This window comes from Biomphalaria glabrata, chromosome 16, assembly GCF_947242115.1.
Source record: "Biomphalaria glabrata chromosome 16, xgBioGlab47.1, whole genome shotgun sequence".
Lineage (NCBI taxonomy): Eukaryota > Metazoa > Mollusca > Gastropoda > Planorbidae > Biomphalaria > Biomphalaria glabrata.
In genome coordinates, this window is record NC_074726.1 from 27545343 (window position 1) to 27601741 (window position 56399).

The 56399-nt window shown below is 37.1% G+C and overlaps 1 protein-coding gene and 1 long non-coding RNA gene across 2 annotated transcripts; both read left to right on the forward strand.

The window, feature by feature from the left end:
* The first annotated feature begins 506 nt into the window (after window positions 1-506).
* LOC106063197 (uncharacterized) lies at window positions 507-5871 on the forward strand. Its single transcript, XM_056013572.1, has 2 exons — window positions 507-626; window positions 3155-5871. Exons 1-2 carry the CDS (start codon window positions 507-509, stop codon window positions 4508-4510), a joined length of 1476 nt encoding a protein of 491 aa, XP_055869547.1. The 3' UTR covers window positions 4511-5871.
* Window positions 5872-9859: 3988 nt separating this feature from the next.
* On the forward strand, window positions 9860-21876 carry LOC129923402 (uncharacterized). Its single transcript, XR_008775360.1, has 2 exons — window positions 9860-10669; window positions 17134-21876. It is a non-coding gene; the product is annotated as an uncharacterized LOC129923402 (long non-coding RNA).
* The last annotated feature ends 34523 nt before the right edge of the window (window positions 21877-56399 follow it).

A 56399-nucleotide genomic window follows, 5' to 3' on the forward strand; every position in this document is an offset into this window, starting at 1 on the left:
CTTCTGTTCAATTACTTTTTTCCCATGCTTATTTGCAGACGACACTTACGTTTGTTAAACACACCATAAGTTTGGTATTAACTCAAAAGAATGGATCAGAAACAATTTGCCAGACTGTTGTCGAAATACCAAGAGCCCACTGCAGTAAGTATATCTGATGTTTTATAAGTAAAAACAAAAATGGTAGCACAAAATGATGTGTCATGTATTTCCGTTCTCATTTATACAATCCACTAAAAAAACAAGAATGCTTATTCTGCATCAACTAATACGTATTGCAAACCTGGTGGTGACAGATGGGGGTAGTGCTCTGTGTGTTTTTAGCCGTCGCAAATTGCCCCAGGCCAGCGCTAGACGAGCGGTCAAACGTAACGACGGTCGGTTCGGGAAGGATCTGTGTTGTGAATAGTACTCAGGTCAGTCACATCGGATGTAGTCATATGATCAACCAGAATGGTTCCGTCGATTTCTGGAAGGCCAACGGGAACCCTATATAAAGAGCGGAGATGTCACAGTCAAGACGTTTCACTACTGTCCAGGTTCACTACAGTCCGGTTCACTACAGACGACTTGGTTTAGTGTGGTTCGGCGGCGCGTTACGACGGTTCAATGTGGAGTACTGTCAAGTACAGTCAAGACACCTCGCTACTACGAGACGCGTCTTGACCTTGATCTCCGATCTCCAACGAGTCCATTGTGAGAAGTCAGGCCTGAACAGTTGAACCCAGCGCAAGTCCGGGACGAGGCGGAGAGGCCGGTGCAAAAGTTGATACGGTGGTACAGTTGTTAACGTTGAAACAGTTGTACAGTCAGTGTTACGTGTTGCCAATTGTACAGCATTTATTCGACATTAAACGTTATTCTGGAGCCCTGAGTTGTCAAGCTCTTTGAGATGTGCAGAAGTTTGCAGAGAGCCTGGAGAGTGACAAACGGTTTTATTATATTGTTGTAACTCCGCTCCGGCGCCGACACGGGTGGTGCGCATCAGAGCACCGTTCAACACGAATAGGTGAAGACATGCTAATACTAGGGAAAAGGACTTGTAGATCCAGCTGAAGGACTGTTGTAGATCCGGCTGAAGGACTGTTGTAGATCCGGCTGAAGGACTGTTGTAGATCCGGCTGAAGAGCTGTTGTAGATCCGGCTGAAGGACTGTTATAGATCCGGCTGAAGGACTGTTGTAGATCCGGCTGAAGGACTGTTGTAGATCCGGCTGAAGCGATCTGCAGGTTATGAGAGTCTGAATAGTCTGGGGCTAAGTGATATTAGTGAACTGTTTGGAAGACCTGGAGCGACACTGGGAAGTGTGTCGTTGGTCTGCTCTAGTGTTCAGTAGGACTAGAAGAACTTAGGACATTACTTCCTGTGACTTAATAACTGAAGTCCAGGTCTCACTGTTTGTTGATAGCTGTAAATAAATACATCGTCTGTTATTGCCTCCTACCTTTCGTCGAGTCCTTGCCTTAGACTTAAAACAATATTTAAACAAGAATTTTTTAATTATTTCGTTAAGATTATGGGAGTTTTCGTTCTTGTCGTCTGCTCTTGCAGACTGAGCGGATGATAAGGAATAGAAAGTGAAGAAGGTGGATGATAGGTTGGAGGGGGGTGAATGAGAGGATAATAATGATACAAACGAGAAGAAGAAGAAGGAAATAAGCAAAATAAAAAAAAAATACTTTAAAACAAAAGTTTATCATAGGAAAGAGCTCCACTTTTTAAATTATATCACTCAATACTGTAAGTCTTATTTCACTTTTCCCGATAGAATTGTTTGACTAATGGGTTAATGTTTTAATTGAAACGTGTTTGTAATGTACGATAAATAAATTGTGTAAAGTTTCAGTTTTATCTGAGAATAGGTGTGTGAGAAATAACATTTACAATTATCTCAAGGGGGGGGGGAAACCTACATATTTAGCTATATCTCTGAATACTGGCGGATTACCTTGTTGGTATCCAGCAAAATAATTAACTATCAGTAAATAGTCGTCTTATTGAATAGTTTTTTAATCGAATCATCTTTTGTCAGGTACAATGTATAATTGTGTAAAGTTTTCAATGTCATTGGAGAATGGGCGTGGGAGAAATAACGTGTTCAATTTTGTTTACCAGACAGAGTGGGGTAATATGAGCTTTGTAAATAAGAGGAGGAAAAGAAGAAAGAGGATTCTGGGAAGATGTGGCGCCGCGGGATGACTTTTTTTTTCTGCTGTAAAACAATCATTGAATTTCCGAGGTAGTCAACATTTTAACCGGAACAAAATATTAAATATTCAAACACTTTTTACATTAAATAGACATAAATTGATTAAATAAATTTGTGTTTTATATAAATATTAGATAATAGCAGATATTAAAAGATATGGAAAAAATAACAGAGGATATTAAAATATATCAGCAAATATTAGAAGAGATAAGAAAATATTAAAAGAATGTCTACAAATATCAAACTATATAATAAGTAATATTTGTATATTTCTATAGATATTAAAATATAGTAGAAACTAGTATCATATATCTGCAGGAGTTAAAAGATAGAATATATTAACAGAAAGATTATTTTAAGTTTTGAAAGGGCTGCTGTGGACTGTGCAATTCAGGCCAGTAGTTCAGGTTTTGTCCCCACATCTGAGACAATAGCTCCGAGGTATTTGAAACAATATATAGGCCTACTAGCACTAGTCAGCTTTTCACCTCCAATACTGATGTCCTTTTTAAAGCCCTGTTCGCTATTGGTCATACTTTATATGCATTTTTGAATGCATGATGCGTATGACGTAATCATCTTCTTTTTTTTTGAAGTAACGTCTGTATTATATAAGATAAGATACTTTTTTTTTTCCGCATTTATTTGCATAGAATATGCTGCGGAAGTCTTGTCTACGCGCATCACCAAGTCATATATATCTGCAGGTGTTTAAATATTAGAATATATCAACAGAAAGCAGCACATATTAAACTATTTAAGAGGATATTATCATATATCTACACGTATTAAAAGACATTAGAATATATACACATATATTTACATATATCAAACGATATATGATTATATTATCGCATATCTACAGATTTTTAAAGATATCAGAAGAAATTAGAAGGTATTTGATAAAATTAAAACTAATGTGAAATCATTTTTTTTTTTAAACAGAGACCAGTTCGACAGGTTGACCTCCTGGTAGTTGGTAAAACTGGACACGGCAAGAGCTCAACAGCCAATACAATCCTCGGACGTGAAGTGTTCGAGGCATCCTCCAGCACTACATCCATCACCAGTGTAATAGCATACGAAGTAGTGAAATACAACAACTACGTCATCAAGGTCATGGACACTCCTGGACTGGCAGACACTTCCGGAATCCATAAACCCGCGGAAGCAACATTGCTGATTATGGAACAGATGAAAAACGCGGTAATATTAAACCCAGTTGGATATCACGCCTTCGTTCTGGTCTTCAAATATGGCACGAGGTTTACGGAAGAAGAATTTGAATGCGTCAAGATGCTCAAACAAATTTTCGGAGAAAGCTTCGTTCGTGAGTTCTGCATTATAATAATGACCGCGGGAGATGTTTTTCGCAAAGAATGTAAGGAAAAGGGTAAGAGTTTCAAACAGTGGCGCAACGAACAGACTGGTTCCTTTCAAGAGCTTAGAAATGAATGTAAAGACCGAATTGTTTTGTTTGATAATTTTACTGAGGACTCAAAAATACAAAACAAGCAAATGGCCAAATTGTTGAAATGCGTTGAAACATTAAAATCGAAAGGACAGAGATACACAGATAAACATTTTCAACGCGCAAGAGAAAGTCGCGATCGTCTGCGTCTTGAGACAAAAATAGGACTAATTGATATTGAAATGGGTGACGTCAGTCTAATCCTTCAAGAGTGTGAGAATATTACTAAATATGAAATTGATGATCGTAAAGAGAAGTTCAATCACATACTAACAGATTGCGGTAATTTAATTCAGCGATTCTCGAAAGGCAAGAATGAATCCGCCGTTGAAAAAGATTTCCTTCAATTTCTCTCAGATTTAAAGAAGTCCGTTGTTTCATTTTCTCTGAATGTTGCAGACGTCCTAGACAAAATAAAAGACAATGACAGAAAACTAAGACTGGAATCCAAACGACTTGCCGACATCCTGAACGCCTTTGCAGAAGAAGAAAATGTCAACAGACATTTGCCATCTACTAAATTAAAGTCTACTTTCCAGGCGAACGCTGAAAAGGGAAACAACCTCATGTGGCAGGAACTGCCAGGGGCAACTCAGTTTCAAAATGTGAAGCCTAAAACAAAATCCCTAAAAGATCAAATAGTTCAAGAATTTCAAGCTGAAATAGAAATAAAAAAGCTGGTACTAACCGATGCACAGTTTAAAAAGCTTATTTCAACCGTCGATAGCGATTTCCACAGAGCCTTGTGTAAACATAAGCAAACCTATAAGTCGACAAAGACTAAGTTTGACAACATTATACAGACCAAGTGCATATGTAGAATCTTTTAACGTAAGAGAAATAAGATGAACAAAAAATTTGACCCGATGAATTGAGTTGATATAAGCTTTGTAAAGACATTTCACACATTCATATGTTTTCCAGCCAGACGCTAGCTTCTATCAATACAGTAAATTTGTGAGATCTCAAGTCACGGTCTGAGAAAAAAACCAAAGCAAACTATAGTGACCGAATTCCAGATTGAAGTTCACTGCAGAAACTCATGCTATGGGATTTACACGAAGGTCTACTACAACTTTCGCCCAACTTTACCCGAAACCATGCACATAAAGTTGACACCCTTTTCAATCACATTTTTCCCAGACTCCAAAACAAGTAAATTATCTCGTAGGATGACGATACCCTTTCTTCTTTTGTGTACCCTCTGGCCTGAGCAAGTCGGGGAATATTCTAAGTATATCTTCGTAGAACTAAGCAATGTATTGATGCAGCTTGAAATTTAATGCCTGGTCGTGCGGTTTGCACGCTGGACTGTCGTTCAGATTTATCGATGGTCCCAGGTTCAAACCCTGCCCGCTCCCATCCCCCGTTGTCCTGCGGGAGGTTTGGACTAGGAAGTAATTATCTTCAACTCTGAAGGAACATCCGAAACATGTCAAACATTTTACAAAACAATGATCAGAATGTTTTGATGTTCTTGGTCCGGAACAAAACTTTTCTTAGCTCTACCGTTACTAGATCTAGATCTAAATAAGTAGGATTAGCAGCTTTGTGTTAATACCACAGACCTATATATATATATATATTATACATAGACAGGAATATGGAAACAAATTCTTATCTGATAATGATCAGATCACAGACCTACATATGTAGATTTTTTATGTACGTAACTCTTTCTCAAGCTGAAAGGGAAGTCGCCCCGAATCTAGGGAAATCGTATCTTATAAAATACAGACGTTACTTCAAAAAAGAAGATGCTTACGTCCTACACGTCATGAATCTAGTCATGCATGTTAACCAATGACTTAAATTCTGCCAAGTCATTGTTTTTTTCTGGCTGGCTCAGGCAACCCATTCCATGCTCTAATAACACTAGGGAAGAAGGCGCAAATGTACAAATTGTCCTAGCATATGGAAATCGATCTTTTCTGTCTTAGAAAAGTAATGACCTTTAGTTTTAAAGCTTAGAAATAATGTACTACCATTTTCTTGGATTTTCTTTAGAATGGGCTAATAATTACAGAACTAGGCCTATATATTCACGCAAATCTATGAAACAAAGCCATTTCCTATTAGTTTCCATTGAGATAATGTTTCGAAAATCCTAGATCTTAATAGTTAAAGTCTGTTGATTTTAATCATCTTAAGTAGGCTTATATTTAAATATATTGGTTACCTAAATATTTCTAGATTATTTATCAAAAAGTTGCAAAATAATAATTATGAGACGAGAGTGTTCTTGTTTTCGATGTTCAATTACTAGATCTAGATCTAAGCATTAAATTATATGTTACATAGGTTAGGGTTGAAAAAATAACTTTACTTCTTATAACTACTTTACAAAACAACGCCTTGTTTCAGCTTTTTTGAATATGTTCACGACAATTTTGTTCTTGAGGTATATTCATTAGTGTTTTTAATTTTCTTTTGCGACTGTCAAACATAGACATAAATAAATATAGACTGGAAGTAGGAAGTTATTTTTATTTGGGGGAAGTCAAATATGTTTGATGTACTATATCTATGTGAAAAAAAAATGGCGGCAATTGAGCTATAAATTCTAGGACTAACATTTCAGCCAATATATAACTATGATCTTTAGTTTTGAAAAGTACAAAACTGACATATTCCAAATATTTTGTCTTTGTTTCATAATCATAGACATAGGCAAATATATATAGGTTTGTGATGTGGATCTACAAACTTATCTTTTCCCAAATATTTCCCATAATAATTTGTTCTTTATCGTCCAGTATATATATATATGTCTATGCTGTCAAACTTTTTAAAAAACTTCGTCAGCTGTGTATTCATGCCATGTTAGGCCTACTTGTTATATGTAACATGTCTATATAACTTTTCGTATTCGCCTTATTAACTTACTAACAGATTTGTTATGCAATGTTTGCTTAACACGTAGGCTATGTATTTGTTATATTCTGATCAAATGTTTGTATCACACTGAACCTCACAGGGAGATCTCATGCATATACATATTGATATATATGTATGTATGTATGTATGTATGTATGTATGTATGTATGTATGTATGTATGTATGTATGTATGTATGTATGTATGTATGTATGTATAGGTCTCACCAGCCACATGAGGAGGCATAAAACCCCAGTGCAAAGCCCTCAGCCTCCTGGATGACAAAGTGGTCATCATCGAACCACGATGGACGAACTATATATATATGTATGTATGTATGTATGTATGTGCGTGTGTGTGTGTTGCAATGTTTCTTTGTTGTTCTTGTTGAGTGCATATAAACGAAACTAAGCCTCTGAGCTGACTTAATCTACATTAGATCATGTACATGATTTTAAATATCCCCCTCTGTGACGATTTCACCACACATATAAAAGGTAATGCTATACAGATCTTTCAAAAAATAGTGGTAAGAGGTCCACCATGACCTACTATAATTGAGTAGAGCAGGGGTTCTCAACCTGTGGGTCGCGATCCCTTTGGGGGTTGATTGAGGATTTGCCAGGGGTCGCCAAAGACCATCGAAAAAATGAATTGTTATTGTCTATTCTTCTATTGCTGTATATGTGAGCGGAGGGGGGGGGTGTCACAGAAGAGTGGGGGATTGTAAAAGGGGTCGCCGAGCATAAAAGGTTGAGAACCGCTGGAGTAGAGGAAGTTGAAGTATTGCCTTCTCTCTCTCTCTCTCTCTCTTTCTCTGTCTTTCTTTCTCTCTCTCTCTCTCTCTCTAATCTCTGTCTCTCTCTCTCTCTCTAATGGTAACTTATTTAAAATATCGGAAAATCCAGAAGTGACCTCAGAGGATATCCCCGTTTAGGTTAAAGATAGCAACAATACGTCACACACGCATAGCACACAGTGATGGGAACACAGTACATTTTTTTTTTAATACAAATTTCTTTTCCAACCTATTTTAGCTAGCCTAAAGATTTTCCCACAAGTCTAAGGCTGATACACTTTATAAATATAAACATGTACATTTATTTTTGTGGAAATACTTCCTTTTCATGAATGGTTTATTAAATCTATATTTGTGGTTTGTAAAGATATTTAGTCACACGTGTAAATAGACTATGATTAAAGTATATTTAATATTTATTGTTGTTGTTGATACTAACTGGTGAGTGTGTTAGTAAAATCATTAAATTTAGAAAGCCTTCAGGATAGAAGACTGAAAAGTAAAGTAGCAATTATATATATATATATAAAACACTGAACCATAATCTTCAAATACAAAAACAAAATCTAATAAAATACTCCGAAAGTTACAAAATTTAAGACACATCACTTTATCCATTTGCTAGGACCAATTTGTACAAATGCTCCTTGTTTCCTAGTGCTATTAGAGCATGGACTGGGTTGCCTGAGTCAGCCTGGAAAACTAATGACTTGGCAGAATTTAAGTCATTGATTACCATGCATGACTAGATTGGCCTAAGAACACGCGTAAGACGTAATCATCATATTTTTTTTTGAAGTAACGTCTGTATTTCATAAGATAAGATAGACTTGATAAGAAGTTTGAGAAAGTATCCTTTTCAATGACGTAATGGTCATCTGTATCTATGGTCAACTTTAACGAGGGTATCATGTGACACGATTTAACCGAGTGCTTCAATGGGTCTCGCGCCTGGCAGGGGCCCCGCGCAATTTACATAAACCATATCACTATCAGTCATGGTTCTTGTCACAGGCTTTGAAGGATGTAGGACATAATGAGTTAACATATTTAGTAGGTTTATCGTACGATGGACTTCACTTAACTCATAAAACCTATAAGGTTTGAGTCGCTTCCTATTCATGCTGTATATCAAATGTTGGTATAATGATGTAATTCATAGTAATAGTGTTTATTGTAAAACAAATTATAAGAGGAGACCTCGCAAACATTCATTAAATTGGGCCCCGCAATTCGTAAGGTCGACCCTGCTTTCCTCTATGCCAGAGAGGGCGAAATGGCGCCTGAGTTGAACTTTATAACGCTAACCGGGGGCACCTCTGTTACACAGTCCTCCTTTAAGTTCGCCAAAGACGAGAGCTCTCACAAAGACTGCGGGACACGCATTTGAGAACAAAAGGAAAGTCCTTATTGAAGACAGTCGCAGGAGACGCAAAGAAATCTTAAATAGACCGAGGCGGACAACGGCTTTGCCTGCACTAGGTGCGGAAAAAATATGCAGGTCGCAACTGGGTTTACGTGGTCAAATGATACACTGCACTCGTCCTTAATCTTAGGAATCAAAGACATCGCCATTATGGACATTTGTTTAAAAATCATGTTGAGATAATTAAAAGAAAAATAAGTTAAATGTTAGGTATGTCCTACGTGAAGCCAAAACATTATTGGAAAAGTATTGGCTCATTAGGTTTTCAGAAAAATCATTCGGGAATATCATTACACTAAAATGGGAAAATTATATTGTATGCAAAAGAAATACTCAAGAATTATGCCATCTGTGTTTAAGGAAAAGCAACATAATACGGCATAGACACTCGGAAAACATGCATGCAGGAATGAATAAAATTCCTTGCGCTAGCGGCATCCCCTTTTTTTCTACGAAAAGGCAAAATTGATCTTGACCCCTATATCTTACCCCCTCCCCCCAGCCTTTTTTTTACACTCACCCTCCTCTATCAAAGCTAGTTACATAATAGATCTTATCTTTCACTCTCGCGCAAACCAATCGTGCTATTCATAGTAGCCTACCCACCACAAGCATTACGGAATAGGCTAAATAGAGGATAGGGAAAAAATATCCGCTAAAAATATCTTCCCCATTTCCTGATTACCGATAGCTTTAGTAAATACATCCAGGCTTTACTTAGATCTACGTCCGTCATCCGTATCGGAAATTTCCAAAAAGCGTTTGATTTCCAAGAAAATCATGTCAACAAAAGCTGTGAGTATTATTACAGCGAGAAAGTATCGTCTGCTAACTTTTTTTTATAGAATGAAAGCACATTAATTCTAAACCAATTGTTTCAGCTGCTTCTTATATAAGACTTATGTTTAATCTGTTAGAAACATTCAATTGGAATACTGAACAAAACAATAAAAAAAAATAGTAACAAAAAAAATGATTTTAGTTACTCCATGTGGCCAGGATACTTCAAGTGAAATATTTCAAACTTGTATTTTTTAATACTGCCAAGTAGGTAAATGAGTATTTGAATAATTCACTTTACGTTTTGATATGAAAAAGAAAATGCTGTCAATTAAATAATGTATCATATTGATAACATTTTGTTTTCACTAAGTCGACAGTGACTTCTTAAAGAATATCATTTTAATTGCACATTCAATTTCTTGCTTTAAAAAACAACTTATAAAATGATTGTTTTTATCATATGATAATTTCATTCAATATGGGCTTTAATATTTCAGATTCATGAGACAGTGGTCTGGTTTTCATTTAATGTGTTTCTATATTTTGTTGTTGTTGTTGTTGGTGGTTTTTTACTTCGACGTGTGGTATGCTCTGCGGATTGTCGAAATCTGCCACAGCTTGCCCTCCTGTGGGAGTTTTTGTGCTAGAGAGTAGCCTAATAATCTCCAATTAACATTAAAATATTAAGACCAAGTCAAAAATTTTAGAAACAGTCTAGCACTGGTACTTGGTACGAGTTAATTAATTACTAAAGAACAATGTTCTTACAGCCCCGTATGAAAATGTGGTATTTAAAAAAAAGTAGGTTCCTGTTTGTTGAACAGTTGAATAGACTAAATGTGTGCCTTTAGTTGTATAGTAGTATTTTCTGTATTGTGTATTTAAGTATTCTTATAATTGTGTCGGTTTTTTAGTTATTTAGTTGTGTAGTCTTTTAATTCTCTAGTTAGTTTATCAAACCCTGGTTTCCGAATCCCGCCAAAATGGTGACGGAAATAGATGGTAGGTCCACCGGAAATGGTTGTTTATATGGCGAGCTTCCGGATGCAATTTAGATATACGTGATATAGGTTTCACTGACCATGGTAGAAGAACTCTGTGTCTAGTAAGTATTTTAGATCATTTGGAAACACGTGAATAAACTTAAGAAGGTAATTATATTAAGGCCTGTCTTTGAGTTCGGATGTTAAGCAGGAGTGTAATATTTCACGTGACTACGAAGTCCTGGCTGTGATCTAAATATTTTGCTAAACCCAGCGCAGACATAACCAGTGTCCGTGGTCGATTTAGGATCTCTTTTTGCGGTCTACTCCTGTCTACCACAGTAGAGTTCCTATTAGTTTCAAGCGTGTATCCTACGGCCTTTGTAAGAGATCTCCAGGTGTCTGGTTCGGTAATACTAATTCAAATAAAAAAATTTTTAGTTCAATGATAAATTTATAATTGTTCAAGCGTTTCTTAATTTTATCATCAGCACTTTGTATTGCTCTAGACTAAATCTTTCAAGCCAAAACAAGAAATCCAATCAATTCAAATTAGTTCATGCAAGTTTTTTTTTTTAGCCATCTACCGACAGTTTGAATATAAAATGTAGCTTTTTTTTTAATGGGAAAAAAAATGGCGTCTTTCCGTCTATTAGGTAAACATAGTTAATGCGAACTGCGCATGTGTACAATGATTTTCTAAAAGGTAATGGGGGATTTGCAAAATACTGTCTTTAAAATAGTTTTCTTGAAAAACAAATGATTACATAATAATTTTGTTGATTTTTTAAAAGAAGAATAACATTTAAAAACAAAAGAATAATATTTGTAAAAAAAATTTTAATTGCCAATGAGAACTGGTTTCGTGCGTCTGTCTTATAGTTTGCAACAATAATATCGATCGCCTTATGATAATGATAGTTTAATTCAAAATGATTCTTACAACTAATGTTTTTACATGTAGTCACTTCGTGATAAAAGAGACAGGAGTTATGTATTTATGTATTCATATATTTATCTATTTATTTATTGTTGAAATTTTCTGATAGGCTTCGTAGAATAATTCAATAATGAACATTAATTCACAATTAATAAACATTTTATTTTTAACTCTCTCTCTCTCTCTCTTTTTTTATCACATTCTCTATCTCACTAAATCTCTCTTTCTCTCTGTCACTGTCCACTTCTCTCTCTATTTCACAGTATTTCTCTCCTTTTCTCTTCTTCCCACTCCTTTCCACTCTCTCTCTCTCGCTCTCTCCCTCTCCCTTTCTCCTCTCTCTCTATCCTACTATCCATTTTCTCTCCATATTACTCTCTCCTTCTCTTTTCCTCTTCCTTTCTTCTCTCGTTCAAATTTTACCTCATCTCTCACTCTCATCGCTGTCTGTCTGTCTCTCTATGTCTGTCTCTCTCTGTCTCTTATTGTCTGTCTCTGTCTTTCTTTCCCTATGTTTTGTCCACTGCACATCCTTTGACTTTAGGTCTAGATGTAATTCCCCAAATATTTTCGCAGGAAATTGCTTATTTCGTAATTTAGTCAGAATAAAAACTTTTTACGGTAAATGATTTTCAGCTAGTGACATCAGTTCTTTAAAAATCATTCTCGAATACAATTCTTAGCGCATTTTAAAACACAGCTCTATTAATGTACTGATGGTGACACAATGGGAATTGAACTCCCAACCCACCGGAGTGTTGACACAAATTATGTATCAACCAAATTAAATGTCTTTTCAAACAGGGGGAGGAGTAGGTGCGGCAAATATTCTTCTTTAGACTTGTTACGTTGGCTGAGTGGTAAAACGCTTAGCAACCGAAACAGGGGTCCAGGGTTCGAATCATAGTGAAGACTGGGATTTTTTAAATTTTGGGCTCTTTAAGGCGCCTCTGAGTCCACCAAGTTCCAAATGGGTACCTGACTTTAGTTGGTTTAGGCAGTTGGTCGTTGTGCTGGCCACATGACACCCTCGTTAACCGTGGGCCACAGAAACAGATGACCTTTGACTATAGGTCTGAAAGGTCTGAAAGGTGGTCCACTAGAATCATACGTAACCATCACAACGACAAAACATCCCTAAACATATCAGAATTCGTATATCGTTTCATTTCCATCGTCTCTTACCAGGGCTATTAAATATTTGCCAGTTCTTTTGATTTTGAACTAGCGGATTTGAGTCTGGCACCCGTCTTTACCAAGAGTGAAAAGAAAAAGATTTTCATGAACTTACCGATGTCTAAAATTAAAATTACTTGGCTCGGTACTCGAGGAAGACTTCAGAGAATAATTAACTCGAGGTCTGGAGGCGATCGTGATAAGGGTTAAGTGTTAAATGCTGCCTGGTCGTGTGGTTTGGGCTCTGGACTGTCGATGGCCTCGGGTTCAAATCCTGCTCACCTCCATTTCCACTCTCTCTCTCTCCCTCTACCTTTCTCCTCTCTCTCCCTCCTACTGTCCACTTTCTCTCTATATCACACTGTGGGAGATTTGGGCTAGGATGTAATTATCTTTCATTCTGGAAGAAGATCAGAAACGTAAAACAAACAAAACTAAAAAACTCCGAAGTCTGGATTTAAAAAAAACAACACATAAACTCAGGATCTGTGTTGCCGATTTAAACCACCCCGTCTTGTGTAATGTTCCCACCTTGGCTGCCAATTCGTCCCCCCCCCCGATATAGATCCTTGCCATATGACGTAATTCAAAGAAAGTTTCTTCGGGAAATGCCTGTTGGCTCTCGTGTGTATTTCAAACGTCTCACCAAATCAGACTTTGTGGTATTGGACTAAGTAACAAACGTAAGTCACTGGTGAGTAAACACAAGTGGACATCGTACTATCGAAACATTGAGCGTATTTAATTTTCGATATAGTTACTGCTGCCAAACTTTTGTTTGTTTTTTAATTGATTTCAATAACTAATGAATAATTTAACTAGTTAGGCACGAGTAGGGTGCGATGGCGTAGCTTGGAATTCGACATAATTTGGGGGCCGGGGGGGGAGCTTGGTTTCTTTGGGGGGGGGGCCTACAATTTGCATAATATTTAATGTAAAAAAATTCAAACACTCATTTGGGGCCCCCCTCAAGAAGAGGGGGGGGGCGGAGGATTTTCAAATTCCCCCCCCCCTCTTCCACCCTAGCTACGCCATTGATAGGGAAATGGGGGGGGGGAGTAAATATCCCAGTAGAACGAATGATATACAGTTATAACTTCTTCTTTGGCTTCGGCTATACCTTAGTCAGTTTGAACCGTTGGGGCAACACACAAGATGTCGGCTGTCTCTTTCTGTCTCTTTCCATTCCTCTCTGTCTTGGCAGGATTTGAGTCGCTTTCAATCGCAGGCCTGTCCATTCTTTAATGCAGTGGCGTAGTTAGGGTGTTTTGATGGGGGAGGGGTGTCCAAATTTGAGAATCCTCCCGGGCCCCCACTTTAGGGGTACCCTATATAAGTGTCCAAAATTTGTTTTTAAATTAAATATTATTATGTCATGATGTCAAATGTCAAAATGTAGGGACCTCTAAAGAGGTCGGACTACCGGCTCTCAATTCCCTACCTACGCCACTGTTTTGATGTCTTCCCGTCTTTTCTCTTGTCTGCCTCTCTTTTTTTTCCCCCTGGTACCGTTCCCTGCAGAAAGTGTTGAGAAATAATTAGATTAATAATAGACTTTGTCGATAATAAAGGAAACAGTATAATGACTGCGAATATTGTTTTTGTTTTTACTGCGTCTGCACAGAGAGTCAGACTATCAATCGATAAGAGGTACAATATGAGGTCATCTATAAGATTAAAGTCTCTCCCGAGAAATACTAAGTTCTTATTACTAATTCTTGGGGGGGAAAAGTGATGTCTGTTTTTCCTGGGAATAGTCCCTTGAACACCTTCGCCCTAAAACTGAATTCAAGTGTTTACATTGCATGGGACATCACTCCTTGCAACAAGTTTCAGTTGCCATTGTGAGACCTTTTTTTTTTTTTTAGGAATTTCTTTGGGAAAACATAGGTTTGAGATAAAAAAATCGGACATCTAAATTATCTGTCAACAGTGAATTACAGTTTTGAAACAAGTGTGTATACAATGGCACGTCTACTTTATTCTAGTAAATTCTATTTATTGAATTCACCTGTCTGTCACCCCCACACACACACACCTTTTATTGCCCAATGTAATCAATACTTTTGTTTTCAAAAAGCTAAAGGGACATTACTTCTTACATTGCATTGTCGTTCTGTGCTGTAATGTAGAGTTACCGATCTTCGTATGGATACTGTGTGTTTTTATGCATACTTCGTCATGGTATGATTAGGAATTAGTTATTTGTTTCTTAGAATGGGAAAGTTATTGAGACAATGACGCGACTAATAAAAACCATACCAGGTACTGAGGAAAAATAGCGAAATGTTAACAGACGACTTTTGACGGCTTCAGAGAGAGGCAGCTTTTTATGGACGTAGAGATTTAGCCTGACGACATTCGACAGTTCCCTTCGTTTTTATTAAACTTCTTGTTCGACATTCGCTATCAGCGTTGACTAACTTATTTTGTTGGCGTTTTGCCCGTGTTAGTTGATTTCGTTACTTGAGGGTTACCTCCGTCTGACTTATTTGCTTAAGACACAGCACGGAAGCGCCTAAGCCTAACAGGATGCAGGTCTTTAGTCCGTATTAAATGATTACGGTCAACTTGCATGATGGCATTATTATATTTCTCTGTCAACTCATCACATTGGCATCACCAGTCACATGATGAGAGTGGTATAGATTATATTTGGGGTGGAGAGTTCTTAATTTATTAACGTTAACAGGTGTATGATAAGTTAGTGTACATTGCATTTTTTATTTTAAAAGAAGTTAAAATAATTTTGAATTTAATCAAAGTTGCTGAAATAACTTAGCTATTGGTTTCCGGGGCAGTGGACTACATTATAAATTAAGCATAGACTTGTATTGATTTCTGTCAGTCAGATATATGGCTCTGATATCAGCAGGATTTCGGTACTATTTGATCACTGACCTACATAAGCCATGTCTTCCCAGAGAAATTGCAACTCTAAAAATACTTGTTTCAACATTCATTACCGTGAATAAATAGGTCACTACGTCAGCTTAAAAAGTTCTCTTTTTTTTTTTCTACGAGAGCGAAATTCCCCTTTCAGACCTTGCGATCTATAGGGCAGATGATGTAAAGGTCATCTGTTACTTTGGCCAACGGTTAACGAGCAGGGTGTTATGTGTCCGGCACAACGACCAACCGCCTTGACTTTTCTCCAACTAAAGTCAGGTATCCATTAGTGTTGGTGATCTTTGGATACATTGTGGTGAATATCCTATTTACCTTCACCTATCACTTAGTCTGTTGGGCCGTTGGGTCACCACACAAGATCTGTTGACCGTCTTTCTCCATTACTGTGTCTTAGTCTTTGGATAGAATATCTTTCAATCTTTACATCATCTGCCCTATAGATCGCCCGTCCATTCTTTTATGTTGTCTTCCCATTGTATTCTTTGTCTCCCTCTTCTTCTTTTTCCTGGTACTGTTCCGTGAAGGAAGGTCTTTGCGAGCCCCCGACGACCTTGTCCTATGGCCATAGAGTTTTTAGTTTGCGTTCTTTGACAGTAGTTAGGAGATCATTGTAGGGTCCAATCTACTATTCCTATTTCTAATGTCTATGATCTTTCTGTAGCATCTGAATTCCATTGCTAGGATCCTCTCTCTAGTTCTGCAGCATATAAGAATATGACCTTTGAAGCTAGTCTCTCTAAATACGTAGTAATGAAGTGTTAACTCTTTCTCTCCTAACTAACGATACCAACGTTGATTCCACCAGAATGTGGTAAATAATTACGGAGGGAAAGAGTTAAGGAAATGACATACATGGGGTAAAAAAATGAAATGATAAAAATTTGTTGGCAAACAGGTGTTGATCAAAAGGTAAGAATGTGGTAAATGCATAATGTGAACAAATGGTAAGTACGTGGTAAGCTTCTGGTAAACATGTAATCAACATTGGATACACGTTTCGTTACCACGTGATAGTATAAAATTTACGTTTTTCTTTGTCCTTGCTCTCCAAGTTTGTATTGATGAACACTGTAGATGAATGAGCCTCACCAAAAACAAACTGTCACGTGATGTCCATAAATAAAACATTTTTTAAAAAGTACGATCACGTGATATCCTTGATTCATTCAAATGGACCTCATGCACCAATCGTAAACAAACAACATTTAGTCACGTGATAATAGTGATGAAACAACGGGAAAAAAAACTGTCACGTGATAGCCCTTGTGTATAACGTAATTTGTATAGCAGAGATAGAGAATCACGTAGCTAAATGTTGTTTGTTCAAGATTGGTGAATGAGGTGCATTAGGCCGTAAGTTGTATTTTTTTTTTAAGTATGGGGAAGCACGTGGGTTAAGTAATATTTGCTTACGAGTGGTGAATAAGGACATTTAATTTTGATAAGGAAGGCTACGTTTCATTTGACCGTCACTTTTCCCTTTACTATCTCTCTTTTATTTTATTCACTGTGTACATTATAAATACATTTTTAACCATAACTTTTGTTGCTTGTTTGCAGATCTGTTCTGTTTCAAGACGCCTTGTGTTGTGTGTGGAATAACTTATCGTATCAAGCAAACCATCTAACGCTGAGGTAGACTGTCAGCTTACGCCACAAACAAATAGTGCCGTTTACCCAGCAATGCGAGCACCAACGAAAATTTCCGGTATTATGAAGTGTGATAAAGGAAACAAGGCTCTAAAATCCAAATCTTACAGCAGTGAATCCCATGAAAACTATACTCTCTCAAACTTTATTTGGCAGGATTAAAGTAAATAAGAAACCTCTACAAAAATCACAGTAGCCGAGAGGTGCTACACTGTAGTAACTGATTGTTACTTGTTCAAATCCCTACTACACCTTGAGAGATTTGAACCAATGCTACCGATCGTTACAGAGGAGTAGAAAATAGTTGCTACCTCAAGCTTCCTTACTCAATTTGGGAGATTTGAACCAATACGTTAGACAAGACAATCTCATTGCTACTTCCTCAAGCTCCCTTGACACCACACTTTTGGAGATTTGAACCAATACGCTAGACAAGACAATCTCATAGCTACTGCCTCAAGCTCCCTTGATACCACACTTTTGGAGATTTGAACCAATACACTAGATAAGACAACCTTATAGCTACTTCCACACGCTCTCTTGAAACCACCCTCTGTGCAATGTTCTGAACCATTTACGACAAACCAATATATCTTTTAACTATCATACAAGAAAACTGTTTAAACTTAATTTAACTAACATTATCAGCTTCAACAGAGAAAAGGAAACATCTACAATGATTAGACAGTGTTTACCATGGCGTATTTCGGAACAATGTCCTATTGCTTATTGCTTGTTTTATACTGTATCAGTCTTCTGCTAATTTTGGTTTTTCAGATTTGGCGCAACCAATGTATAGTGCTTTTCAAGAATCTGAGTGGCATTCCGGCCGCATTGACTCGGTTAGACCCGGAAGAAGATCTGATCAGTGGCTCAAGTGAATAACCGTTCCAAGAGAAAGGATATCAACAAACCCTATAGATCTAGATCTATCAAGAGAGTTTTTCTAACTTTTTGTAGCCTTACAATACTGCCCTACTTAGAAACTATAATATACCGAAACGAAATATTTTTTTTCTGGAAATAGTCCGAAAAAAAACAAACATCGTTCAAGTTGTAAAGAACAACAGCGGTCAATTTCCAAGACATGTCGTTGTTACACAACATAATTGCATCGAGAATTTTTCAAGAACAGATAACTTTGTGTGCACTATTGTCATGAAGGAAATTTAGTTGCTAACTACGAGAGCTCCAGAAGAAAAAGGAGAATAGAAATAAAAGAAAGTATAAGATATAGATCTATCTCATTACAATATATATTTACTGCAGTGGATCTCAAATTTTGACTTTAGGAGTCCAAAGAACTCATCGCATACCTAAAAGCATCAATAAAGACAAAGCATAAATACACCCTTCTTTTTTAACTTTTATCACTTCAATCCGAGAATCTCTGAATAACTCATTCTGACGTTGGATTATTTGTTGGTGAGAATCTCTGAATAACTCATTCTGACGTTGGATTATTTGTTGAAAATGGTGTATATGGGACCAATTGGATACGAACTCCTCCTCATTGCCTACATTGTCTGCACATTTTTGTTGCTGGTGCTTCAAGTCCGTAGAAAAACTGCCAAGCCTTTCATTTTGTGTTCCGGCGAAATGTACCCTGAAATGCGGCATCCATACCTCAGGCCGGAAGTTCACCATCCTAACCCAGTTTTGACAGGAGCAAATAACTCTACCTCCGGGAACATTGTCATTACTATCGATGAATCTGAAATATAATTTGTTTTCTACATGGCTGTGTTTACCGATACTAGTTTTAGCTTAGCTTAAAAGTTAAGAGTATAATCAAATGTTGAATCTATCATCAATTTGGCCGAACTTTATCAACTCACTCCGTCTGTCTGTCCGTCTGGGCAGAATCTTGTACACGTTTTTATAATTCTCTCACTTCGCATTCTCGAATCAAGTTAAAACTTTGCACAATTATTCAGAGTCGGCGACATGAATTAATCAAAAAATTATCTAATCACTCAGTCGTAAGTAATTAATTTTGTTTTATTTTGAAAATGTACAAAGCTAACGGGAGATAAGTCTTGCAATAATCAGAAATAATTCAGCGATTGAAAGGTGCTCTCCCCCTCCCCTCCCCCTTAGCACGAATGGAGCTCTTCTTCTTCTCAGCATACAAGATTGCAGACGTGTAAAAGCTGCAGGACCAGGAGATTAACTTCGTTATTGTGTACAGCTATCATTGCTTCAATATGATTGGTGCTATTTCACCCAATAGTTAAGTAAACGTAAGTTCCCCTTTCAGACATTGCGATATTTGGGGCAGACGATGTTAAGGTCATCTGTTTCTATGGCCAACGGTTAACGAGCAGGGTGTCATGTGGCCAGCTCAACGACCAACAGCCTTTACTTTCCCCCAACTAAAGTCAGGTACCCATTAGAGTTGGTTAGACTCAGGGGCGCCTTAAAAATACTGAAATTCAAAATCCCAGCCTTCACCGAGATTCGAAACCAGGACCTCAGTTCGGAAGTATTTTTCATATTCAACTTGTTCAAAGATCTGGCCATGTAGAAATATTTCAAACGATTCAGTAAATATCAAAAAGTCTGATATAATTAAAATCATTACTTCTATAACCATTTTCAATTAGATTTTAATAACCTTTAAACATCAAAAGTCAGTAAGTCAAAACAGAAGTCACTCTTAACATAAGTCATCACTATCAAAGATTGATTTTGGTTAACTTTTGTTGACCCTCGACCTGCTCGATTTGGATTTTTTTAACGATAGACTAATGTCAAAAGTAGTACAGTTCCCCTTTCAGACCTTATGGTCTATATGGTCAGATGATGTTAAGGTCATCATCAACGACCAACCGCCTTTACTTTTCCCCAACTAACGTCAGGTACCCATTAGGGCTGGGTGGACTTGGAGACGCCCGAAGATCCCAAAATTAAAATCCCAGTCTTCACCAGGATTCGAACCCCGGTCCCCGGTTCGGAAGCCAAGCGCTAAACCGCTCAGCCACCGCGCCTCCAATGTCAAAAGTAGCTAACTGAAACTTCCATGCTGCCAACTACATAATTTAAAAAAAAATGTAAGAGTTTGATCTGCAGTGCTAAAGTGCTAAAAGTGCTAAACGTATTCATTAAACTTTTAAAAAACATATCTTTACACTTCCTTTATTTTGTACACCGGTTGCACCAAAGCTTTTTTTTCCCGCTATTAATAAAAATAGCTTACATATTTTAAAAAAAAAAAGATTGCAAATATTTAAAAAATAAATTATTTATTCCACTTCTGTGTACTATTGGACAAATGATATTCTGACATTATTATTTTGTTTAGTTAAAGCAGTGTTTCCCAAACTGTGTTCCGTGGAACCCCAGTGTTCCGCGAGGCCTGAATAGGTGTTCCACGAACTACTGTAAAAATTAACTTGTTGGCCACGACGTGAATTAATCTCTCTAATAAGAAAATAAGCAAAGTGTTCCGCTAAATACTCAGAATGTTCCGAAGTGTTCTGTTATGGAAAAAGTTTGGGAAACACTGGGTTTGAGAATATCTTTTTTACTCTCTTACCCAATCGGAGGTAGCCAGTATTTCAAATTTTAGCAATGTCAGCTCCAAAATATTCTGTAGCCTTTAACCCAAACCGCTTTGACAGCCATGGCCTACCCATTGTCTCTGTAAAGTCTTTCAAGCCGCCCAGTAATAGTTTGTGGAGCAGGAAAATGTCATGATGACAATATGTTTGGTTTTATAATGTTATGATGTATGTTGGTATAATGTTATGATGTATGTTGGTATAATGTTATGATGTATGTTGGTATAATGTTATGATTAAGGTGATGTTAAGTATGATATATTTTCACTCTTAAATTCAAAACAGTTTAGGGTTAGAACTATTTTGTTTAACATATTAATTATTCTTTTGTTACTAACAAAGCGAAAATTTGTTTTTGGCATTAACAAAGAGACAATTCGTTGTTTGGGCTAACAAAGCGACAATTTGTTTTTTGGACCAACAAAGCGACAATTTGTTTTTTGGGGCTAACAAAGCGAGTATTTGTTGTTTAAGGCTCACAAATGACTTTTTTTTTGGGGGGTAGGGGCCTCACAAAACAGCAATAATTTATTTTGGCTCACAAAGCAACAATTTGTTCTTTAGGGCTCACAAAACTTGTATCACTGATAGTTTTATTGACATTATGCTAGCAAGTCAATTTATATCAAACACATTACAATTATATACCACATAAAAAATATTTCTTTCTATTTTCCACATGTAATTCATAAGCTGTAAATACTTGTGTTGGATATTAAGTTATTGAAAACTTTCTATGACAACCTAGGCTTTCATTTTGTGTACATGCTGAAAGATGCTTTTATTTTGTGCACATGTTGAAAGATGCTTTTATTTTGTGTACATATTGAATGACGATTTCATTTTGTGTACATATTGAAAGATGCTTTTATTTTGTGTACATATTGAAAGATGCTTTTATTTTGTGTACATATTGAAAGATGCTTGTATTTTGTGTACATACTGAAAGATGCTTTTATTTTGGGTACATATTGAATGACGATTTCATTTTGTCTACATGTTGAGTGATAGTTGTTTTTTTTTTAAAGCTTTGTTTTAGAAATGTTTTTAAAATAAATGTAGATCTTTTCAATAAAAGAATTCTAAAGTCTTTTAGAAAGAATTTTGTTTTCTGTAGGAAAATCTAGACAATGCTAAATAAAAGAAAATATATAAGCTATCATTAACCAAGGACGATTTTTAATGTAAAGATTTTTAAAATATGATAAACTGTTAGTATATTTTTATATGTTTCTTCAACATAAATATTTTCTTTTGAATACAAGTGGTCATTTTAAATAAATATTCAATTCAGATAGTTAAAATAATTTGCAGATTGTTCAGTTAATTGAATATAATTGTAATATATTATAATATAATTTGTACTCTGCGAATACCAGAGTCAAAAGATCTCCAGCAAATGACACCCACAGAACACTCCAAAACGTGAGACTGAAAGGTTGTGTTATTGTAGTGAGTTTGGTTAAAAGATATTAGTACTAAAGTCTACAAGTTGATTTTGTCTATATTATAAATAACGTTCTATTTAGTATTGTTCCTAAGGAAGTTAATCAAGTTATTTGAAGTCGTATTAGTTAAGATACATCCACAACGGTTTAGTTGTTTACCAGCAGTTTGGTGCTACAAGTCAACGACCTGGTAACAACAGACATACAATTGTAGCAGAAGCTATAATGTTGATCAAGAAGCTATAATGCTGATCAAGAAGCTATAATGTTGATCAAGAAGCTGTAATGTTGATCAAGAAGCTGTAATGTTGATCAAGAAGCTATAATGTTGATCAAGAAGCTATAATGTTGATCAAGAAGCTATAATGTTGATCAAGAAGCTATAATGTTGATCAAGAAGCTATAATGTTGATCAAGAAGCTGTAATGTTGATCAAGAAGCTATAATGTTGATCAAGAAGCTATAATGTTGATCAAGAAGCTATAATGTTGATCAAGAAGCTATAATGTTGATCAAGAAGCTATAATGTTGATCAAGAAGCTGTAATGTTGATCAAGAAGCTATAATGTTGATCAAGAAGCTATAATGTTGATCAAGAAGCTGTAATGTTGATCAAGAAGCTATAATGTTGATCAAGAAGCTATAATGTTGATCAAGAAGCTATAATGTTGATCAAGAAGCTATAATGTTGATCAAGAAGCTATAATGTTGATCAAGAAGCTATAATGTTGATCAAGAAGCTATAATGTTGATCAAGAAGCTATAATGTTGATCAAGAAGCTATAATGTTGATCAAGAAGCTGTAATGTTGATCAAGAAGCTATAATGTTGATCAAGAAGCTATAATGTTGATCAAGAAGCTGTAATGTTGATCAAGAAGCTATAATGTTGATCAAGAAGCTATAATGTTGATCAAGAAGCTGTAATGTTGATCAAGAAGCTATAATGTTGATCAAGAAGCTATAATGTTGATCAAGAAGCTGTAATGTTGATCAAGAAGCTATAATGTTGATCAAGAAGCTATAATGTTGATCAAGAAGCTGTAATGTTGATCAAGAAGCTATAATGTTGATCAAGAAGCTATAATGTTGATCAAGAAGCTATAATGTTGATCAAGAAGCTATAATGTTGATCAAGAAGCTGTAATGTTGATCAAGAAGCTATAATGTTGATCAAGAAGCTATAATGTTGATCAAGAAGCTATAATGTTGATCAAGAAGCTATAATGTTGATCAAGAAGCTATAATGTTGATCAAGAAGCTATAATGTTGATCAAGAAGCTGTAATGTTGATCAAGAAGCTATAATGTTGATCAAGAAGCTATAATGTTGATCAAGAAGCTATAATGTTGATCAAGAAGCTATAATGTTGATCAAGAAGCTATAATGTTGATCAAGAAGCTATAATGTTGATCAAGAAGCTGTAATGTTGATCAAGAAGCTATAATGTTGATCAAGAAGCTATAATGTTGATCAAGAAGCTATAATGTTGATCAAGAAGCTATAATGTTGATCAAGAAGCTATAATGTTGATCAAGAAGCTGTAATGTTGATCAAGAAGCTATAATGTTGATCAAGAAGCTATAATGTTGATCAAGAAGCTATAATGTTGATCAAGAAGCTATAATGTTGATCAAGAAGCTGTAATGTTGATCAAGAAGCTATAATGTTGATCAAGAAGCTATAATGTTGATCAAGAAGCTATAATGTTGATCAAGAAGCTGTAATGTTGATCAAGAAGCTATAATGTTGATCAAGAAGCTATAATGTTGATCAAGAAGCTATAATGTTGATCAAGAAGCTATAATGTTGATCAAGAAGCTATAATGTTGATCAAGAAGCTATAATGTTGATCAAGAAGCTGTAATGTTGATCAAGAAGCTATAATGTTGATCAAGAAGCTATAATGTTGATCAAGAAGCTGTAATGTTGATCAAGAAGCTATAATGTTGATCAAGAAGCTATAATGTTGATCAAGAAGCTATAATGTTGATCAAGAAGCTATAATGTTGATCAAGAAGCTGTAATGTTGATCAAGAAGCTATAATGTTGATCAAGAAGCTATAATGTTGATCAAGAAGCTGTAATGTTGATCAAGAAGCTATAATGTTGATCAAGAAGCTATAATGTTGATCAAGAAGCTGTAATGTTGATCAAGAAGCTATAATGTTGATCAAGAAGCTATAATGTTGATCAAGAAGAGCGGCATATATCAAGACAACAGACCAGATAGTGTCATCATCATTATTACCATCATCACCACCACAACCATCATCATTATCATCATCATCACCACCACCACCATCATCATTATCATCATCATCATCATCTGTTTCTTGACTTTCGTCGTAATGGTACCGTGACAGTTCACGTAACCACATAGTACACCTCTAATACATTACTATCTTAAACAACAAATAATAAAAATTTCCTTTTATATAGCGCTAGTTTTACGCTTATGGCATGATCAGAGCGCTATGATCTAATCTCAGTTTGGGGGGAAGGGGTATCTGGAAGAAGTTTTTCCGTGCTGACTAAGTACAAGTCTGCTCAAGTCGGGTGTCAAACCTCAAGCCCCTTCATAGGTAGCCAAGCCAAGTTCAAGCGTACTTAGCCGACCACGCTTCCCACTGTGACTAGAAACATTCTGAAACCTAATTATTATATTTCAATTTGTTTAATTAGTGTTTCCTAAAGGGACACAACATGTTTATTTACAATTCACAAATTTGATTGTTACTTCTTAGTCCGAACCTCAAACCAGGTCGGCTTGTGACGACAGTGACCAGGATTCGAACTCTGGACCAAAGCCGCAAGCAGCACGAACGAGCAGTGTATACTATCTGATGTTTCTGAACCTCGCCTCAAAGCTTAATATGGGCTTATATACATAGCCTACATACATACATAATACAAACGCATAATAAAGTACATATAATATTTCTATGACTGTAATAATTAAATATGATGATCCAATACCCAATTGTAAGCCGAAGATCTTGTTAAGATGGAGAAAAAAAAACAGAATTACATTATGAAAAGACTAAACATACACCCACTATATATATATACACACTGTATTTTTCAAATTCAATTATAAATTCACAAATGTAGACTTAACATGATGCTTAAAACTTATTAACTCAATGAACCGATAAAAACGAGACGTTTAGTAGCGGAAATGGAATAAAAGTTTTTCATATCTAATTAGCTCCCCTAAATATTTACTCTACTTTGTACAAACTCAAAAGCTTCGAGAATTCAATATATAAGTAAACTTCCAGTTTATACTAATCTTGTCACCCTGATGTATACATCATGTCATTTCCACTTATTATGATTCATATATACATATCCCCAGTATTCATATTTGTATTGCGGTACTAAGTATTGTAGGCTGTAAGCAAAGTCTTTGCTCGAGTGATACTTCCCAGGCTACAAAAACTCGCTGATAGGGTCTATCCAGAATCACAATGCGCCTTTCACCCAGGGAGATCCACAATTGACACGATTTTCTCCATCCGCAAACTTTAGGAAAAGTGTAGAGAGCAAAGGATGTCCATGTACATCGCGTTCATTGACCTGACTAAGGCCTTCAATCTAGTCTGCAGAAAAAATGCCTCTTTAAAATTTTACAGATAATAGGCTTTCCACCCAAGCTGCTATATGTGATCGTCTCTTTCCACCAAAATATGATGAGTAGTGAGCCTGCTCCGAAAGTTTCAGTAGAAACAGCGAGTTAAACAAGGATGTGTCCTAGCCCCAACCCTCTTTGGAATACTTTTTTCACTGCAAATCCACAACGCCTTTGACAAATCCACCGAAGGCATCTATCTCCATTCCAGATTTGATGGCAAACTTCTTAATATTACCAGACAGAGGGGCAAAACTAAAATCAGAACCACCCTCGTAAGAGATATGTTATTTGCGGATGATGCAGCGGTAGTGGCACCCACGCAAGAGGAACTTCAGTCACTAATGTCCCGCTTCTCTAAGGCCTGTAAAGAATATGGCTTGACTATTAGCACGAAGAAAACAAATGTTATGGGACCACCTGCTACAGCACCACCCTCCATTCTCTTAGATGATAACAAGCTGGATGCCGTAAATGAATTCTGCTATCTGGGATCCACAATTCAAGATGACCTGTCTCTAGAAGAGGAGATAAAAAAGCGCATAGGGAAGGCTGCCTCGACCTGTGCTAAAGTCAAGAGTTTGAGAAAACCAGAAGCTCACTACAGCGACCTAATTGAGGCTCTACAAGGCATGAGTACGCTTCTGTACGCAGTGAGTCGTGTACCAACTACACAAAGCAAGAGAGAAAACTAAACTCATTCCATTGGCGCTGTCTTCGAAGGACCTTGAAAATCACATGGAAAGAAAGAGTGTGAAATACTGAGATCCTTGAGCGAACAAGTATTACCCGCATCTTTACAGTCCTTAAGCAACGCCGTCTGCGCCGGATGAAGGGCAATCGCATCCCGAAGGTCATTGTCTACAGGCTACTCGCGTCTGGTTCAAGAAAAACTGGTCGCCCCCACCTCCCTTACATGGATGTAATAAATGGGATCTCAAATCATGAACATCGATACTGACCATTAGGAAGGCATAGCTCTAGACCGCACTAGATGCAGGGAGACAGTGACCAAGAAGGCTATGGACAACGAAAGCATCATTGGTTCCACGACAATTCGTTCACTGACATTTCGTTCACCGACAAATCGTTCACGACTTTTCGTTCACGCGACTATTCGTTCACCAGACATTTCGTTCACCCGACAATTCGTTCACGCGACGTATCGCTCACGGACTATTCGCTCACAGACAACTTGTTCACCGACAACTTGTTCACCGACAGTTGGTTCACGACAAATCGTTCACGCGACAAATCGTTCACGCGACTATTCGTTCACGGCACGGACAAATTGTTCACAGACAAATCGTTCACTGGATAGTAACATATTGTTTATATTATATATTCTCGTCGCGTGTTTAATTTATTTACATTAAAACATTTGTAGCTATTATTTCCAAATGCAAAAAAATTCTAGAGATCAGGTCAAATCCGAGTTTATTTAATTTCGTAGTTGTTGTTGTTGATATTTTGTTAATGAGGACAGTATGTGATAAAAATTAAACTTAAAATAAAAAAAAAAAAAAGAGATCTTACAAGCTAGCTGAAAAATGTAAACGGGCCCTCACTTAACTATAGGTAACATTTTTACTTTCACCTTTAATATACCTTTACACCCCCTCTTTTTTTTTCATCTACCGGGAATCTACCCATTCATCTGGATACTCTATTTAACACCTAGTGGAGTGCTACACAGACTGGCTCCTCTGGAAGTCATAAAACTTTATTGGACATTGCCTATACACATGTTCAATCTGTTAACATTAAAAATATCTACTAGACACTAGTATAGTACTTTCCATCAAGTTTAAAAGAAGTTTTATTTTATTTTTATTTTAGTTAACTTGTTTCTATATGTGACCACCCATTGGTAGACTAATTTGATTGCTTGGACCTCAATAACAAATTTATTGAAACAATTTTTAGCGGGCCCCGAAAGGGGAAAAGACGCTATTAGTTTTGTGCGAAATGTCTGTCCGTCTGACCGTCTGTCCGTCTGTCCGTCCGTCCCGTTTAGATCTCGTAAACTAGAAAAGATATTGAAAATCCGACATCACAATATTTTAGACCATTCAAAGTTCTAATGCAACGGCTACTTTTTTTTTTCTGAAAGCGAAAAATCTAATTTTTAAAATCAGTTATGCAAGCAGTTTTTTAAAAGAAAAAGCTAATTAGTATGCATTATATGTTAGACCTAAGTTAAAACGAATAGTAATCTTGTAAACTTCATTTTGGAAAATTCTTTCTTTATTGCGAAATTTTTTTATTATTTTTTTTTAATTTTAGCATTCGAATTAGAGATTGGGCCTTTTCGAAACAATTACATCAATTATAATACTTCAGTTAGGCCGGTAGAGGCGCGGTGGATGATCGGTAAAGCGCTTGGCTTCTGAACCGGGGTCCCCGGGTTCGAACCCTGGTGAAGACTGGGATTTTCAACTTCGGAATCCTTAGGCGATCTGAGTCCACCCAGCTCCAATGGGTACCTGATATTAGTTGGGGAAAAGTAAAGGCGGTTGGTCTTTGTGCTGGCTACATGACACCCTCGTTAATCGTAGGCCACAAAAAACAGATGAACTTTACATCATCTGCCCTATAGACCACAAGGTCTGAAAGGGGAACTAGTTAGGCCAGGTCCACATCTAACTTTGCATTCACTTGCACCTATCCTTTGATCTGCTGTACCGTTGGGGCACTACACAAGAGCTGTCAACCTTCTTTCTCCATTCTTATCTCTCATTTGTCTTCGATATAATTTCATTTGGATGTTCTTTCTGAAAATATTGAAGCCTGTCTGGATGGACCACTTCGGGGGCCGATTTTGAGTTTGTGTTTCCACACAAACTGTCTTTGTAATCTTGTATTTTGTTGTATTGCGATAGGGAACCAAAATATTTCTTGTGTTGTAATTAGTTTTTCTTTTCTTAGATGTCTTAATTGATAAGTATTAACCTTAGATCTGTATCTAGTGTGTGACGTTCAGAGTTGAACAGTGAAACCATATATTGTACCATATCTAGTATCTAGTACCATTGTAAAAAATCTAAATTATCTCTCGTAAAAACACTGAAAGGATTGTGGAAAAAATACTAGTGTGTCTGAGCTAGCCAGGAAAACCAGTGACTTGGCAGAATGCATGACGCGTAGGACATAATCATCTTTTTAGAAGGAACTTCTGTATTATATAAGATAAGATTTGTTTTTGTTAATAAGATATCAATAAAATGGGTATGTTTTGTTTGTTTGTAAAAAATGTTAATTAAACATCTGGACCGCTATTAAGAAGATAAGCAAATATGGGTAGGTCGAACAAGACTACATGATGGACATGAGTGTAAAAGAAGGCCTACATGTTGAAAGTAAAAATGTTACCTATAGTAAAGTGAGGTCCCATTTAAATGTTTCAGCTTGCTTGTAAGATCTCTTTTTTCTTTTAAGTATATTTTTTTATCACATACTGTCCTCGTTAACAAAATATCAACAACAAACAAACAAAAATTAACAAAAAATTTCGGATCACGCCCGATCTCTAGCAATTTTTTGTTTTTTGGAAATATCCAGTGAACGATTTGTCTGTGAACAATTTGTCTGTGAACGAATTGTTTGTGAACGATTTGTCGCGTGAACGATTTGTCGCGTGAACCAACTGTCGGTGAACAAGTTGTCGGTGAACAAGTTGTCTGTGAGCGAATAGCCCGTGAGCGAATAGTCGGGTGAACGAAATGTCTGGTGAACGAATAGTCGGGTGAACGAAAAGTCGTGAACGATTTGTCGGGTGAACGAAATGCCAGTGAACGAATAGTCGGGTGAACGAAATGTCTGGTGAGCGAATAGTCGGGTGAACGAAATGTCTGGTGAACGAATAGTCGCGTGAACGAAAAGTCGTGAACGATTTGTCGGGTGAACGAAATGCCAGTGAACGAATTGTCGTGTCCCCAGCATCATTGGCCTCAGCACTGGATGTAGAGTGCAATGCAAATTAAGGCCAGCCACTCTACCCTAAGATTAATGTGCTCGAGATAAGGCAGATGTTTCATTATAGAGTTTTCCAACCATTAAAGATAAGAATTAATCTATTTTATGCTAGTAAACTGTGATATAGAATCGGTCTATTTTGTCGTGTTTTATTCTTCAAACTGAATTCATAGAAAACTATTGACTTTTACCGACTACCTGAATGAATGAATGGAGAATAGCTGGGATAAGATATGCGTACATATATTTACAAGCGGTACATGCGTTATCTACATACAAACATGCTTACGGTGAAGAAAGGGACACAGTCATTTTCTTTATTATAACATTTTACCTACGAGTTGTCTTTCTTACTTCGCAGTAGGTTATTTTTTTCTCTAAAACATCTACTATCGGAACTTTAGTTGAAGCAAAACAACTGATGGTCTGAACCCATCCGTGACCTTAATACAAAGCCATTTTATAGAACCAAAGTATACAGACAAGGGGTATGCAAATTACGACCCGCGGGTCACATGCGGCCCGCCGATGTGTTTTATGTGACCCGCGGACACCTACAGAAATCAGTTGTGGCCACAGATTACACATTAATAATTAATATATTAAAAATAGATAATTTAAAATATTTATATAAATTATTGAAACTTATGATTGTTATCACTGATGACGAAGAGGCGAAAGAAACATTGTCACTTCACGTTATTATAACATTCTAAACGTTTAAAGTAAATGAAGATTATTCTTATTGGTAATATTCCCAAAAATATTCAAAGACCCAAATTTCAACCAGTATTTTTACAATGCTATGATAATCTGTGTTGGGTTGGTTTGGAAGAAGTTGATAAGTGTTAATAACTGATGGAGCCCGTCTGAGAAAAACAGTTTGTTTTTGTTTTTTTAATTAAAGAACAATATCCCAATCATACATTTTTAACGAGAAAATTCGCGCAAAGCTGCAAAAGAATATCAACCATATTATTAACTTTAGAATCTCAATGATAAAACTCAACAGAGCTAAAGTTTTAAATACAGGCAGTTCTAAGAAGTACTGAAGATTTGGGGTGGGGGGGGATCCATTGTTCGGTAACACAATCCGTGGCCTAACATGGGCAAGGTAATAGAGAAATGGAGTTCAATTTATTCATTTTTTTTTAAAGAATTCAAGTATTATCAAGGAGGACATTGTTATGTTACTTGAAGGACATTGGATGTAACTTTTTTATTAATATTTCTAATGCAGAGTGGAAGACAGACTTCATGTTTTTTATTGGGAGTATTGCAAGCAACTGAAAACATTTTGGTCATTTTCCTTTGCTGAAAGGTGTAACTATTTCTAACTATTTGGGTTCCATGGTCAAGAACTTGGAACCAGTTTTCAATGCCCTTAGCTCACCATTTAGTGCAGAAACTGATTCTACCCCAGGTGACATACCTCCAAGCAAATTATGACCTAAAAGAGAAGTTCCAGTCATTTCTTCCGCTGGAGTTGTATCAGTGCCAGAAGCTGTATTTTCACACTAAAAATAATTTGAGGCTAAACTTTCACATTGTTTCTGCCAGTTTAGCAGTGAACAAATTTTTTGGGTTGAAAATAAACAAAAGTAAGAACAGATCGATGCTGACTGACTGCAATTTGAAATCAGGATAACAACTAGTAAGCTAATTCCACGGTAATTTCTCAAATTGGGAGTTTAAAAAATGAAATGTAAATGTATAATACAGTATAAATGTGAATTAAAAACATTATACACAGTTAGCAAGCTTATTTTTTAAGTTGTAAATACATATCATATATATGTATGTATATGCGCCCCCCCATCCCCCCCCCCCATTTCGATTTTTTAAAATGTGTCCCTCGAGAGAAAAAGATTGTCCACCCCCTTATATAGACCATGATTATGTGGGAGAAGAGAGAGAGAGAAGAGATGGAGAGAAGACAGAGTGGTGGAGAAGACAGAGTGGGGGGAGAAGAGAGAGAGAGAAGAGATGGAGAGAAGACAGAGTGGTGGAGAAGACAGAGTGGGGGAGAAGAGAGAGAGAGAAGAGATGGAGAGAAGACAGAGTGGGGGAGAAGACAGAGTGGGGGAGAAGAGAGAGAGAGAAGAGATGGAGAGAAGACAGAGTGGGGGAGAAGAGAGAGAGAGAAAGTGACTAGCTTTACAGAGATTAAAGAACAACAGTTACATAATAAAGTACTATAGACTAATGACCTAAACAAAATAATTCAAACAATGCTTGTTAGTTTAAATGTATGTATGTGGAGTTGTGGACCTACAGAGTTTCTATCCGTTTTCTGTAGCTCGGAGCAGGACACGCTTCTACACAGCTCCAGCTTCGAAATTGGCTCCTCGTCGACGGGCTACGCTCCTGATCTCTGAGATGTACACCACATCGACCTAGATAGAGGTTCGCTCCACCATCCCAGGTTCAACTTTCGGTCTACAAGCTCATGTATTAGTCAAGTGCGCGGGAAACACGAAGTCTCACCATTTCGTCGTCTGCTGTCAGATCCAATTAGAAGCACGTTACCGCTTGGACAAGACGCTGCCTTAGCAGTGGCGTCACACGGGGAGGTGCTGGGGGGAGAGAGGGCCGCACACCTACCCTAATGACACCACCGGTCCTTAGCATAAATTTTAAACACACACACACACACACACAACACGCACACACAGTGTATAACTTGCAGTTCACAGATTTAAAACATCTTTAGAACTATTAAGATTCTGCAGAAGTAACCTAATATTGTGGACGCGTTTTGCACCCTAGAAAGTGCTGAAAAAAAACCCACTAACAGATCACTTCGTGTGACAAAAACTGTAAAATCTGTCATACATTATTCAATACACAGCTCTGAACATACACAAAGACATATGTGCTTAAAATGACAGTTTAAACTTAGCTGACAGGCGCAGAAGACGGAAAGAACTTAGACACCAGCGGACAACGGCTTTGTCTGCACGGAATGCGGAAAAATTCCCGGAAAATATATAGGTCGCAACTGGGTTTGCGTTGTCATGTGAAACACTTCACCCATCCTTAATCTTCGGTATCGAAGACATTGCCATTATTATTAAACTTATTTGACTTATAATTTTAAACCCAGATTCATAAGATGCTCCTTTCTTTTTTAAAGTTATTTTAAACCACTATTAATAAATAACTCGTAATTGTACCCAGATTCATAGTTTAATCGGTTTTCGTATAATTATGAATCCAAATTCAAAATATGCTCGAGTTGATTGATTCACTGGAAGAAGAATTTTCTGCAAGAGTAGTTAGGCCTGCTGAGGACAAGGCTAACACTAACTGCACCTTTGTTCGCAGCTTCTGACCGACAGAGAAGTCTTGGCTTAGTGCATCGCTACCACCCCAGGCCTGGGAGGGTGTGAAAGTAAGAATAAATGAGTGAGATATCCTCTCTCTCTCTCTCTCTCTCTCTCTCTCTCTCTCTCTCTCTCTCTCTCTCTAATTTAATTGACATGACACTTTAAAAAAAAAACGAGGTGTTATCCAAGAGAGGTAACTGCGGACAGACATTTATCATTTTAGACAAAATGAGTTATCTTTTCCTTGCCATGTAAATGCACTGTCGAATGTCGTTGAACGACAAAGCGACAATGGGGAGAGAGCAACTTTGTTGCGTTATATCCTCTTACATGGCAAAACCAGTGGCGTAGCTAGGGATTTTGGGGCCTGGGGTGTTGGGCTTGACCTCTTTAGGGGCCCCTGCATTTTGATATTCGACATCATGACATGAGATAATGGCGTAATATTTAAGGTAAAAGCGAATTTGGAACACTCATTTGGGGGCCAAACCTAAAACCTTTTAGTGCATGAACAAGAAGGGTATGTCCTAGAAAGTTGATATTCGGCAAACAGAAAGTGTTCTGAACTAACATAAACACAGTGGCGTAGTTAGTGTGCGAGAGGAGGGGGGAGAATTGGAAAACCCCTCTGGGCCCCCACTTGTGGGGGGCCCTCAAATGAATTTTTTTTACATCGAAAATTTAATATTAAGCAGCTTCTGGGGCCTCCAAAGGCGTCACTAAATAGCAGGGTCGGATTCAACCGTTGTGGGGCCCTATGCGAAACGTATTTCGCGGGGCCAAGTTTGGGTAGGGATACGGATAATAAGTGAAATTTAAGATAGTAATTGGTAAATCGACAGGAGGCTGCGGAAATTCCTATTATAAGTTATAAAATGGTTTAATCCAATTTTTTACATCTAGATTTAGCGCGGGTCCTTTGAAAGTGCGGGGCCCACTGCTGTCGAATTGGTTGCATTGGCCTAAGCCAGCCCTGCAAAATAACGGCGTATGCTACGCCGTGGGTCGACTAGTTATTATCATTATGTTAGAATCGAACGAGTGTTCATTCTCTGGCACTGCCAGGGTCGAGTTTCGCTAAAGAGAAACAAAATTCATCGTAGTCCCTTTATCAGTGTCCACTGAGGACTTTTCTGGTGATGTGGCAGGTCTGCAGCAGTACCGCCCTCTGACAGGCAACGAGAATTTTAGGAATGTTAATAAGAGCCTTGAAGGTAACTGTGGGGTCAGTTGTCATTATCCTTTCGGTTGATATAATAATGGGGTATATAATATATTGTTATTTTATATAACTTTCAAAATTGCTTTTCTTTGTTTTTCTATTTCAGTTATTCTTAAATTATGAGACAGTGGTTTACAGATGTCAATAATTGTAGCGATATTTTTTATTTTTATTTTTGATAAACAGCAGATAAAGGTGATTAAAATGTACATTTTTTTTAAAGTCAAAATAGGCCTGTCTCAGTATAGTAAGTGATCAGTAGACTCGTGAACCGTAACCTGTCTAGTACTTCTAATGATTCAAATGTATTATATTGATCAAATTATGTGTCAAAGCCAAGTGTTGGTGCAGTAATTTTGAAACTTTGTTATGGTGACCTTTTATTATTATTATTATTATTATTATTATTATGTTAGAAATGAACGAGTAGTCATTCTCTGGCGCTGCCAGGGTCGAGTTTCGCTAAAGAGAAACAAAATTCATCGTAGTCCCTTTAACGGTTTCCACTGAGGAATTTTCTGGTGATGTGGCAGGTCTGCAGCAGTACCGCCCTCTGACAGGCAACGAAGATGTTCCTAGGAATGTTAAGGGCCTTGAAGGTGTCTGTGAGGTCAGTTGTTATTATCCCCTCGGTTGATATAACAATGGGGTATATTGTTATTTTGGACAATTTCCATAGACGCTTAATCTCCAAGCCTAGGTTCCCATATTTCCTTTGTTTTTCTATCTCAGTTTTTCTTAAATTATGAGACAGTGGTACGGCGATATCGATAATGGTAGCGGTTTTTTCTTTTTTATCGATGAACAGCAGATCCGGGCGATTGAAATCTACCGTTTTGTCGGTCAGAATAGGCCTATCCCAGTACAGCAGATGATCAGTAGACTTGAGAACCTCTTGCGGAGAGTATTTATAATAAGGGGGAGTGTCCTTACCGATTTATTATTATTATTATTATTATAAAAGAACCAGTATTCATTCTCTGGTGCTACCAGGGTCGAGTTTAGGGAAACCAAATTCATCGCAGTCCCTTTATCAGTTTCCACCGAGGAATTTTCTGATGGTGTGGCAGGTCTGCAGAAGTACCGCCCTCTGACAGACAACGAGAATGTTCCTAGGAATGCCAAGGGCCTTGAAGGTATCTGTGAGGTCTGTTGTTATTATCCCCTCGGTGGATATGACAAAGGGGTATATTGTTGTTTTAGATAATTTCCATAAACGCTTAATCTCCAAGCCAAGGTTCCCATATTTTCGTTGCTTTTCCAGGTTATTATCCCCTCGGTTGATATAACAATGGGGTATATTGTTGAACAGCCTCTTTCTTACACACTGTGTCTCTGGTCCACGCCGGCTTATGATCAGATGACCATAACACGGGCCCTATTCACGTGCAAAGTTCATGCCAGTACTGTCCCTTGCCCTTCGATATAGCACGCTAAACTTGTATTAATGGCCTGTGTCACATATGTCAGCTGATCACACGCAGTTAACCATATTGCGCCGCCAATAGTGTTACAACAATATGTAGTCCATATTTTAATACTTGACCAATATTAATACGCATGTTATTCCAGGCATAAGCAATAAGTTTTCAAAGCGTTGGCTCAAAATGTATAATTTTGTAGTGTCTTAAGCGAAATATTGTAAATCGATCACCTGCGGGGACAATAGTTATGTCTGCTCGAGTTCTTGGAAAATATGTAGGTCACAGCTGGGGCTGTAAACCAACAGGAAATACTGCATTTCTCATTAATGTTCGGACTCGAAGACAAGCCTTATTTTAAGTTTTAAGCATTTTAATTCCCGGGCATGCTACCCTGCCTCATAGTGGAGCCCGGGTGGAAACGATCGTAGGAGGAAACGATTAGGCTAAAGGGTAGCAAAACAAGACTCCCGTGGGGGTGCCTAAGGGGGTGCGAGAGCATCCTCATTGCACTGTGCGGAGTTGTAAAAAAGCTCCCACAACCTTGTCACAATCCAGGCGCTGTTCCTCAAGGGGCCGTTACATAAATGGCGTGTCCCGCACAGTTAGCCTGGTATAGAAAAGGGAAATGGCGGGGGTCTTAGTGTACGCGGCCTCTTGCCACGAGTCTGACCCACCCGCCAGACAGAACAGTCAGAACAGTGTACACTGTTCTCATTCAGGCCGGTGAGAGAGAGATCTTGTTCACTTTTGCTGACCTAGAGTTCCAAGAGCCGAAGGCTCAACTCTACCTGACATTTTCAAGAAGAAGAAGCATTTTAATTCCAACGGTCAGTGTTTAGTTCTAGTTTAATATTGGCTTTCTTATCTGTATAAGCTACAGAAGAGAGATACAGAGAGGAAGAGAGAACGAGAAAGAGAGAAATTGTTAGAAAGAGAGAGGAAGAGAAAGAGTAACACAGAGAGAGAAAGACAGCGAAAGAAAGGGAGAAAGAGTGAGAGAGAAAAAAAGGGGAGGGGGGAGAAATAGCGATGAACGATGAGAGATAGAGAGGTGCGAAGAGAAGAAAAGGGAGAGAGGGAGAGAGAAAGACATATGGAGAGAGAGTGAGACAGAGCAGAGGAATGATAGACGGAGAGTAAGAGAGGAAATAGAGTTAAACTTCACAATGAAGTCAAGATTGAAACGACTCCTGCGCTTTATTTAAGAATAACCTTTCCAATTTTTACTTCTCGTATAGAACCAAAAAAAAAATTGCAATAATACCGACAGGTCCAGACATCCCCCCCCCCCCACACCTAAAAGTTACCCTGTCTGTATTTATTTGACCCGAGACTCCTAGCAATACAATCTTTCAGCAGCACGCTCTAAGCTCGTCGTTAACTTTTATTAGTAAACAGAGATCATCGCTCAGTAACGTTTTAGTTTACCCTCTTAGGTTCAAGCATCTCATCTGGCCTACCCTGTATTATCTTTGGCTTTACCACGCGTCCTAGTATCTGGCTAATTGTCGGAGATTTGACCCCTCTGGATATACCAGCGCGCGTCCATTTTTTTAAATTTTTTTTTTTTTTTGTCTTTTTTTTTTTTTTTTAGCATAATTTTGTTCGGATTGGCGACTCGATAGATCTAGACGTCTAGTTCTATTTCACGAACTTTATAGCGTTTAAGATAGTAAAAAGTATGGTAAACATTATTATTAACTCTTAGGAGAAATCTAATTATAATATAGATTTGTTGTTGTTGATTTTTTAAGTTAGCTTAAATTGCCATCTGTGAATTTTTGGCTTTGTTTTGTTTTGCAAATTTTTTACCAAGCCAATAAAAAAATATGAAGTATAAATCTAGATAAAAATAAAATTAAACAGCTAAAAATAAAAGGAATTTAATTTAAAAAAAAAGATTCTATATTTATGAAATTTTCCGTGTATTTTATTAGAACATTTTTAAAAATCCTTATTTGACCACTCCAAAGTTCCGTAAAATTGCCGTCGTTGTTATGTTATGTGTTAATAAATTATAATCAATATGTATAAACTTTAAAATTATACACATAAAAAGAGGTGGAAAGAAGCTCCCATAAAGAGCCCAAGAAAGTGAAAGAATTTTACGATTCCTATGATAAAAAAAAAACAAATGAATAGTTCAAATATTGAGAGACGTAAGGTTTAACAAGATGTTAATGTAATGAAAGACAGGGCGTACTAAGTTGTTAATGTAATGAAAGACAGGGCGTAAAAAGTTGTTAATGTAATGAAAGACAGGGCGTAAAAAGTTGTTAATGTAATGAAATACAGGGCGTACTAAGTTGTTAATGTAATGAAATATAGGGCGTACTAAGATTTTAATGTAATGAAATACAGGGCGTACTAAGTTGTTAATGTAATGAAAGGCAGGGCGTACTAAGTTGTTAATGTAATGAAAGGCAGGGCGTACTAAGTTGTTAATGTAATGAAAGACAGGGCGTACTAAGTTGTTAATGTGATGAAAGATAGGGCGTACTAAGTTGTTAATTTAATGAAAGACAGGGCGTACTAAGTTGTTAATGTAATGAAAGATAGGGCGTACTAAGTTGTTAATGTAATGAAATATAGGGCGTACTAAGTTGTTAATGTAATGAAATATAGGGCGTACTAAGATTTTAATGTAATGAAATACAGGGCGTACTAAGTTGTTAATGTAATGAAAGATAGGGCGTACTAAGTTGTTAATGTAATGAAAGACAGGGCGTACTAAGTTGTTAATGTAATGAAAGACAGGGCGTACTAAGTTGTTAATGTAATGAAAGACAGGGCGTACTAAGTTGTTAATGTAATGAAAGATAGGGCGTACTAAGTTGTTAATTTAATGAAAGACAGGGCGTACTAAGTTGTTAATGTAATGAAAGATAGGGCGTACTAAGTTGTTAATGTAATGAAAGACAGGGCGTACTAAGTTGTTAATGTAATGAAAGATAGGGCGTACTAAGTTAGTAATGTAATGAAAGATAGGGCGTACTAAGTTGTTAATGTAATGAAATACAGGGCGTACTAAGTTGTTAATGTAATGAAAGACAGGGCGTACTAAGTTGTTAATGTAATGAAAGGCAGGGCGTACTAAGTTGTTAATGTAATGAAAGATAGGGCGTACTAAGTTGTTAATGTAATGAAAGGCAGGGCGTACTAAGTTGTTAATGTAATGAAAGACAGGGCGTACTAAGTTGTTAATGTAATGAAAGACAGGGCGTACTAAGTTGTTAATGTAATGAAAGATAGGGCGTACTAAGTTGATAATTTAATGAAAGACAGGGCGTACTAAGTTGTTAATGTAAAGAAAGATAGGGCGTACTAAGTTGTTAATGTAATGAAAGACAGGGCGTACTAAGTTGTTAATGTAATGAAAGATAGGGCGTACTAAGTTGTTAATGTAATGAAAGATAGGGCGTACTAAGTTGTTAATGTAATGAAAGATAGGGCGTACTAAGTTGTTAATTTAATGAAAGACAGGGCGTACTAAGATGTTAATGTAATGAAAGGCAGGGCGTACTAAGTTGTTAATTTAATGAAAGACAGGGCGTACTAAGTTGTTAATGTAATGAAAGGCAGGGCGTACTAAGTTGTTAATGTAATGAAAGATAGGGCGTACTAAGTTGTTAATTTAATGAAAGATAGGGCGTACTAAGTTGTTAATGTAATGAAAGATAGGGCGTACTAAGTTGTTAATGTAATGAAAGATAGGGTGTACTAAGTTGTTAATGTAATGAAAGATAGGGCGTACTAAGTTGTTAATGTAATGAAAGATAGGGCGTACTAAGTTGTTAATGTAATGAAAGATAGGGCGTACTAAGATGTTAATTTAATGAAAGACAGGGCGTACTAAGTTGTTAATGTAATGAAAGGCAGGGCGTACTAAGTTGTTAATGTAGTGAAAGATAGGGCGTACTAAGATGTTAATGTAATGAAAGACAGGGCGTACTAAGTTGTTAATGTAATGAAAGATAGGGCGTACTAAGATGTTAATGTAATGAAAGACAGGGCGTACTAAGTTGTTAGTGTAATGAAAGACAGGGCGTACTAAGATGTTAATTTAATGAAAGGCAGGGCGTACTAAGTTGTTAATTTAATGAAAGATAGGGCGTACTAAGTTGTTAATGTAATGAAAGGCAGGGCGTACTAAGTTGTTAATTTAATGAAAGATAGGGCGTACTAAGTTGTTAATGTAATGAAAGATAGGGCGTACTAAGTTGTTAATGTAATGAAAGATAGGGCGTACTAAGTTGTTAATGTAATGAAATACAGGGCGTACTAAGTTGTTAATGTAATGAAAGACAGGGCGTACTAAGTTGTTAATGTAATAAAAGACAGGGCGTACTAAGTTTTTAATGTAATGAAAGATAGGGCGTACTAAGTTGTTAATGTAATAAAAGACAGGGCGTACTAAGTTGTTAATGTAATGAAAGATAGGGCGTACTAAGTTGTTAATTTAATGAAAGATAGGGCGTACTAAGTTGTTAATGTAATGAAAGATAGGGCGTACTAAGTTGTTAATGTAATGAAAGATAGGGTGTACTAAGTTGTTAATGTAATGAAAGATAGGGCGTACTAAGTTGTTAATGTAATGAAAGATAGGGCGTACTAAGTTGTTAATGTAATGAAAGATAGGGCGTACTAAGATGTTAATTTAATGAAAGACAGGGCGTACTAAGTTGTTAATGTAATGAAAGGCAGGGCGTACTAAGTTGTTAATGTAGTGAAAGATAGGGCGTACTAAGATGTTAATGTAATGAAAGACAGGGCGTACTAAGTTGTTAATGTAATGAAAGATAGGGCGTACTAAGATGTTAATGTAATGAAAGACAGGGCGTACTAAGTTGTTAGTGTAATGAAAGACAGGGCGTACTAAGATGTTAATTTAATGAAAGGCAGGGCGTACTAAGTTGTTAATTTAATGAAAGATAGGGCGTACTAAGTTGTTAATGTAATGAAAGGCAGGGCGTACTAAGTTGTTAATTTAATGAAAGATAGGGCGTACTAAGTTGTTAATGTAATGAAAGATAGGGCGTACTAAGTTGTTAATGTAATGAAAGATAGGGCGTACTAAGTTGTTAATGTAATGAAATACAGGGCGTACTAAGTTGTTAATGTAATGAAAGACAGGGCGTACTAAGTTGTTAATGTAATAAAAGACAGGGCGTACTAAGTTTTTAATGTAATGAAAGATAGGGCGTACTAAGTTGTTAATGTAATAAAAGACAGGGCGTACTAAGTTGTTAATGTAATGAAATACAGGGCGTACTAAGTTGTTAATGTAATGAAAGACAGGGCGTACTAAGTTGTTAATGTAATAAAAGACAGGGCGTACTAAGTTGTTAATGTAATGAAAGATAGGGCGTACTAAGTTGTTAATGTAATGAAAGGCTGGGGACGTGGTGGTGAAGTGGTTGGCTTAAAAGACATGGAGAGTTCGAATCTCAGTGAATCCACACAACATTGAGACAGTAAAGTCGGTTGGTCGTTATGGCAACCCTTTTAACTGTTAACTTTAATATATGAAGAAGAAAGGGCGTACTAAAGCTTTACTATATTAAAAGGAAAGGGCGAACTAAAACTTTAATATATTAAAAGTAAAGGGCGAACTAAAACCTTAATGTATTGAAAGGAATAGGGCCACACTTGGGATCACAGCTTTGCCTGATAACAAGATTGAGAAGTTCTCCTTAGCAATACCCACCTCTCGATTCGACATTAGACGCTTCAATTGTGGACTGCACTCCATTACTAGTCCAAAGTCCTTTATTTTCATTCAATCGAACAAACAATTGAGTAAAAAGGGGGGATAGTTTTAAAAATAAGCTTAATCTGAAATAAATGTGATCAAAACTATTTAAAGAAGAAAGACAAGACAGTCAATTGGCAATATAATTCGAAATAATGGACCTCCTTGCAGCTTGCCCCGGGGCGCTGTGGTGTAAATAATCTGTTGCGCCCTAGCGCCCTAGAAGAAAAGAGGAGAATAGAAATTCGTTTAAACAAACAAACGAAAATCATGGATGAAAATATTTTTAGAAAAATATGCTTAGTATCCTGTTCCCCCCACTTTTCTATAGTCAACACACACACACCCACAACTCACCCCACACACACATAGTTTGCCCACACACGCACGCAATCACCATATTGTATTCGAAAACTTATTCACTTCGACTACACTTTTTTTTTTGCACCGATAGCTTGAGGGAAGAAGCGTCTGAACGGGTCGCGGGGTTCTCTCTCTCTACGACATGGCCACTTTGAAGTTTTTCAGACAAAACGAAGGAAAACAAACACGAAATGAGAGAGAGAGAGAGAGAAAGAGAGAGAGAGGGCAGAAGTGAAAATAAGAAAAAAGAAACGGTTCAAACCGGCAGGTCGCTGTGTTGGGTGGAGTCCACCCATTCACAAACAAGCACTTGAAAAGCCTTTTTGGCGGGAGGGTGGGTTTTGAAGACTGTGGCCAGGATTTTTCTAGATCTGTAGGTTCTCTTGTTTTGTTTGTTTAATCCGTGGATTTGGATCATTTACGGTTTTTAGTCTGTGGATAAATGGATTGATTTGAAAATAGGGAAACGATTATATGGAACATTTCTTTTTTTTTTGGGGGGATAGGGGGGGCTTGAGAATGAGATGACGCTGGAGAGAGAGAGATTGTGTATGGTAGAAAGAAAAGGAGAGAGGGAATAGGAGAAAGAGGAGAAGAGCGATTATAATAGAAGAGGAAGAATCAAGAGTTGGTGGAGGAGAGAGAGAGAGAAAAGTGACAATATGAGATGAAGAGAGAGAGAGAAACAAAAGTGACAATATGTGATAGAGAGAGAGAAAAAAAAAGTGACAATATGAGATGGAGAGAGAGAGAGAAATAAAAAGTGACAATATGAGATGGAGAGAGAGAGAGAAATAAAAAGTGACAATATGAGATGGTGAGAGAGAGAGAGAAAAAAGTGACAATATGAGATGGAGAGAGAGAGAAAAAAGTGACAATATGAGATGGAGAGAGAGAGAGAGAAAAAAAAAAGGTGACAATATGAGATGAAGAGAGAGAGAAAAAAAAATGACAATATGAGATGGAGAGAGAGAGAGAGCGAGAGAGAGAGAGAAAGAGACAATATGAGATGGAGAGAGAGAGAAAAAAAGTGTCAATATGAGATAGAGAGAGATAGAGTAATAAGAAGAGATAAAAAGAAGAGAAAGAGGGAACAAGAAAAGTGACGTAACAGAGAGATGAAGAGGCGTGGAAATTAAGAGAAGTAGAGATAAAAAGGGAGAAAAGAAAACAAAAGAGTTAATACGATATAAAAAGAGAAGAAAGATTTAAGAATAATTTTTAAAAGAGGAAGATGAGAAAGTGGAAAGAAGAGGTGGTGGGAGCATGGTGGTGTGAAACAGAATAGATAATTGATGCAAGATAATTGTAATGTAGCAGTCGTTGCAGTACTTGCAGTTGTATCAAGTGTATTAATGTCATCAAGTATCAGATTAATTGACTAACAATGTCTGTTCACTGTGACAGACTGACAGACATGACTAGTACTTCTGAAATCAGTTAATGCATTTAGTTCTATTGGTGCCTTGCTTCTAAGGATTTTTTGTTTTTGTAACGGACAATTTTATTTTTGGTTTGATTTCTACGGACAGTCTGAAACTTATCAGACGGCACTCTTCAACAACACCAACTGGTACTTAGCAGTGCACTTTTATTTTGTGATTCTTGCTTTGTATTTTAACTGTACTTCGAACATTGCACTTTGAGCATTGCACTTTGAACATTGCACTTTGAGCATTGCACTTTGAACATTACATTTTGAACATTGCACTTTGAACATTACATTTTGAACATTGCACTTTCAACATTGCATTTTGAACATTGCACTTTGAACATTGCATTTTGAACATTACATTTTGAACATTGCACTTTGAACATTGCACTTTGAGCATTGCACTTTGAACATTACATTTTGAACATTGCACTTTGAACATTGCATTTTGAACATTACATTTTGAACATTGCACTTTGAACATTGCATTTTGAACATTACATTTTGAACATTGCACTTTGAACATTGCACTTTGAGCATTGCACTTTGAACATTACATTTTGAACATTGCACTTTGAACATTGCACTTTGAACATTACATTTTGAACATTACATTTTGAACATTACATTTTGAACATTGCACTTTGAACATTGCACTTTGACCATTGCACTTTGAACATTGCACTTTGAACATTACATTTTGAACATTGCACTTTGAAAACTGATGGATCTAGGCTTTACATGCACACAAAAAAAAAATTAATACTTATCAGTTACATTTCCTATTTGCGTTGACGTACGAAGCAAGCTGTTAGTTGTAATGAGAAGTGTTCAGCTAGTGGATGTTAGATGTAGCAATGGACATCTGCCTTGGGGGGAGACCAAGTGAATTCTCAAGTTTAGAAAAAAAATTACCAAAACGTTTACTGGGGATTATTAAGAAAAACACAATGTCAAGGACACTATTGAACTTCGCTGTTATCTATTACAGAAGACGCGGTGGCTGAGTGGTAAGTCGCTTGGCTTCCAAACCGGCAGCCCGGGGTTCGAATCCTGGTGAAGACTGGGCATTTTTATTTTCCTGAATCTTCAGGGCGCCACCCAGCTCTAATGGGTAGCTAACATTAGTTGGGAAATGTAAAGGCGGTTGTTTTTTGCTATCACGTGACATCCTCGTTAGCTGCGGGCCACAGAAACAGATGACCTTTACATCATCTGCCCCGTAGATCACAAGGTCTGATAAGGGAACTTTACTTTTTAACTTTGCTTTATTACTGCTTGTTAGTTATATATATATATGTATATATATATATCTTGTTTGAATGCCTTCGATACCCCCCCCCCAAAGCTCTATAAAGAATCAACTCAGGCGCCATTTTGCCCTCTCTGGCATAGAGGAAAGTAGCTGACAGCAAATGGCCTCTGAAAGAGAAAGTTGGAGAGCTGCCGCAAAGGCTGCGGGGCACACGTCTGAGACCCAAACGAAATCCATTATTGAAGACAGGCGCCTGAGACGGAAAGAAAACTTGAATAGACTCCCCTGCGGACAACGGCTTTGTCTGCACGAGATGCGGAAAAATATACAAGTCGCAACGGGGTTAGCGTAGTCACGTGAAACACTCCACTCATCCTTAATTTTCGGAATCGAAGACGTTACCATTAATATTATTATTATTATGGCTTGTTTATAAATAAATTTTTAATCATAGAAGGAGGCTGCTTAATGCTTCCTCTATACTGAAATTAGTGTGTGCTACAAAGAGAAGAGCTTTGAAAATGTGATTTTTCAGGGCTAAAAAAGAACCAAAGTTGTCAAATACCTTTAACCCTTAAAACACGTGTGGTAGTCTTAGCTCTAAACATCAGTGTTGTAATTCCATTTTGTATGCACTCATTGTAAAACAGCTCAGCACTTTAAGGGTTAAAAAAAAACATAGCTTGTCAACGCTTCTTTGTTCAATGCACCGGATACACCAAAAGTATATTTATATTTAGCTCCTTTTTTTTTTCGCCATAGACAGAAATCTTAAATAGATTAAAAGATAATATAACATAAATAGTGGATGGAAATATCACTTCCCGAAATAAGCCATTAATTAAAACTAATTAAGAACACCGTACATCAAATAATACGGCTGGGAATAGTTGTTTTTTTTCACCATAGATGAAAAATTTAAACATATTAAAAGATGGGTGTAATAAATGGTGGATGAAAATACCACTTACCGAAACAGGGCAATTAATTAAACATGGTAAATAATGTTTTTAATGTATTAGTGAGAATACAATATAGATCTACATTTTGTTGATTAATATATAAGATTCTTTTAAATTATTTTTATTAAGTTGAATCAAAACATAAAGTTACACTGGTAGATGATCAGTTAAATAAATAAACCGAATCCATGTTTGATGTCCGCCATTTCGGATTTTCCCAAATACGAGAAGATCAACTTTTTTTTTTTTGTTTGTTTGTTCCACATCAGTTACCGCTTTGAGTTTTTGTAATTATGCCAAACGATTTCTCTTCCCCTCCTTGAAGTCGCCCCGTTAACTGTTCGCACTTGTCACGTACAAACAGCAATGAAGATCATGGAAGAAAATAAAGAAGTGGGCTAGTTAAATGCAAAGGGGGAAAAATGGAAGCAATATTAGCCTTCTAGATATATACGAGCTAAGTGGGAAGGGCGCGGGGGGGGGGGGCGCTGTTATGGAAATAAAGGGAGTGGGGAGGGGGGGGGGTCGAAGACGTCCAAGAAACGTCACGGTATTATTCTTTTGACTGGAGTTTATCCGGACGGCTATCGCGTGACAGCCTTCGCTGCAAGATTAGCGGGTCACGTTGGAGCACAGAAGCTCGGTACACATGGAAGCGGGTTCTTTGATGTCGGCCCGTGGGTAAACATCGGCCCTCTTCATAGACTCTCCCTGTCCTGTACAAGAAAAAAAAAAACACCACAAAAACATGGCGCCCTATTTTTTTTTCTTCTCTAAACCTCTAAGATGTAAAGAAGGGTAAAGAAGGTGTTCTACCACAAAACGAAACAATATGTAAAAAAAATGTCCAGACGATGTGGTCGAACTCTTTACAAAAATGTCCTGCTTTTATTTACTTATTGCTATTAAAAACATTAATTGTCATTTCATGGTGTCATGATTAAGTAGGGAAAGAAATAAAACTAGATAAAATTGACAAGCACACTAATAGCCTAGCATTAATTAAGTTCGTTTTCATTAGTGTACGGTATTCAACAAACAAAATATTAAAAATTCCATTTTTAAAGAGGACAAAGCTTATCTAAAGGGAAAGAACTCGTCCTTAAAATTATATCTACCAATAAGGTATAAGCTATTTCCCTTTTTCGATATCAAACAAAATAATTAATAATTAATCAGTATTTAATTGACTAATTGAGCATTTTTGTTTATTGATTCATGTTTTGTTAGGTACAATAAATAATTGTTTGAAGAATAAACTTCATCGGAGAATGCGTGAGGAAAAAAAGAGCATTTACAATTATTTAAAGGGACTAAACCCAAAAAATGTTGCCATATATGTGAATACAAATCTGTGATTAGTTTCCTTTGTTGCAAAATAATTAATTACTAGTAATTAATTGTTTAATTGGTTACTTTTTTTTATCGATTCATGTCTTGTCTATGTCAATGAATAATCGTGAGAAGATTTAACTTTATCCGAGAATGGGTATGGGAGAAATAACGTGTACACACTTTTTACCAGACAGACAGAGTGAGTTGATAGAAGCGTTGTAAAAAAAAAGTAGATAGAGGATTCACCAAAAGCCCCCCCCCCCCCTTAGCCTACACTTACGTAAGCAGAGCACTGCTAGAGTAACTATAACGTACGTAGGGCGCTGCTAGAATAACTATTACGCTAAACTACGAGGACAGTAGTATGCTTATATGGAAATAAAGAAATTCAGGTTACATTTAGGGAAATTTAGACAAATAGACCGAGATGTAGATAGATTATTCGATTGACTTAAATCATTCATATATAATATGTTTTTGATATTGTTACATGGGTGGTCATTGATTTGTGTTGATGTAAAGGCCCACAGGTTCCATACATTTATAATCGTGTTCCAAGTGACTTAGGAACCACTTGTTAACAGGCAACTTATTTACAGGCAATCGGTTCACAGACAACTGGTTCACATATAACTTGTTCATAGACAACTTGTTCATAGACAACTGGTTCACAGACAACTGGTTCACATATAACTTGTTCATAGACAACTGGTTTACATATAACTTGTTCATAGACAACTGGTTTACATATAACTTGTTCATAGACAACTGGTTTACATATAACTTGTTCATAGACAACTGGTTTACAGACAACTTGTTCACAGACAATTGGTTCACAGACAACTGGTTCACATATAACTTGTTCATAGACAACTGGTTTACAGACAACTTGTTCACAGACAATTGGTTCACATATAACTTGTTCATAGACAACTGGTTTACAGACAACTTGTTCACAGACAATTGGTTCACAGACAACTAGTTCACATATAACTTGTTCATAGACAACTGGTTTACAGACAACTTGTTCACAGACAATTGGTTCACAGACAACTGGTTCACATATAACTTGTTCATAGACAACTGGTTTACAGACAACTTGTTCACAGACAATTGGTTCACAGACAACTTGTTCACAGACAATTGGTTCACAGATAACTGGTTCACAGAAAACTGGTTCACAGATAACTGGTTCACAGATAACTGGTTCACGGAAACACTGGTTCATAGAAAACTGGTTCACGGGAAAACTGGTTCACAGACAACTGGTTCACAGACAACTGGTTCACAGACAACTGGTTCACAGAAAACTGGTTCACAGACAACTGGTTCACAGACAACTGGTTTACAGAAAACTGGTTCACAGATAACTGGTTCACAGACAACTGGTTTACAGACAACTGGTTCACAGACAACTGGTTCACAGACAACTGGTTTACAGACAACTGGTTCACAGACAACTTGTTCACAGACAATGGCTCAACGATAATTTATTCCCAAGGCATTTTTTTACCGAATGTCCAATATGCCGAATATGCCGTGGGAAGAATTTTTGGTGAGCTGAACTATGTGTCCTGTCACCCACTGATTGAACCAGCTGAACACCTTGACTGTTAACCATTTCTATGTGAGCCGATTGTCGAGGAAGATGTATTCGGTAAATCAATTTTCAGGCGAACCAATCGTCAAGCGAACGAATCGTCGTCGAGGTATTAGCCTGTGATAGTTGCGGTTGCTGAGTGGTAAAGCGCTTGTCATCCGAATCGGGGGTCCTGAGTTCGAATCCTGATGAAGACTGGGATTTTCCTTTCGGGATCTTTAGGGCGAATCTGAGTCTACCCAGCTCTAATGGGTGCCTGACATTGGTTGGGAAAAGTAAATGCGGTCGCTGTTGCTGCCACATGACACCCTCGTTAGCTGTGGGCCACAGAAACAGATGACCTTTACATCATCTGCCCCGTAGATGACAAGGTCTGATTAGGGAACTTTACTTTTTACTTTTTGTTTTACTACTAGCCCATGAACTACTCGTGGAACCTTGTCAGATGTTCCCCTCTAGACCTAAATAGGTCTTAAGCTATTTAAAATATGGAGACCTTTATAAGTCCAGATATTATGTCACTATGTCAGATGTTAGCCTGTGTTGCATTTAGTAAAATCCGGCCCTGCCTTTTACTGAGGTAACTTAAGTAACAATAAACGTCATTATAATAAACCCAATCCTTTTTTAACCCCCTGATTTTCGTCTCCCCCCCCCCTCCAATATTTTTTTCTTGACTCAAGTATATAATGGTTTAAACAAAAGTACAACTATTTATCACTTAAGTAAACTTTTTTACCGAAACAAAGAAGTGTACGCATTAAAGAAAAGGGAGATTACAACTAGAAAGGATTATCTGGAGTAATCCACCCTTTGATCACTCCCCAAAGTTTGGGCGTAAATTCGCGTGTTGTAGACGAACGTTTGCAGGAGAAACACACACACAAAAAAAAAACAGGACAGGGCGCCCTTGACGTGGGCGCCCCGTGTTTACCTCCGCGTGCTGGTGACACCAGATAAGCTCGCTTTGTATGAGCTAATGTGGTTCCAGAGGCGTAATCCTGTTTTCTCGAGGTGTTTAGGTATTGAGGATTATCCCAATCTTCAACATACACCCTCAACAAACAACAAACCATCCAAACTTTCTCGTTTGTTGCAAGATTATTTTTTTTTTGGTTTAATAACTTTAGCATGTTGCTTATATCTTGTTGTGTTTTTTTTTTTTCCTTTCTTGTCTTGCTTTCGTTACAAGAAATAGGGGCTTGCTTGCATTGACAGGCAATTTATATGTCTGGGTTTGTTCTGTAGAAAGCTGGTCGGATTTTTTGATAAACCTGGCGCAAAAAAAAAAAAAAAAAACGACGTCTGCTCGTATCTGGTAGCAGTGTTGGGCGTAGCTTTGGTGTTAGATCAGCGGTTCTCAACCTTTCTAGCTCCGCGACCCCCCTAATACAATTTTACACTAGGCGGCGACCCCCAACCATAAAATCTTATTCGTTCATTGGCTCAGGTAAATGGGATTTAGTTAGTGTAAAATTTTCTTTACGACGTGATTAGATCTTCTCCATAGAAATGTTTTATGCCGCAATGGCGTTACGATGGACAGTGATTTCGGTTGTTAAAAAAGTATTCTGCAACAAGGAAGATGTGGTCCGCAACAAATATTTTCGAATAACAATTATTTAAAGAAAAGTAACTACCACTAAAAATCACTTCTACGTTCAATGATGATACATTCACTTTAAATGTCATTCGTATCCCCTGGCTATAGGTCAGTGTTCTTAGATCTAGCTTTGTTATTCTCACTTTTTATCTTCTAGAGATTTGACGATCGTTTCATAATCTGTTTAATAATAATATAATCTGAATAATTTTCCCATCCTACGACATTGAAATAAAAATGTATATAGTATATATATATATATATATATATATATATATATATATATATATAGTATAAATATGCTTGTTACAACACGTTGGAGACACAAACAATATATATATAGAGAGAAACTTTCGATGAAAAATACCTCCCTGCTCAAAAAAAAAAAATCAACTATCCGATGGTCTTAGGCGACCCCTCGAAAATGGTCATTCGACCCCCAAAGGGGTCGCAACCCACAGGTTGAGAACCCCTGTGTTAGATGGAGGCGATGAAGGTGGAGACGGGGTGGGATGTAAGTTATCACTACAATTTTCTTTTCCTAGCGGTCACTGAGCAGACGACGTAACGCTGTTCAATGTGGCCAACGGTTGACGAGGATGTCATGCGGTCAGCACAAACATCAAATTTTTCATGGCCACTAACGATAAAGAAGAAGCAATATTCACATTTTTAAATTACAAATTTCATTGACATTTGAACTCGAAGGCCTTATTTCAGAAGTTCTGTTTCTACGCCTTCTCTGAGCGGGTTTGGTGCAGACTGAATCAATATACTGTGCTTGCGGTCAATATTCTTAGAATAAATTACAGATAATCTCAACTTTAAATCTATACATTGAAATGTTTCGGTAATGGATACATTTAACGTGGCAGAGTTTTTGATTCCTAAAGCTAACGTCGCGTGTTCGAATCCCGGTGAATGTTTTGATCTTGAAACTCAGATGTCCTTAAAGGTGTCCAGAGTCTTCGCAACTCTAATGAGTACCTGACATACGCAGGGGTAGGTAAAGGCAATAGGTCAAGGCCTAATTAACGCCAGTGCAAGACTATGTCGTCTCACAGAGATCACCCTGAATGAGGGGCACCACACTAAATTTTTTAAACAAAATATCCATAAAATATAAGAAAAAAAAAGGAGATTACTTTTCTGTTTTCACAACTAGGACATGCTTTTAGATGTTTTTAAATGTAGGCCTACTATCAATATTAAATCCATTTATAAAACTGATTAACTGTTTATTTCCTTTTTAGTAAAAAAAATTTTCGGGGGTGATGTTTGTTTGTTTGTTTTACATGTTTCGGAAGTTCCTTCAGAGTTGAAGATAATTACTTCCTAGTCCAAACCTCCCGTAGGACGACGGGGGATGGGAGCGGGCAGGGTTTGAACCTAGGACTATCAATAAGTCCGAACGACAGTCCAGCGCGCAAACCGCGCGACCAGGCCTGCGATACAAGTGTCGGAAATTAAAATGGCCCGCAGGCCGAATAAGGCTATCGTCATGATGGTCCAGAGTTCAAGTCCTCCCGTCCTGTAGAAGGCTTGGCCCTGTTTTTGTCAAGCAAAACTCTTCAACAAAATAACGGCAATGTACACGTGTACAATTCAAGCGTTCTTAGTTTGAGAAAGATGGATAGAATCGAGTTGGCTGAAGAGTATTAAATTTGTCTTAAGCTTTGGTAAAAATGTATTATCAATGTTCAAAAACGAATCAATAACTAAAAGCTAAGAAAACAGAGTCTGTGTCCCTTGAAAAAAAAACAAAAAAAACTCAGACCGTCTTCACGCTACTTTTGTCAGCACATGCGCCCTCCCCCCGGGGGATGTATTTCACTTCGCTTTGAGAACCGCTTTCTGTTAAAGTAGCGGTTCTCAACCTTTTTAGCTTGGCAACCCCTTATTACAATTCCTCACTTATTCGCGACCCCCCCCCACCACCCACGTTGATTTATTTTCGTTTATAAGTATGATGTTACATAATTATAATTGGAGGTCTAATGTAACTATCTGATTAGCATTGCCAAAGCTTAATGTTTAATCACGGTACAATATGTCATATTCTTAAAATACATATTGCTCCTTATTGCTCAATTACAAATCAATGAAATAATTTCTTAATGACGTGCATCTATTTACATCAGTATTTCATATTCACGTTCCACACACGTGACAATTTTCTGTATTTCAATTGGATAACTAACAGGCTGTTTCCAGAAATAAATCTATTATTGCAAATGGAAAAAGAAGGTGCAAAAGATATAAAATTAAAACACGACTGCAAACCCTTGATCCAGAACTGTACAGGCCTAATTAACGAGAAAAGTTTTAAATTTAAACTGTTTATGTCTACTAAAAAAAATTAACTTTGACTTTCATAGGATTTCTGACAAGTGCAAACGAGATTCTGAGTAGTATAGTATCACATCTATTTGCCAGTTTCAAAGTAATTTCCCTCATAGAGAGCAGATACGGTTGGAAGCCTGTAAATATTATTTTCGTTACAAATGACATACTCCCCTCCCCCCTTGCTTTAACTAATGGGGCAGGCAGAGGAAACAGTGGTGCATATCTTACAAGAGTGTCCAACAGCTGCGGGGGGAGACAACTGAAATGTCACTTGAACTGAATTGGGAAGCTATGAGTAACTACCTTCAACAACAGTTTCTTAGCAGAGCCATGCTTTCCTCCCCTGCTACCATTTGGAGTTCGTTCAATGTTCATGTTGTCCAATGTGTTATGGATTTCTAAACAAAGTTTACGTATTAAAATTCAAATTTATGGATGCTCTATTTAACCCTTATTAAAACGTACATTTTTCAGTCCATTTACTAACAATTTTTCACAATCTCTTTGTATCCCGCTGTAAACAATTAAATGGCTACATGGGAGAAATAGTAAACTATTTCCACCTGGTAGATGCTTATAGGAAATTAGAACCGAATGGCAAGGAAACTACATTAACACACAGATCCTACCACGTTGAAACCAGAATTGACCGTTTTTACGCATCCACGGACACCAACATACTTAGTGTGACACATTGGAGAAACCCTACATTACTCCGACCATAAAGGTGTACTTTTGGAACTTTGAAAAAAAAAATAAAAAGAAAAAAAACAAAGAATCCCATTGGAAATTAAACAACAACCTTTTGGAAGACCCACTAATCCAAAGAGTAATTAACCAACTCCTGCTAGCAACAACACAAGACATAGAAAACGAATACAAATTAACCCAGACGTGGACAATAATAAAAAAAATTCCATCAAACAACAATTTAAAATTTTAGCAAGAATCAAACAAACAAAGAGGGTAAATGAAGAAAACAGAATAAAAAATCTGCTTACTCAAACGCAGGATGAAATTGAAAAAACAGACCTAACCGCACAACTTGAAGAGTTATACAAACACAAATATAGAGGAGCCGAAATCAGATGCAAAAACACCCAAATGTCGGAAGGGACAAATAAATTATACTTGGCGCTAGAACAAAATACACACAAAAAATAGAACAATAACCAACATAACAGACAAAGAAGGAAACAAAATACTGGAGAGTGACAAAATAATATAAATTTTTACAAAACATTTCGTCAACATGTATAATGAAGAACAAACAGATACAGACGCACAAAACATACTTCTAAAACACTGTAAAACATTACCTCCGTCAGAGAAACAAAAGACAAATAAACCCTTTACATTAGAGGAGCTGAGGGCTGCCTTACACACAACACAAAATAACAAATCCCCTGGCCCAGACGGTTTGACATATGAATTCTTTAAAACCTTTTTCTCCCAAATAGGACCCTTAATACTAAGACTATACAATGATATGTTAGAAACAGGACAGACGCCTACAGACATTAATCTTGCATACATTACACTATTACCAAAAACAAACTGAAAACAACACAACACCTAGTGACTTTAGACCCATCTCCCTTTTAAATGCTGACTATAAACTGCTGACCAAAATGATTTTTTTAAGAGTTAGGCCCCTTATACCCCACCTACTAGGACAAGACCAGTACTGTAGCAACCCGGAAAAAAATATAGACGAACTGAACCACTTTTTACGAGACATCATATATTACTGTAAAGACAAAGACTTGAAAGCAGCCCTCATGTCCATTGATCAAGAAAAAGCTTTTGACAGAATTGACCATGACTACTTATTCAAAATACTAGACAAGACAGACATAGACAAGACTTTGATAACATACATAAAGCTAGTCTACACCGATGCCACAAGTCAACTTATAATAAATCAAACACTAAGCAGCACGATTTCTATTAGAAGATCTGTTAGGCAAGGTTGTCCCCTATCCCCCTTTTTATACACCCTTTGCCAAGAACCCCTGTTAGAGAATATTAGGTTAGACAAAGAAATTTTAGGAATAAAAATCCCCGGTCCAACCCCCGTAGTCAAAATTAAAGCTTATGCCGACGATACCACACTTTTCCCCACCTCAGAAAAAGACATAGCTAAAATTATGGAGAAATTTACATTATTTGGGAGGGCGAGCGGATCCAAAATAAACATTAATAAATCCTCAATTATGGGACTCGGTAGGTGGGAAATCCCCACCAACATCCCCTTTAACCTTAAAATAAAGAAAGAAATAAAAGTATGTGGCATCGTGTTGACTAGCAACCCAGCACACTATTGCCATGAACAGTGGGCGGAGATTCTGGCCCACACAAAGAACGTGATTAGAATGTTTCAGTACATGGCGACAACCATATTTGGGAGAGTTATATTAATAAACAACTTGGTCATCCCGAAGATAATCTACTTAGCAAATATAGTAGAACCTCCTCCTAATTTCATAAACAACATCAATACCACTATCAGAAATTTTATTTTCAAAAACACAATAAGGAACATAAAACATACAACACTCATACAAGACAAAAAAGAAGGAGGGATAGGCTTACAAGACATTCACACAAAATCAAAACGCTTAGAATAAAATTTGTAGGGAAAGTAGTAAGGCATGGGCGTAGCCAGGATTTTTTTTCGGGGAGGGTTTTGGGATCCCCCCCCCCCGGAAATCCCCCCCCCGACCTCCCCCCCCCAACCCGCGAAAAAAAAATATATATGTGTGTGTGTGTACATAATTAATCTTTATTACATTCTGACCCATTCGGAAGACGTTTATTGTTTATTGTAGACTCCCCGCCCTTGCTAGCAAGGGGGTCTGGGGGAGTTCGCAGCGCTCCCCCAGCGCGGGGCGAAGCCCCGCCGCCGAGCACTATTTCTGGTATTGAAAGCCAACAAAATGCATATTCTGAGGTATCTACAGTGCATTATCTTGCTATTAAAAAGTATTATTTCAAAAACCTAATGTGCTATTCTTACTGACTTAGACCACCCCTCCGCGCCGTTCGTCGCATTTTCCGGCAAGCTGTTTCCGCAACTCTTATTTTGCGTAATTCATTTTGTCGGAAAACATGTCCCGCAAAACCTCATGCGACGCTCTGTCACAACCTTACTAAGGATTCGACTCCCAGTTCGGCATATGATTTCTTTGATTTAGACCCGATCTCTATGACTGACTCCTAAAATCTGTCTTAGCCATCTTTGTTGAGACACATTTAATGATTTTCAATTTCGGCAGAAGACTATTCACACTTAATTAATGGAGCCCAAGCCACTGGTAGAAATTTGTAACCTTTCTTGACTACGCTCTTGGAATTACATGCCTGTATTTCGCTTAGATTTTATATGGAAAAAAAAAGTTTTTTCGTGAAATCATCTGTTGAGGGGTTTTAAACTAAAAAATCTCTGGGTTTTTTTTTTGTTTTGTTTTTAATTCAAAACCCCATTTAGCTACGATCAAAGAATTTGGTGACTGTAGTTTGCTTTAAAATAATATTGAAGAGAGAGGTTTTCAACTCTAAACGCTCTGTAGGGGAATTTTAAACTCAAAACCATCTGTAGGGGTTTTAAACTTTAAAGAAAAAGCCATCTGGAGGAGGGGGATTTAAACTCAAAACCCCTTTGGCTAGATTTTATAGTGTGTAATTTGCTTTTTTTTTTATATTGAAGAGGTACTTTTTAGCTTCAAACCCCAACTGGAAGGGGGAGGGGGGTTAAACTCAAAACCCCTTTGGCTACGCTCATAGAATTTTGAGTGTGTAATTTGCTTTTTTTATATTGAAGATGGGGTTATCGTAAATTTTGGATGGGGTTTTAAAATAAAAATCTTCCTCAACTGTGCTGTTGGAATTTGGGGATTGTTGTTTGCATTTTTTGTGTTTTGTTTTATAGAAG

Excerpts from the sequence above, each read along its gene's own strand:
- LOC106063197 (XM_056013572.1), top strand. The coding sequence starts at position 507 with ATGTCACAGTCAAGACGTTTCACTACTGTCCAGGTTCACTACAGTCCG. Across the intron at positions 627-3,154 it reads TCAATGTGGAGTACTGTCAA|AGACCAGTTCGACAGGTTGA; the intron begins GTACAGTCAAGA and ends TTTTTTAAACAG.